This window comes from Rhamphochromis longiceps, linkage group LG14 (assembly GCF_057381845.1).
Source record: "Rhamphochromis longiceps isolate RC_006_pf linkage group LG14, R_longiceps_female_GT1.1, whole genome shotgun sequence".
NCBI lineage: Eukaryota > Metazoa > Chordata > Actinopteri > Cichliformes > Cichlidae > Rhamphochromis > Rhamphochromis longiceps.
This window is the reverse complement of record NC_140570.1, coordinates 41,981,330-42,052,346: the sequence shown is the minus strand read 5'-3', so window position 1 is coordinate 42,052,346 and position 71,017 is coordinate 41,981,330. Positions and strand designations below refer to the sequence as shown.

At 39.9% G+C, this 71,017-nt stretch overlaps 5 protein-coding genes and 1 long non-coding RNA gene across 8 annotated transcripts; 1 reads left to right on the top strand and 5 right to left on the bottom strand.

Moving 5' to 3' along the window:
* Positions 1–4,916: 4,916 nt before the first annotated feature.
* On the top strand, positions 4,917–6,783 carry LOC146654863 (uncharacterized). Its single transcript, XR_014907253.1, has 2 exons — positions 4,917–5,616; positions 5,827–6,783. It is a non-coding gene; the product is annotated as an uncharacterized LOC146654863 (long non-coding RNA).
* Positions 6,784–7,750: 967 nt separating this feature from the next.
* LOC146654862 (protein broad-minded-like) lies at positions 7,751–20,303 on the bottom strand. Of its 3 annotated transcripts, XM_085380391.1 has the most exons (5): positions 19,650–20,303; positions 18,648–18,766; positions 17,257–17,376; positions 16,911–16,999; positions 10,597–10,732 (listed from the first exon to the last, which is right to left on the bottom strand). In XM_085380391.1, the coding sequence occupies exons 1-5, from the start codon at positions 19,711–19,713 to the stop codon at positions 10,717–10,719; spliced, it is 408 nt and encodes a 135-aa protein (XP_085236517.1). In that variant the 5' UTR covers positions 19,714–20,303; the 3' UTR covers positions 10,597–10,716. The 3 variants fall into 3 exon arrangements, with proteins under 3 accessions (XP_085236516.1, XP_085236514.1, XP_085236517.1); XM_085380390.1 differs by lacking the exons at positions 16,911–16,999; positions 17,257–17,376; positions 18,648–18,766; positions 19,650–20,303 and adding exons at positions 7,751–10,449; positions 14,140–15,432 and having other exon boundaries at positions 10,592–10,732; XM_085380388.1 differs by lacking the exons at positions 16,911–16,999; positions 17,257–17,376; positions 18,648–18,766; positions 19,650–20,303 and adding an exon at positions 7,751–10,449 and having other exon boundaries at positions 10,592–11,122.
* Positions 20,304–21,407: 1,104 nt separating this feature from the next.
* Positions 21,408–28,528, bottom strand: LOC146654861 (protein broad-minded-like). The gene is made up of 5 exons (XM_085429344.1): positions 28,477–28,528; positions 27,434–27,552; positions 26,043–26,162; positions 25,697–25,785; positions 21,408–21,551 (listed from the first exon to the last, which is right to left on the bottom strand). Exons 1-5 carry the CDS (start codon positions 28,526–28,528, stop codon positions 21,548–21,550), a joined length of 384 nt encoding a protein of 127 aa, XP_085285470.1. The 3' UTR covers positions 21,408–21,547.
* Positions 28,529–28,905: 377 nt separating this feature from the next.
* LOC146654860 (protein broad-minded-like) lies at positions 28,906–36,032 on the bottom strand. Its single transcript, XM_085380058.1, has 5 exons — positions 35,933–36,032; positions 34,930–35,048; positions 33,539–33,658; positions 33,193–33,281; positions 28,906–29,049 (listed from the first exon to the last, which is right to left on the bottom strand). The coding sequence occupies exons 1-5, from the start codon at positions 35,994–35,996 to the stop codon at positions 29,046–29,048; spliced, it is 396 nt and encodes a 131-aa protein (XP_085236184.1). The 5' UTR covers positions 35,997–36,032; the 3' UTR covers positions 28,906–29,045.
* Positions 36,033–37,690: 1,658 nt separating this feature from the next.
* Positions 37,691–48,009, bottom strand: LOC146654859 (protein broad-minded-like). The gene is made up of 5 exons (XM_085429343.1): positions 47,997–48,009; positions 43,719–43,837; positions 42,326–42,445; positions 41,980–42,068; positions 37,691–37,834 (listed from the first exon to the last, which is right to left on the bottom strand). Exons 1-5 carry the CDS (start codon positions 48,007–48,009, stop codon positions 37,831–37,833), a joined length of 345 nt encoding a protein of 114 aa, XP_085285469.1. The 3' UTR covers positions 37,691–37,830.
* Positions 48,010–50,002: 1,993 nt separating this feature from the next.
* Positions 50,003–63,302, bottom strand: LOC146654858 (polypeptide N-acetylgalactosaminyltransferase 17-like). The gene is made up of 7 exons (XM_085379878.1): positions 61,360–63,302; positions 60,743–60,860; positions 56,813–56,998; positions 56,506–56,643; positions 56,066–56,161; positions 52,409–52,570; positions 50,003–51,404 (listed from the first exon to the last, which is right to left on the bottom strand). The coding sequence occupies exons 1-7, from the start codon at positions 61,590–61,592 to the stop codon at positions 51,270–51,272; spliced, it is 1,068 nt and encodes a 355-aa protein (XP_085236004.1). The 5' UTR covers positions 61,593–63,302; the 3' UTR covers positions 50,003–51,269.
* Positions 63,303–71,017: the final 7,715 nt, after the last annotated feature.

Here is a 71,017-nt window from a genome sequence, read left to right as displayed (position 1 = left end):
AGCGTTTTCACACTTCAAGTTGTCTGAGTTCAACAACATCTCATTAATGACCTCTGAGTGTTTTTTCGCCATTTCATTGATCCTACGCTGCATCTTTGAACATCGTTTTTCCAATACTTCTCCTTCCAGTTCAGGTGTTCTGTCCTTCATTGTATTAATTTGTTCAGTTGTAGATTTCTTCTCTCCAAGTCCTGGAGAATACGTTTTTTTTCTTTTTCCTGTTGCTCTTTCTCTTGAAGAAGCTCTTTATTTTTGCACTCTGTTTCATCCAGCCTGACTGGATTTGGATTTATTGAAGAAGGACCACCAAAATCTTTGTTCTATTTGGTGTACATGTTAAGAGTTGCTGGACTAACAGTTGGTTTGATTTGCTTCAGAGAATCCTCAAAGTCTTTCATCTTAATGTTGCGCACCTCAGCAGCAGCTATAACACGGACTTGTTCTGGTGCCAACTCTCTTATTGGGCCAAGTGCAGCATCTTTGGCTAATGCTGTCAAATCGCTCCCTGAATATCCTTCAGTCACTTTTGCAAGACAGGACAGTTCGTCTTGGCTCAGTGGACTCCCGTGCGTTCCCAAAAGATTTTTCAGCAGCGTAAATCTTGTCTTCTCATCGGGTAAGGTCACATATACTCTTTTTGCAAAGCGCCTTAATATTGCTTCATCGAGCTCCTGGGGCCTGTTCGTTGCTCCCATTACAAGTACTCTGTCATCCTTTCCTGACTGCAACCCGTCAAACTCAATGAGGAACTCAGTTTTTAAACGGCGAGAGGCGTCGTGCTCCCCCTCCCTCCTTTGACAGAGCAAGCCGTCCACTTCATCGATGAAGATTACTGAGGGCTGTCTCTCTCTTGCAACTGCAAAGAGTGCTCGTACGAGCTTCTCGCCTTCTCCCACATATTTGGAGGTCAAACTAGCAGCACTGATGTTGAAGAATGTTGCATTAGACTCTGCAGCAACTGCTTTGGCGAGCATGGTCTTCCCATTTCCTGGTGGGCCAAATAAAAGCAAGCCACGTGCAGGAGCTCTCAGACCAGTAAAGAGATCAGGTCTTAAGGCAGGAAGGATGACAATTTCTTGAAGTGCTTGCTTTGCCAGATCCTGCCCTGCGATGTCATCAAATGACACAGTCGCTCCACTGTATACAATTTCATTTGTAATTAAGCTGACCAGTTTACTGTCCACATTCTTTTTCATATCCCTCTTCGGGGGCTGTTTCACAGCTGCCGGTCTTCCATTCTGAGTTTTTCCCACCCGAGCGGTTTTCTTTGCATCAGTTATTCTTAATGGAGGTCTTACAGAAGTGGAGGGTCTGATGGTGGTGGAAACACCTGCGGGTTGACTTTTAGGAACTGACTTTGGCTTACTTGCAATTGTTTTGGTCGACATTTCTCTTGCGCGACTTCCCCCCTGTTCACAGTCATAACACGGTAAACTAGTCATAAACGAAAACGTTTAGGCTATTTATCGCATTTAAAGGTCTTTCTTTGGGACAACGTCACAGAACACAGAAACGTCACAGGGCTTTGGAGCGTGATGTTACAGAGGTTTACAAATACTTTCAAATATAGCTCTGGTCGAACGTTTGAAGGCTGCGAACAAACTGACTAAAACTTGCTGCTCCTGACCCCTATTTATAGAAAAACTTCAAAGGCTCAAAGGCATGTGCTTGTGACATCATCACATGTCCTTGTGACATCATCACTCTTCATGAATCAGATTGTCACATGACATTTTAGAATGGGGATGTTTTTTTTTAAACCGTTTTCAAATTTAACCCTCTGTGGTCCAGGGTATAATTGGCCGTTCTTGACTATTTTTGATTTTACCTCTATATTTCACCTTTAAAATATGTTTTTCTTGCCTTATTTGGCACCATTATTTTCAGCACAACCTCAAATATCTGAAATTTGAGTTATTGTTTTCATTTTGGTATACTATATTAGCACAGTTGATCTAAATTAATAACACAATAAATTGTGTGTGCATCTCCTGTTTTGTCATGGTTGTATGTCCCGGTTCGTGACAGGCTGCATGAGCTCATCTGGTGGGAGTGTAGTACTGTAGTATTTCAGGCATAAAAACGTGGTTTTCACAGACCTTGTCACAGGGTCTGAGTCTAAGATTTTTTTTTCACATTCTGTCTCTCACAGTTGAAGTGTACCTCTGGTGCAAATTACTGACCTCTGTCATCATTTTAGGTGGGGGAACTTGCACAATCGGTGGTTGACTAAATACTTTTTTGCCCCACTGTACCTATGAAAATATACTCACTGTATATATATATAATCAAAGCATTTCTTTAGCAAAGTGCACATACTAGCCCTTTTTAAGTTCATTGACATATGTGCACTCAAACAGGCCCAATGAGATTGAGGGTTATACCCCAATTATTTGTGTTAGGTTTGTAAGCTTTTCCAAATGAATACAGAAAATCAGCAAAACCACCATAAAGAAAGCTTATTTAAATAAAGCTGATATTGGGAGAACAAAGCCCAAGGGGTGGAAAATGAGTAAAAAACCTGTGAAGCAGAGAATAACATGAGGGACTGTTGCAGAGCGCATGAGTGAAACAAGCTCACAGATGAGCTGACAAAGATTGGCAGAAATCACTTTAGAGCAGCCGGGTAATAAGGAACAGGTGAACATAGAGTGGAGCAGATAATTACGAGCAAAAACCCAAACAAATACTTTCAGACAATCCTAAAGCTCTTATTTAGTTGCATAGAGCCATGTGTGAACATTTTGTCTTTACATTTTGCTTCCAAGGAACCGAACTGTCTTTTAATTCTGTAATTTATTTCACGTTCTTCAGGCTTTCTGAAGCTCCTTCAAATTTTTCTTTGGACATCATTTTATTATAATTTTCAGTGCAGTCCTTTATTTGTTTGTTCCTATGAATCATTCACACATAATAAAGGCACCTAACTCAAGGGACAAATTCGTTACTGGCACATTACCAGCAGCTTGTCACAAATACACAATTTGTTTCCTGCACAAAAAATGACAACGATAACACACCAGCAAGGTGATTACCAAAGAGCTATTAGCCAAAAACTTGACATATGTCAAGAAACTAAACAAGTAGAGGACAAAAGAACTGGCAGCTTAAATAAAAACATCTACAGCAGACGAACAGAATTTGAAAGTTGTGTCCTTAAGAAATAACACAAAACTGACACACAACCTGAGAGATGCATCTGGCATCTTATGTTTGCAAGTTTCAGTAAACTGCTGCATCTATTTCCCATTTTCCTAGCAAAATACAAAGACATGATGGCTTATTAGCTCATCCTATCCTAAATAACCACTAATGTATGCCAACTATTGTCACTGCTACACTATCAAAAGCTGAAAACAAACATAAAAAACATACAAATTCATCACCACAACAACACAGTTGATAAATAAAGAAATACAGAAGCACACATGCAAATAGAGAGATGACATAAAAGTTCTCACTCAGCTCCCTGCGGTGCTGTTTTAAGCTCCAACTCACTCTAAACAACACCAACGGGGGTCTACTGCTTCCTGAGCATCAACGACCGCGCCACCTTTTTAAGATAAGATAAGATAAGATAAGATAAGATAAGATAAGATAAGATAAGATAAGATAAGATAAGATAAGATAAGATAAGATAACCTTTATTAGTCCCACACGTGGGAAATTTGTTTTGTCACAGCAGGAAGAGGACAGTGCAAAGGTTATTCACTAGTTTCAGTTTTATAATAATATAAAACTTAATTATATAATTATATTCAGGTTACATGACACTTATTGTATAAGATAATTATTTCTGGGATGCTGAATGACAATTTGATGTGTATTTTGTTGCTTTCAGTAGAAATCCTGCTGATGACTCAGTGGATTTTAGATGGAAATTCTGTGTTTCACTCACTATAAACCATCTTCTAATCAGAGGGCGAAAAAGCCACTCTTCTTATTTGGTATTAGCTGAAGAAAATATTTAATCTATACTGACCGTCATCGCTGTTGTCGTCCACCAGGATGACCTCCTTGAGCAAGTGTGTGATTGACAGCTGAGTGGACTGAGCGCAGGATCACCGACAGAGCCTCGTTGACGAAGATGAAGATGAGGGAGATTTGGGGAAGGTCTCTTGAGTAGCTGACCTTTCTACATCTGTAGAAAGACACGACACAACACCTGTAAACTACTTGCATTAAGTAATACGAGGTGCCAGTGGAGCACTAGAGTGATGGTTTGGGAAAAGTAGTCTACAAAGTTATACAATTAAAAAGACAATCATGATTTTGTATTGATGAGCCCATTTACCATGATTTCTAACATTTCTGATCAATTGAATGTTGTATTAAATAACAAGGAATATGCCTTTCTTTTTAAAAAATGAGGACATTTCTCAGTGAACCTTAATTTTTGAGTGCTCGCATATTTAATTTTGAATTTGTAAAAAAGACTAAACTACCTCCATAGAGCTGCTGACGTCTTGTTCAATGGGGCTGAAAGGCAGAGCAAGTGCTGCTTCCTGTTCAACTATAATCACAAGGATTTATTTTCCACATTGGCCTTTTAACTGCATGTGCTGTTTCAGATAGAAACCCTATTTTAAACTTGTTTTGTTTAAACAGCTCTAATGAAGCGGAAAGCGGCAGGGTGAGGCTTTGGCTCTAAGTTTAGCACATGTGGGAAAGGAAGGGGCTTCTTTTATTGTCTCCTTTTCACGTCTTTTTTTCTTTTATCGATTATCTTATTTCCTCTGTGAAATAATAGCTAATTAGAAGTTATTCTATAACAAATCCAGTGTTTTCAATTCACGAGGTTGGAGAACACTTTTTTAGGGTTTTTGGCAGGAAACCATTAGAAAACAGAAGGCAACATTAACAAGATTAACCACGAAGAACTGGGACATTTGTCACCTTTTTTCTCCTTCTGATACAATATTGCAAAAGTCTTGAGGCATCCTCATTTCGTTATATTCTGCTGGGAAAATGGGAAATAGGCAGAGCAATTCACTGAAACGTGCAAACATAAATGGAAATACAGTACATAAGGCAAAAATGTACTTGAAAGTCAATATTTGGTATGGCCACCTTTACTATCGAACATAGCCTGGACTCTCTCTTTCCGGAACACACTGCTTTAATAAATGTTGAGGTCTGGGCTCTGGGGAGGCCAATCCATGACTGATCTAGGTATACGTTTATTGTATTCACCGTGTGTTTGGGATCATTGTCGTAATGAATAAAAATATGCCTTTTCCAACTAGATGCTTTTCAGCTGGGACTGCATGATTAATGAAAATCTTAATATCTGGTTCATATTTCCATCAGCTTTCTCAAGATTCCCAACACCACTGGCAGAGCCTTCATCGTGTTTTACAGATGGATGTAAACACCCTCTGTTGGAGTCATATCAACAATTATTTGAACCAAAAATGTCAAATATGAATTCATAATGCTGTAAGACCTGTTGCCACTGATATAGTCCAGTTCTCGTGTAATTTACCATACCTCAGCCTTTTCTCCCTGTTTCTCTTCACTAAAAATGGCTTCCTGACAGCCTTCCACTGAGACCGTTTCTGATGAGGCTTCAGCAAACAGCAGATGGATCCATTAAAGGGCCAGTGCATCTCTCAGGTACTTCAAGTCTTTGCTTTTCTTTATATTTTTCTACATCTTAAGGACATGATTTCCAGATACAGTTCATCTGCTGTACAGAGTTATTTAGTCCTGCTACTTTTCCGGTTTCCTCAATTTTTTTAAGGACTCACAGCACGCCAGATTTTTGGGAACCACCTAGTTGGTTCAAAATGTTATTTTTACCTATCAGATTTTGTTATCTTTTAGATTCTTAAAGTGCTATGCTGTGGTGTGCTGGGGGAGCAGCACAGCAAAGAAGGACTCATCCAGGCTGGAAAAACTGATCAGGAAGGCTAGCTCTGTGGTCGGCATGAAGCTGGACACCCTGGTGACAGTGGCAGAGAAAAGGACACTAAAGAAACTGATGGACATTATGGACAATGCCAGGCATCCTCTGCACACGGCCATTAACAACCAGAAGAGTCTGTTCAGTGACAGGTTGCTTCTCCCCAAGACAAGAACTAACAGACTTAAAAACTCCTTTGTCCCACACGCCATCAGACTGTTTAACTCCTCTCTGGAGGGGAGAGGGAGGGGAAACAGGAGGACAAAGGAGGGGGGAACAACTAAGCTGTAGTGCCTCTTCACCTCACTGTGCAATACCTTTTGTGCAATACTTTTGTAAATAGTCAACAGTGCAATAGACCTCAATACTCGATACTTTGGGAGCCATAAACATCATTAGACCAGTGCACATATTGGTAAATGGACTGGTTCTTATATAGCGCTTTTCTACTCTTCTGAGCACTCAAAGCGCTTTACACAACTTGTGCATTCACCCATTCACACCCATTCGCACAAGCACATTGTTCTAGGTGCTTTCTAAGTAACATTCACACACATTCATACTCCGATGGATGCATCGGAGAGCAATTTGGGGTTAATATCTTGCCCAAGGATATTTGGCATGCAGACTGGGGGAAGCCAGGAATCGAACCACCAATCTTCCGATCAGCAGATGACCTGCTCTACCGCCTGAGCTACAGCCACCCCCTTATTGTCTCTATTGTGCTCTGTCTTGGTTGTTGAGTTGACTAATGTGGAAATAAAATTTATCCAGCAGTAAACCTGAGTTTGCGGTGAGGGAAGCATCTTGTACAGTACAGCACTTTCCAGCAGGAACTTCGATAGAATGTAAAATAAAACATTTTGTGTATTTTAAAATGACATTCAGTGTGTTTTTGTTGTTGCTGCACTAATCAACCACTTACTACTAACTGCAATGGTAGTTTATTGGATTGGAAAGTGTGGCGATGCTCGCCACCTGGTCTCCCTTCTTGCTTGTTGGTGTGGGCAGGTCTCATTTGTAGGTGCTGAAGAGCTGCTGTGGCTCATTTCCATCAGTGGCACTGGCAATACCTGGGCTCATTCTGTCAGTGAGGTAGTTGAAAAACCCCAGTTGGGTAAAGCGTTTGGGGGTTTTTGTTAACAGACATGCTTATCTATTTAGTTGGTGTTATTTTTTTCAGCTAAATTTTTTAGTGCAATTAGCACTTTCAGCATCAATCCATAGCAATGTGTTGTATTTTTCACATTGTCTGTGTGTAAAATACATATGTAAGCATAGATTACACAAAGGATCCTGCACGCCAAGCTGGATACAAATAGAAATCCCTGGAAACAATTCTTTCTGCGCTTAAGAGCAGCTTCCTATTGCAACGCTGGAGGATTTGTCACCATTACTGGATACGCTGCAGAAGCACAGCAAAGCAGTGACTGTGTGGAGTCGAAAACTATTACACCAACTACACTACACAGTCACCCACATTACCCCAATCACTGGCGTGTTTACACAACAGAGACGCTGAGTCTTTGTTACGGGCGCCAGCCACTGTGGCCTCGTTGTGTGGACACAGAGAGACCTTGCTGTGACTCGCGTCTTCCCTGCTGTGGATTTCTGGAAACCGCGCTTAAAGAAAGCACAAGACTTCTTTCGTAAAATGTGCCTTCCTGAACTTGTTGGGAAATACTTCTCGAAACAACGTGCTGCTCTAAATAGCCTGTAATGTTTCATGTTGTGGTTAAAGATTGATGACAGCTGTGTGGTGCGATGTAAATAGTTTGCATTTCATTTTTATGTGATTGCTGTGTACATGTGAATAGATCTATAATAAAGAAAAACAAACAAATATACTATTCTTTTTTGTTTTATTAAAACAACTTCACACAAAGTACAACTATTTACAATGTACAGTACATCCAAAAGAACAGCTTTAAGAATACTCAACAGGAGCAAGTGTCATTTGGCCCTGGTTTGACAACAACACTGGGGCACATATTAACAAAAACACAGCAAACCTTAACGATCTTATCAAGAAGTGTTGTGTCTTCAGCCTCACATGATAAGAGTAATCAGACTGTGTGTAACATTTTGAACTTGTTGCGCAAACTACCTATTACTCGCTCAACATGAATTCTCAGGTGGGCAATTGCTCTCGTTTGTTCAACGTCCCTTGCATCAAGTTGACAGTAGCCTTTTGTGAAAGCTGGAATCTTGACCTCCGCACACATCATTCCTACAGCATCTCTGATGTCAAAGCCTCTGTCAGCCAATACTACGTCCCCTGGTAACAGCTTTTGAAGAATGCCACATCTCTCTATGATGTGTTTATCTGATGCACGACTAGGGCTGGGCCATATTATACCATTCACGGTAATACCGGTATAATGTTAGGCAACGATAGGAAAATGAAATATCGCGATAGAATGGGAGTAAAACGCGCATGCGCAGTGCCTTTGTTTTCATACGCACATGGCCGATTGTTGAGTGAAACAGATGAACCAGAATTGGTTTGTAAAAATGGTGCAACTTCCGTGATGTGGAACTGGTTTGGTGTTTGTCTGTCAGATACACGACAAAGCACATTTTTTTGCAGAACATGCAAGCGGTCGTCGTTATTGTCGTATTTGTCGGACTAAGATGCTCTTAAATCTGGGAGTAATCTGGGTCCTAAACTCCGTATGCTTCAGGTCAAACAACACTGCAGCATCACTGAGAGTTAAAAACTGTCTAAATTCTTTCATCTTTAGTAAAACGATCAGCATTGCTGCTTTACCAGGTGTAACTATAAAGTTTAACTTCCATGAAAACAAAAAGTTATTACATTTAATGGAGTTAGAAGTTAGCAGGAAGCTAGCGGAAGTTAGCTCGCTAGTTTCGCTAGTTACCTAAGCATGATATAGCATGTTCTGACTGAGAGATTTCTGAAAAAAATCAAACGTACAGCTCTGCTATCACTTCCAACATAAATGAAGACAGGAAACTAAACAGCAGTGACGTTTGTAGGGTTACTGAAGTTGGGCTAGCTGGTATATAATGATGTGCTACGTGATCGCTAGCGACACAGCTATGTTAGCATAACATAAACAGTGAAGCTGGAGGACGAACACTAACACTTTTCCACTTATAAAAGTTAACGTGAAGGTTCTTCATGGTTAGAGACAAATGCAATCGCATGGCAGGATGCTGTAAACGGACCAAACTTCAGTCAGGAGAACAACTGAGATAATCTATCCACAATACCAGGTTAGTCATTAATATACTGCAACAACATGGGAATAGAGCAGCTGCCAGAGAATTCAACATTAATGAATCAATGGTACAGAAGTGGAGGAAGCAAGAAGAATGAGTTTAATAAAGTTTGATTTATCTGACTGCTTTGTTTCGCTTAATGTGCCTTATAATCCCGTGCACCTTATGGTCCGAAAAATGCGTACTGCACACTGCAGTTTAATGTTGCAAAGCACCTCTTTTTAACTTCAGTGGATATTATACATGGTTATGCTCAGGATATGTCAGCCCATTTCTACTGGAAATGCCTTTTGGTTAAACTTTCAGCAAGGAATTTGCATTTGCACTGTTACATTTTTATAAAGCTTTAATGTACATAAAAACCAGCTTCTTGTTTAAGTGAAAATAAATGGAAGGTTGTCTTTTTGCGCTAGTAATGTTGTGGAGTTGTATTTTGTCTCGCATCAATTATATCGTCGGTTATATCGTTATCGCAAATTTTCAAATATATATCGTGATAAATATTTTTGGCCATATCGCCCTGCTCTATGCACGACCCCCCATCCCCTGGAAATGAAAGAAATAGCTCCATGGGGTGTAATCCCGATGAGGTATTTTATGGTCTGTGTACCCTTGTAATGAGAGTATGTTTGTGCGCGTGCCTTTAAATTAGATGGTCTTTCTGTTCGAATCTCAAAACAGTCAACAATGATTGCTACTCGTTTTCCAAAAGTTTCAGTAAACTGTGGAGGCATTGTCGCCTGCAGACAGTGCCTCTCAGGCCAGTGCACCAGTGCTCCTAAGTGGGCATACAAAACATCAATGGTATCGGTGAAGACAGAAGACAGTGTTTTGTGCGACACATGGAATAGATGACAAAGATGCTGGACTGGAAGATCAAGTCTCAGACGCATTAGTGTGAGTAAGAGCATTTGGAAACCTGTCAGTTTCTTCGGTATTGGCAGGAAATCTTTGACAGTGTTGAAGAGGGACATTAAGACAGCATAACAATATAGTCCAGTGTAATATCTTACTTTTTCGGTATCGTCCTTTAAGAAAGTTTCATTCAGCTCTGTCTTTTGCAACTGTGCTCGAAGCAGTCTGTTCTCCTCCAACAGCCGGTTTATTTCTGCTCTGCCCTGTTGACTGCACACACAGTCCTTCGTCTGCCCTTCAGCTTCCGTGACGCTGTCACTCCCATCACCACTGTCCACATTTGCAGCTGGTACGTCAACCTCCACTTGTCCAACACAACTGCTGTCCACTGCCTCCATGACATGGTTGTTGTTCTTCTGTCAGACCTTCATCGATCATCAAGCCTGTAAGATAAAAAATAGTGCATAGACTTAAGGTTAATGTACACCAATATTCCAATGACAGGTGTGTGATTCATCTTTAAGTTATGTGCGGATTAGTGTACCATAAGAGCAATTTAGTATGTTTTCAGAGGGGGGTGTTTACCTGCAATGGGTGCTCTTTTTCGCTTCCGTTGCATACGCCTTGCGTGCCGGTCCGAGTCTGACACAGGTTTGTCGTCGTGCCCCATGTGCAGTGTTGGTGCCCAGTCTGGATTTGTTACATCCATTTCATATGCTGGTTTGCCTGCAATAATGCCAAATCAAAAGCTACTCAGTCGACATGACGTGGTTCTGCAGCATCACACATTAGCATGTTTTATCTCATTATCTATGACCGCAGCGCATTGAAAAAAAAACCCACTAAAAGCCTTTTGGTTTGGTCCTTTTACAGCATCCTGCCATGCGATTACATTTGTTCCTGACCACCGAGAACACTCACGTTAACTTTTATCGAGTGGAAAAAAAGTTAGCGTGTTTATATTGTGCTAACATAGCTGTGTTACTAGCGGTCACGTAGCACATCATTATATACCAGCTAGCCCAACTTCAGTAACCCTACAAATCAATCAATCAAGCTTTATTTATAAAGCACTTTTCATACAGAAAAAATGTAGCACAAAGTGCTTTACATAGTTAAAAGCAGCCCACCCCACCCTCCAACTCACTCCCCACACTCTCAATACACATATATCCCCCCACCCCCACCCACACACACACATACACACACGCGCACACTTAAAGAGTAAAAATTGGGCTGGGCTCGCATGAGCCAAGTGAGGAAACATTATAACAGAGAGCCGTCTGCACCGGGAGCCGGTCACAGACCGCAGCCTCCGGGCTGGGCACACAGCCGGAGGGAGGCCAAGGAGCCCCCCAACCAGGCTGAGAGGACCCCAGAGACCAGCAGCCACGGTCAATAACAGCCCCGGTGCAGAGAGCGCCCTCCGAGGAAACACTGGAGATATGACGCAATACGATATATACAGGGTAAAATGATAAAATAAATAAGAACAGGATACAATATAAATATAAATATAAATAGAGTAAGAAGATTAAAAAATGAATAAGAATAAAATCAAAAAATATTAGGTAAATCCTAAATTAATAATAGAATAACAGGATAGAATAAATAAGCATAAAAAATAAATAAACGCTAAGTAAAAGCTAAATTAAAAAGGTGGGTCTTGAGCCTGTTCTTAAAAACATGTACGTTCTCTGCGGCCCTGAGCTCCTCCGGCAGGCTGTTCCACAGACGAGGACCATACCACTGAAAAGCTGCCTCTCCGTGAGTATGTGTCCTGACTTTAGGGACAATCAAAAGGCCAGTACCAGAGGACCTCAGGGTCCGCGAGGGTTCGTATGGTAAAAGCAGATCTGAGAGATAAGAAGGCCCAAGACCATTAAGACATTTAAAAACCAATAAAAGAACTTTAAAATCGATCCTGAAACACACGGGGAGCCAATGCAGCGATTCTAAAACCGGTGTAATGTGGGCCCGCCCTCTGGTCTTCGTCAGCACACGAGCTGCCGAGTTTTGCAAGAGTTGTAAAGTTGAAATATTCTTCTTAGGAAGACCAGAGAGCAGGGCATTACAGTAATCAATGCGACTGGCAATAAAAGCATGCATCAGCATCTCCGTGTTGGCCCGAGAGAGAATAGGGCGGACTCTGGCTATATTTTTTAGATGATAAAATCCAATTTTGGTTACATGTTTAACATGTGGGATAAAACCAAGCTCAGAGTCAAAAATAACACCCAGGTTTTTCACTTGTAGCGAAGGACATAGTGAAAATGCCTCTAATTTAGACAAGAGTTTCTCTCTCTGAGCTTCAGGACCGACAATTAAAACTTCAGTTTTGTCCTGGTTAAGCTGTAAAAAGTTTTCTGCCATCCAAGATCTTATATCCAAGATACAGTTAAAAAGGGCATCCATTGGTCTGGTGTCATCAGGAGACACGGAGATGTACAGCTGCGTGTCATCAGCGTAACTGTGGAAGTTCACTCCATGCCTCCTGATGACACTGCCGAGAGGCAACATATACAAATTAAAAAGTACAGGGCCTAGAACCGACCCTTGAGGCACACCACATGTCATTTTATGGATCTTAGAGGAGCATGTATCCATACTCACCATAAAAGATCTGTCAGAGAGATAGGAAGTGAACCAGTTGTGTACAGCACCAGAGAGGCCCACCATGTGTTTTAGTCTGTTTAAAAGAATAGCGTGGTCTACTGTATCAAAGGCTGCGCTTAGATCCAGCAGCACCAGGACTGAGAGCTTTTGGGCGTCCCAGTTACATCTAAGATCATTTAAAACCTTTAGGAGAGCCGTCTCTGTGCTGTGGTTCACCCTAAATCCAGACTGGAATATCTCCAGGATCTGTCTATCATTGAGAAAATCAGTAATCTGAGTAAAAACAAGTTTTTCTAAGACTTTACTTAAAAATGGTAAGTTGGATACAGGTCTGTAGTTATTAAAATCATTACAATCCAAATTGCTCTTCTTCAGAAGGGGCCTCACCACCGCCGTTTTAAAGGCAGCAGGGAAGACACCCAACTGAAGAGAGCAATTCATCATGTATAAAAGCTCAGCCTCAAAAAATCCATAAAGTGTTTTAAAGAGTGAAGAGGGGATTGGATCTAAAAGACATGTGGTGGGTCTCACTGTGGAGAAAACCTTCTGAAAGTTCTCAGCATTAACCAGGACAAAGCTGTCCAGTGTCTCCTCAGGTACAATCGAGCCCTCAGATGTGTTTACAATCATATCGCGATTAGATAAAATATCAGATCTGATGGCGCTGATCTTTCCCCTGAAGTGGTCTGCAAACTGCTCACAGAGCGAGTCTGTGGGGGTTCTTTGGGAGCTGTTAAAATCAGGGTTAAATAAATGATCTATGGTGGAAAAGAGGACCTTGGGATTATTTTTGTTAATACTGATTATTTTGGCGAAGTATGAATTTCTTGACTTCCTTAATGTATTATTGTACATTTTAAATTGCTCGGAAAATATTTGATGGTTGATATTATTTTTATTTTTCCTCCATCTCCTTTCTGCTGCCCTGCAATTTCTTTTGAGTTTTTTGACTTCTTCGTTTCTCCAGGGTGATGCATGTTTTACGTTAATCTTTTTGGTGGTGAGTGGAGCAACGGAGTCAAGGCTTTTCTTCAGTTTGCTGTTAAAATAACTAAAAATCAAATCGCAGGGTGCAGGTAAAATCACAGGGGGGCATTTGACTAAAACCCTGGTAAAATTTGCAGCCACTGTCACTGCTGTTTAGTTTTCTGTCTTCATTTATGTTGGAAGTGATAAGAAAGCTGTACGTTTTAATTTGTTTCCAAAACCCCGCAGTCAGGACATGCTATATTGTATTTAGATAGAAGCTAGCGAGCTAACTTGCTGCTAACTTCTAACTCATATGTCATAAATTCCATTGTCATGGATGCCTGGATGTTTAACTCAGTTGTTACACCTGGTAGAGCAGAACGCTGATAATTTTATTAAAGATGAAAGACTTAAGACAGTGTTTTAACTCTCAGTAATGCCACAGTGATCATTTGATATATGGACCTGCAGCAGAGTTTAGGCCCAGACACGGCTAGTGACGTCAGACTCAACAATCGGATAGTGATATGAATTACTTTAGAACTCACCGGAGAGAAAATGCCGCGAGCAAACCAACAAAAAGCTGGGGATTGCACGGAACTCGATATCCGCTCGTCTCACCGCTGCAATCCATGCCTGGCGTCTTTGTTTGGTGATATCGGATACATGGGATCCCTCACGTTGCCGCCAGGATGGAAAACGATTAAAAGATTAATCCAGTTTCTTGCCTTCACGATCGTGAGATCTAACATTGCAACCGACTACACACGTACCACCATAGCTGAAGCTGTATCCTTTGTCTGGCCTACTGTGATGGCGGCAGGGGGCGCATTCTAAAATGTCATGTGACAATCTGATTCATGAAGAGTGATGATGTCACAAGGACATGTGATGATGTCACAAGGACATGTGATGATGTCACAAGCACATGCCTTTGAGCCTTTTCTATAAATAGGGGTCAGGAGCAGCAAGTTTTAGTCAGTTTGTTCGCAGCCTTCAAACGTTCGACCAGAGCTATATTTGAAAGTATTTGTAAACCTCTTCAGAGTCACTGTGCACAGGATTAAAAATGTATCCACGAAAATGCCAACAAAGAATAAACAATCTTGCTGCCTCTCCTTCGAGGTCTGGCCGGCCACTCACTTCAAGAGGGAAGCCTGATATGACACGATCCATTGGTGCCTCATCAGTCCAAAGGACATTACAGGAAAACTCCGACCTACATGCAAAAATTAAACAAATTGAAGAAGAGAAGCTTCAACTGGAGGAGAAGTGCAGACAATTGGAAGCACGAAATCAAGAGCTGGAAAAACAACAGCAACGCCAGCCTTACACAAAAATTATTAGTGAGGCCTGGGAAGGAAAGTTTGGTGAAGCACGACAGAAGATTTTGTTCCTGATGAAGGAAAACAAGACAAAGAGTGCTGAATTAAAAGAAACGTCTGCCCAGCTTCAACGCGCGAATGCTACTATTGGGGAGATGCAAAGGGATCTCCAAAACATGGAGCAAAAGAATCAGGCGCTCCAAGGAACGCTTGATGAAGCTATGGAACAAACTGCACAAATCCTCGGACAGAAAAAGGAAGGGGTCACACAAATGCAGGACCAACTCAAAGGCATAAAGAAAAAATACGAAGTGCTGAAAGTCAGGCTGGATGAAACAGAGTGCAAAAAAAAAGAGCTTCTTCAAGAGAAAGAGCAACAGGAAGAAGAAAAAAAACGTATTCTCCAGGACTCAGACAACTTGAAGTGTGAAAACGCTGAAATGCTTGCACAAAAGCAGCAACAAGAGAAAATAAATGAAGACCTGCAGCGTAAGCTTCAAGAAATCACAAGAAGAAATGAGCAGTTAGAAAAGATGCACAAGGAAAAACAACAGCAAAATACAGACAAGTGCAATCTATTAAAAGAAATGGAGCAAAGATGCCAGAAACTTGAGAAGGAAGTTGAAGAAACAACCGATCAGTTGAGAACCCTCATCCTAGAGAAAAAAGTGGTCGTGGAAAAGCTCATGGAAAAGAAGAAAAAACGTTTCCGCTTCTTCTGGAGGAGGGACACTCCTGCTTTTTCTACTTTTTCTATTTTTTCTACTGCTGACGTCACCTCGTCTCCCTCCACCTCTGTTCCATCTTAATTTTCACCTCTCCTCTCCCCTTCTCTCCTAACACTTCTTCCCTCTCTCCTTCATCTTTTTTCACCCCAACCAGTCCCGGCAGTTGACTGCCCCTCGTGAGCCTGGTTCTGCCGGAAGTTTCTGCCCGTTTAAAGGCAGTTTTTCTTCCCCACTGTCGCCTAGTGCTTGCTCAGAGGGGATTGTTGGGGTTTTCTCTTTTCTTTTTTTTTCCCTTCTTATTACCATTTTCCTTTATTTACCGATTTGTTTTGTTTACTTTTCTTTTATGTTGTTTCTTTATTTACTTGTTTAACTTTTTTTCAACTTATGTAATAAACTAATAAACCAATTGAATTTATCCTCTGCGTATTTTACATCTAATCTTTAAAGAATATTTCCAAAACATTTTCAAACATCACGATCTGTCTTTTGTTTGCTTGTTAAAACCCCGTAAATGGTGGAGTAAAAACCCTGTGATATGGTTTAAAACATCAAAATAGACTAAACAACTAGTCTAAAACTAAGAGACACAGGATAAAGTTGGTGTGAAGGTTTCAGTCTGTGAATGAATCTAAGCACCATCACCTTAACTTTAAATTCATCTCTGTTACCCTCTTTGTGACTGAACTCTGACCGTGAGCACCACAGCCACTGCGCACCAGTCACACACACTTTAAATCCATCACAGTAAACCAGTTAGTTTACCTCAGTTTGTTTTGCAGCACATTTCACAACATGCAAAAGCATAATGTGCCATGTACAGACTCAAAATCTGATTTAAAAACATGAGGACTGACCTGTAAGCTTTACATTTACAGTTTATCACATACCACTGAGGTTCTTACCTGTAATTCTAAGCCCTCTTCTTCCTTTTCTGGTTTAAAACATCAAATTAGACTAAACAACTAGTCTAAAACCAAGAGACACTTAAATATTAAGTTAAACCTCTGGGGTTGCCGGACGCGCCGGCGCGTCAAAATCACATGACCAATTTAAGACGACACAGCTACAAGATGCAGCGATTCAGAGGCTGTATCCCAATTCAGGGTCTGCAGCCTTAAAGGCCGCATTTTAAGGCCGATTACGTCACCATGCCAGTCTCCTATTGCCAGAGGCTGAAGTGTGTGTGCAGTCACCAGGTGATAATCTGATATCGTCTACTTCCCCACTGATGTTAAGTAATATGAAAAAAAAAATGAATCCCACCTTAGGCCGAATGTGTGACTCTCTTCGTAGTGGAAGAGAGAATGAATCTTCCCATCCGAATTCACGGCAATCAGTCTGTCAATCAAATCCTGTGGAGTAAAATGAGAGGCTTTGAACAAGAATGCACCGGATAGGGTGCAAAACGAAAACTGTGTGGAAATTTACAATGGGTAAGGTGGAGAACGTATATCAGTCTCAGTGTGAGAGGGTTTATTTGAATGCGTTTGAAGTAAAACAAATGGGTGGGTGGTGTTTGGAGGCCAAATAAAAAGTGCAAACATGCCCTCAGATGGATGACAAAAAAAACCTGCAGTGTGTGGAAAAGAAGAAGAAGAAAAACACTTACAGGTATGGAGGTTGGCATCTCCCTCAGGGTGTATTCGCTTTTGTTGGCCAAAGACTGTCGGCCCAGCAGTTGCCACACCGACTGGGAAGAGGAGAGGAGGTTGACCAAGTACAGGAAGGACTGAAGAGGAAAGTAAATACAGCAGCTGTTAGAGAGAAAAAATGTATTTGCTTTTAAAGACCATTGTGAATGCATTTGTGCACGTCATGGATTGATCAAATCCTAACACATAATAATAATATAACACTATTCAACTACAAACACTACCGATAATATGACAAATAATATCTGTAGTATTCAAAGCAAAACAAAATGTAAAAAGAATTTATGATTGCAAAGGTAAAACATGGTTTACCACACTCTCAAAACTGAATAAGACATATATTCTGAGCAGAGTGGTTGAGCAGAAACCTATTGCAGCCTGAAGAATATTAAACTACAGGAAAGCTCCCTGCATTTTTCACTGGGTCTGGTAGAACAGGGAAAACATATCATCAAAAGCATCAAAGGAAAAAAAGAGAGACACTTGCACAAACGAGCTACAACTTAGATTATATTAAACAGCTTCAAAGAAACGTAAAGAAAAAAACAAGATACGATGGATTTTTTTTTCTAAAATAGAAATATCTATACTTTCATGTGTCTTCTGATGTTTCTGTGCATGTGTGAACTTATCTTCATATGTACTACCAAACCTCCTACTGTACTTAGCACAGATTAAAGCAAAGACTCGAGTTAATTCACCAAAGTGCTGGTGTGTGTATATTTAGTTTTCCTTTGACCTCAGCATATATGTATAACCCACTGATAAGGCAGACTTTAAAGTCGCCTGTGGCAGGACACAGTTTACACATCACTGGCTGTCCGTATTCACTTGGCTAGTCTCTCTGAGAGAGATGACTTGGCTGCTGTCAGAGGCCAAGCATCAGACACACACAGACAGGCTCACGCTGGAGCTTGTTGAAGCTTTCCTGAGAGAAATTCTGCCAAAAACATAACTAAAAATGCAGTCTTATGAAAGTAAGGCTTATTTGCCCAGACACCCATAAACCAATCAGCAAAAAGCCTTTCTTGTTAACAAAATCACTATTGCCAGTTTCTTAAATATGAATATTCACAAGTGAATTTTCTACATGGCTGCTGGTATCACAGCAACACATGGACCACTATTCTGAGTCCTGGGTTAATAATAATTGGAATCAATTTAATTTTAATCAATTTAAACACCTTTGTAACCAGTGAGCTAAAAACATGATGGAAAAGCAAAACTTCTAAGAGATCTGTGTCTGTACTATTATGTAGATATCTAAAAATTGGGGCATTGTGGGCTCCAGGAAGTTTCTCCTTCTCCCTCTCTCTCACACACACACGCACGCACATACATACAATACCTTAATGCAACTCCTATCTGTGGGGTCAATGGGAGTTGGTTTGGGACGGACCACTCTGATGTCGTCACTGCTGCACTCAAGAACAGACCATAGCTCTAGTACCAGGGCCCGAATAAAGCCTGAGACAGAACACGGAGAAATTTGTTGTACCAAACATTTATTTGAAATAGCAGCAACTAAAATTATTAACAGTGCTTTAATAAATAAACGACTGACTTTGTTATTGTGTCCAATCTTTTAAAGAAATCTGTCTTTGCATTGCTGGCACCGTTTTGATTGGAGGATTTGAATCTCAGGAAGGAAGGAATTTATAATGCCACTCCCTTTGATCCCATTTAATCTCTTCCCTGTTGCACTTTGGCCTGTCAGTAACTACATTTGAATTTTGCAGCTCAAGCTTGCACATAAAGGCTGGATAAAAACGTTAATGCAATCAAAATGTACGCAGCCCTCGCTGGAAAACTGGGGATACAGTACAGTACATAAATGATGAAGCAAAGACAAAACATTAGTGTCATGGAAGAAGAAATAGTCAGTGCATCACGGGAAGCTCCCAGCAATAAAACCTGCATTTGTATTGACACATAAACCTTAATTTGTGAGCAATTTTCAGTGTATTTCAGTTAAATTAATGAGACAAATATAACAAAAGGGATTTTATACTTAGAAGAAGAATATGAAATTGAAATATTAAACTAAGAAAACTATAAATACTGCAGTTCTAGAGTTACAGATATACAATTAAGCTTTGCATATCAGTGCTGTATAACCCAGGGAATGTACTTTTTTTTTTTTATAATTGAATAGTAATGGAAATCATGAACTGTTTTTCAGAGGTCATAGATCAAATGAGCAGTAGAGTTTTTCTCACAGAATGGTTCTTTCACATAGAAAGCAGTGTGTGCTGCAGGTTTAGCAAATGGCCCATCATTTGTATCTCCAGTGTCTGTTGAAGTGTACAGTATCTGTGTGTGTGCATGACCGTCGGTGCTCTCTGCTCACTCGGGTTCAGAGGTACAGGGAGGAGGCTCAGCAGGAGTAGAGGCAGCTGCTTCATCACAAACATGCCAGGTGCAGGCGGTAAAGGCCCTTTCTGTTTCCTCTCAACCCTCCTGCCAAAGCCATAGAACTCTGCCGAGGTGAACCAGACAACACAATATAGACATTTTTCCCTGTTCCTACATGGAAACACAAGATCAAACGGGCATTTTTTTTTGGCATAAATATGTATATCATATCGGACTCAGTTTGTTCCTGTTATTGTTTTTGCACTGTACTTGTCATCCATTCCAGTGAAACGATGCAGAAGGTTGTAGGTTGTGCAATAGTGCCATCTAGAGGTGAAGTAACATCACACTGCCCGTGCTCTTGTCTCGTCACGGTGTTTGCGTGTTTCTCCCTCTCTGCACACTCATGGGAATGTGCTGTCAGGCAGGACTCAGCGTTATATTCACAATATGTGGAAAATATATTGATATTGAATGTTCAAATATGAGGATATGTATAATGTATAGGTTGACTTTGCTCTACCTACACTTCTGGCAGAGCAGCAGTTGCAATGCGAACACATAATTAAACGGTGTATTTATAGGAACAGATTTCTTGCCTATGGCAGACAAAGTGATTTTAAACGTGTAAAAGGTTTCATTCACAGATGATTTATTACTATCACACCCTGGAGACTTTATAAAGAGCACTGCTGCAAAAGCAGCCTAAACAAACTTGTACAGTAGGTCACGCTGGTTTAGTTTTTCATCAAAATGCTTTTTTTCTTTTACTATTATTTTTGAAAACGTTACAGCACTGGTGGACATTTCCTACCAAATAAGAACTAGACACTACTGTTATGTAGTGGTTAATTGGAAAACTGTTTTATCACGAATTTCTTATTTAGAAATAATTAAAATTTTATTTGATGTTTTTTTTTTTTTTGGATGGATACTGTTATTGCAGTGATGCTGTAATTAAACTGTCTTCACCCCAGTAGAATAATTGCATGACTCCATCACTGAAGTGGAGGGTTTGCTTTGGAGGGGAAACGCACAGTGTCTCTTTAGTAGCATGGTGGTTGGATCCCACATTTGTTTCTTATGTAACATTGTAAATAGCTGCTAAGACAGCATATCTATTGGACAAGCACATATTATACATACTTTGCACGTGCAGTATTTAATAGAAAGCAGTGTGTGCTGCAGGTTTAGCAAATGGCCCATCATTTGTAAGCTCTGTCTGGACTATATCACTTTTTGAGGTCATCCTTCTTTCTGTCAGACTGCCTTTTTATCGATGGCACAAACATATGTCACATCATGGAACACATGAGTGCTCCACAGCCAGCGCTGCTCAACACAGCAGGGAACTGTTCTTGCGTGGGTAAAGTCATAGGAGAGAATAGGTTTCAGAACGCAGCGGTGCTGTTATAAGCGAAGGGCTGATAAGTAATCAGACTTCTTTTCCCATAACCAGTTGAGTCGCCCCTTCTAGCCAATAGAAAGAATGCAGGATTAAAATATTTGTTCACTAGCTTCATTTTTTGACCTCTTTTGACAAGAGTACGGTATTTCCTGGAGCCTTTTGCATATGGATAAACCTAGTATCAGTATACAACTGATATGTGAATCCATTTATCAAAAAAGAACGCCTCTTCTTACTCTTTCTTACCCAAACAAAAACGGTTTGACAAATACATTTCTCCCTAAGCTGCCTTAAGTCTCCTTTATACCGACAACACAAAAACAACAACAACAACTTATAATATAAGCCTTAAGCATCACAGCTGACAAGTGTTTGTTGTGTCCAAATAACTGCAATAGTACCTGAACTGTGCAGAGCCACAACTCCCGGAGCAGTTGCTGCCACCTGTGTCACCATCACCCCGTAGCCAAACTTCTCGCAGCTGCTCACCTACAGAAAACACACAGAAATCTCATACCCCTAGAAATATTTCAGCCTTTCACTATCACAGTTTTTGGTTATCAGGTAAAAAATGAATGAGAGTTTGGAAAAAGGATGGAAAAGGTTTAGGTCAAATGTAGTACTAATGTATCATAAAGGGAGATGTGTAAGTAAATCTGGGATTCTGGAAAGGCACAACATAATGTAGTTAAACATGCTGTGGAGAATTTAAATTGTAAATTGATATTGGAGTGTGCAGGCCCTTCATTAATTACAACACAATGCCACAACTAAAAATAGACAAAATATAATTACATTCCATAATTAAAGTGTAATGCCAAACTAGAGAAGCAATTACAATGGTGCGTAAACAATGGCAGTAAATTAAGCCCACGGGGGATCAGCTAAGGTTTGCAGCAAGCCTGAGTGTTTGTGTGTTTACAATTTGAATCTTAGACTCAGACCCTGTGACAAGGTCTGTGAAAACCACGTTTTTATGCCTGAAATACTACAGTACTACACTCCCACCAGATGAGCTCATGCAGCCTGTCACGAACCGGGACATACAACCATGACAAAACAGGAGATGCACACACAATTTATTGTGTTATTAATTTAGATCAACTGTGCTAATATAGTATACCAAAATGAAAACAATAACTCAAATTTCAGATATTTGAGGTTGTGCTGAAAATAATGGTGCCAAATAAGGCAAGAAAAACATATTTTAAAGGTGAAATATAGAGGTAAAATCAAAAATAGTCAAGAACGGCCAATTATACCCTGGACCACAGAGGGTTAAATTTGAAAACGGTTTAAAAAAAAACATCCCCATTCTAAAATGTCATGTGACAATCTGATTCATGAAGAGTGATGATGTCACAAGGACATGTGATGATGTCACAAGGACATGTGATGATGTCACAAGCACATGCCTTTGAGCCTTTGAAGTTTTTCTATAAATAGGGGTCAGGAGCAGCAAGTTTTAGTCAGTTTGTTCGCAGCCTTCAAACGTTCGACCAGAGCTATATTTGAAAGTATTTGTAAACCTCTGTAACATCACGCTCCAAAGCCCTGTGACGTTTCTGTGTTCTGTGACGTTGTCCCAAAGAAAGACCTTTAAATGCGATAAATAGCCTAAACGTTTTCGTTTATGACTAGTTTACCGTGTTATGACTGTGAACAGGGGGGAAGTCGCGCAAGAGAAATGTCGACCAAAACAATTGCAAGTAAGCCAAAGTCAGTTCCTAAAAGTCAACCCGCAGGTGTTTCCACCACCATCAGACCCTCCACTTCTGTAAGACCTCCATTAAGAATAACTGATGCAAAGAAAACCGCTCGGGTGGGAAAAACTCAGAATGGAAGACCGGCAGCTGTGAAACAGCCCCCGAAGAGGGATATGAAAAAGAATGTGGACAGTAAACTGGTCAGCTTAATTACAAATGAAATTGTATACAGTGGAGCGACTGTGTCATTTGATGACATCGCAGGGCAGGATCTGGCAAAGCAAGCACTTCAAGAAATTGTCATCCTTCCTGCCTTAAGACCTGATCTCTTTACTGGTCTGAGAGCTCCTGCACGTGGCTTGCTTTTATTTGGCCCACCAGGAAATGGGAAGACCATGCTCGCCAAAGCAGTTGCTGCAGAGTCTAATGCAACATTCTTCAACATCAGTGCTGCTAGTTTGACCTCCAAATATGTGGGAGAAGGCGAGAAGCTCGTACGAGCACTCTTTGCAGTTGCAAGAGAGAGACAGCCCTCAGTAATCTTCATCGATGAAGTGGACGGCTTGCTCTGTCAAAGGAGGGAGGGGGAGCACGACGCCTCTCGCCGTTTAAAAACTGAGTTCCTCATTGAGTTTGACGGGTTGCAGTCAGGAAAGGATGACAGAGTACTTGTAATGGGAGCAACGAACAGGCCCCAGGAGCTCGATGAAGCAATATTAAGGCGCTTTGCAAAAAGAGTATATGTGACCTTACCCGATGAGAAGACAAGATTTACGCTGCTGAAAAATCTTTTGGGAACGCACGGGAGTCCACTGAGCCAAGACGAACTGTCCTGTCTTGCAAAAGTGACTGAAGGATATTCAGGGAGCGATTTGACAGCATTAGCCAAAGATGCTGCACTTGGCCCAATAAGAGAGTTGGCACCAGAACAAGTCCGTGTTATAGCTGCTGCTGAGGTGCGCAACATTAAGATAAAAGACTTTGAGGATTCTCTGAAGCAAATCAAACCAACTGTTAGTCCAGCAACTCTTAACATGTACACCAAATAGAACAAAGATTTTGGTGGTCCTTCTTCAATAAATCCAAATCCAGTCAGGCTGGATGAAACAGAGTGCAAAAATAAAGAGCTTCTTCAAGAGAAAGAGCAACAGGAAAAAGAAAAAAAAAGTATTCTCCAGGACTTGGAGAGAAGAAATCTACAACTGAACAAATTAATACAATGAAGGACAGAACACCTGAACTGGAAGGAGAAGTATTGGAAAAACGACGTTCAAAGATGCAGCGTAGGATCAATGAAATGGCGAAAAAACACTCAGAGGTCATTAATGAGATGTTGTTGAACTCAGACAACTTGAAGTGTGAAAACGCTGAAATGCTTGCACAAAAGCAGCAACAAGAGAAAATAAATGAAGACCTGCAGCGTAAGCTTCAAGAAATCACAAGAAGAAATGAGCAGTTAGAAAAGATGCACAAGGAAAAACAACAGCAAAATACAGACAAGTGCAATCTATTAAAAGAAATGGAGCAAAGATGCCAGAAACTTGAGAAGGAAGTTGAAGAAACAACCGATCAGTTGAGAACCCTCATCCTAGAGAAAAAAGTGGTCGTGGAAAAGCTCATGGAAAAGAAGAAAAAACGTTTCCGCTTCTTCTGGAGGAGGGACACTCCTGCTTTTTCTACTCTTTCTATTTTTTCTACTGCTGACGTCACCTCGTCTCCCTCCACCTCTGTTCCATCTTAATTTTCACCTCTCCTCTCCCCTTCTCTCCTAACACTTCTTCCCTCTCTCCTTCATCTTTTTTCACCCCAACCAGTCCCGGCAGTTGACTGCCCCTCGTGAGCCTGGTTCTGCCGGAAGTTTCTGCCCGTTTAAAGGCAGTTTTTCTTCCCCACTGTCGCCTAGTGCTTGCTCAGAGGGGATTGTTGGGGTTTTCTCTTTTCTTTTTTTTCCCCTTCTTATTACCATTTTCCTTTATTTACCGATTTGTTTTGTTTACTTTTCTTTTACGTTGTTTCTTTATTTACTTGTTTAACTTTTTTTCAACTTATGTAATAAACTAATAAACCAATTGAATTTATCCTCTGCGTATTTTACATCTAATCTTTAAAGAATATTTCCAAAACATTTTCAAACATCACGATCTGTCTTTTGTTTGCTTGTTAAAACCCCGTAAATGGTGAAGTAAAAACCCTGTGATATGGTTTAAAACATCAAAATAGACTAAACAACTAGTCTAAAACTAAGAGACACAGGATAAAGTTGGTGTGAAGGTTTCAGTCTGTGAATGAATCTAAGCACCATCACCTTAACTTTAAATTCATCTCTGTTACCCTCTTTGTGACTGAACTCTGACCGTGAGCACCACAGCCACTGCGCACCAGTCACACACACTTTAAATCCATCACAGTAAACCAGTTAGTTTACCTCAGTTTGTTTTGCAGCACATTTCACAACATGCAAAAGCATAATGTGCCATGTACAGACTCAAAATCTGATTTAAAAACATGAGGACTGACCTGTAAGCTTTACATTTACAGTTTATCACATACCACTGAGCAGTTCTTACCTGTAATTCTAAGCCCTCTTCTTCCTTTTCTGGTTTAAAACATCAAATTAGACTAAACAACTAGTCTAAAACCAAGAGACACTTAAATATTAAGTTAAACCTCTGGGGTTGCCGGACGCGCCGGCGCGTCAAAATCACATGACCAATTTAAGACGACACAGCTACAAGATGCAGCGATTCAGAGGCTGTATCCCAATTCAGGGTCTGCAGCCTTAAAGGCCGCATTTTAAGGCCGATTACGTCACCATGCCAGTCTCCTATTGCCAGAGGCTGAAGTGTGTGTGCAGTCACCAGGTGATAATCTGATATCGTCTACTTCCCCACTGATGTTAAGTAATATGAAAAAAATAATGAATCCCACCTTAGGCCGAATGTGTGACTCTCTTCGTAGTGGAAGAGAGAATGAATCTTCCCATCCGAATTCACGGCAATCAGTCTGTCAATCAAATCCTGTGGAGTAAAATGAGAGGCTTTGAACAAGAATGCACCGGATAGGGTGCAAAACGAAAACTGTGTGGAAATTTACAATGGGTAAGGTGGAGAACGTATATCAGTCTCAGTGTGAGAGGGTTTATTTGAATGCGTTTGAAGTAAAACAAATGGGTGGGTGGTGTTTGGAGGCCAAATAAAAAGTGCAAACATGCCCTCAGATGGATGACAAAAAAAAACTGCAGTGTGTGGAAAAGAAGAAGAAGAAAAACACTTACAGGTATGGAGGTTGGCATCTCCCTCAGGGTGTATTCGCTTTTGTTGGCCAAAGACTGTCGGCCCAGCAGTTGCCACACCGACTGGGAAGAGGAGAGGAGGTTGACCAAGTACAGGAAGGACTGAAGAGGAAAGTAAATACAGCAGCTGTTAGAGAGAAAAAATGTATTTGCTTTTAAAGACCATTGTGAATGCATTTGTGCACGTCATGGATTGATCAAATCCTAACACATAATAATAATATAACACTATTCAACTACAAACACTACCGATAATATGACAAATAATATCTGTAGTATTCAAAGCAAAACAAAATGTAAAAAGAATTTATGATTGCAAAGATAAAACATGGTTTACCACACTCTCAAAACTGAATAAGACATATATTCTGAGCAGAGTGGTTGAGCAGAAACCTATTGCAGCCTGAAGAATATTAAACTACAGGAAAGCTCCCTGCATTTTTCACTGGGTCTGGTAGAACAGGGAAAACATATCATCAAAAGCATCAAAGGAAAAAAAGAGAGACACTTGCACAAACGAGCTACAACTTAGATTATATTAAACAGCTTCAAAGAAACGTAAAGAAAAAAACAAGATACGATGGATTTTTTTTTCTAAAATAGAAATATCTATACTTTCATGTGTCTTCTGATGTTTCTGTGCATGTGTGAACTTATCTTCATATGTACTACCAAACCTCCTACTGTACTTAGCACAGATTAAAGCAAAGACTCGAGTTAATTCACCAAAGTGCTGGTGTGTGTATATTTAGTTTTCCTTTGACCTCAGCATATATGTATAACCCACTGATAAGGCAGACTTTAAAGTCGCCTGTGGCAGGACACAGTTTACACATCACTGGCTGTCCGTATTCACTTGGCTAGTCTCTCTGAGAGAGATGACTTGGCTGCTGTCAGAGGCCAAGCATCAGACACACACAGACAGGCTCACGCTGGAGCTTGTTGAAGCTTTCCTGAGAGAAATTCTGCCAAAAACATAACTAAAAATGCAGTCTTATGAAAGTAAGGCTTATTTGCCCAGACACCCATAAACCAATCAGCAAAAAGCCTTTCTTGTTAACAAAATCACTATTGCCAGTTTCTTAAATATGAATATTCACAAGTGAATTTTCTACATGGCTGCTGGTATCACAGCAACACATGGACCACTATTCTGAGTCCTGGGTTAATAATAATTGGAATCAATTTAATTTTAATCAATTTAAACACCTTTGTAACCAGTGAGCTAAAAACATGATGGAAAAGCAAAACTTCTAAGAGATCTGTGTCTGTACTATTATGTAGATATCTAAAAATTGGGGCATTGTGGGCTCCAGGAAGTTTCTCCTTCTCCCTCTCTCTCACACACACACGCACGCACATACATACAATACCTTAATGCAACTCCTATCTGTGGGGTCAATGGGAGTTGGTTTGGGACGGACCACTCTGATGTCGTCACTGCTGCACTCAAGAACAGACCATAGCTCTAGTACCAGGGCCCGAATAAAGCCTGAGACAGAACACGGAGAAATTTGTTGTACCAAACATTTATTTGAAATAGCAGCAACTAAAATTATTAACAGTGCTTTAATAAATAAACGACTGACTTTGTTATTGTGTGCAATCTTTTAAAGAAATCTGTCTTTGCATTGCTGGCACCGTTTTGATTGGAGGATTTGAATCTCAGGAAGGAAGGAATTTATAATGCCACTCCCTTTGATCCCATTTAATCTCTTCCCTGTTGCACTTTGGCCTGTCAGTAACTACATTTGAATTTTGCAGCTCAAGCTTGCACATAAAGGCTGGATAAAAACGTTAATGCAATCAAAATGTACGCAGCCCTCGCTGGAAAACTGGGGATACAGTACAGTACATAAATGATGAAGCAAAGACAAAACATTAGTGTCATGGAAGAAGAAATAGTCAGTGCATCACGGGAAGCTCCCAGCAATAAAACCTGCATTTGTATTGACACATAAACCTTAATTTGTGAGCAATTTTCAGTGTATTTCAGTTAAATTAACGAGACAAATATAACAAAAGGGATTTTATACTTAGAAGAAGAATATGAAATTGAAATATTAAACTAAGAAAACTATAAATACTGCAGTTCTAGAGTTACAGATATACAATTAAGCTTTGCATATCAGTGCTGTATAACCCAGGGAATGTACTTTTTTTATATAATTGAATAGTAATGGAAATCATGAACTGTTTTTCAGAGGTCATAGATCAAATGAGCAGTAGAGTTTTTCTCACAGAATGGTTCTTTCACATAGAAAGCAGTGTGTGCTGCAGGTTTAGCAAATGGCCCATCATTTGTAAGCTCTGTCTGGACTATATCACTTTTTGAGGTCATCCTTCTTTCTGTCAGTCTGCCTTTTTATCGATGGCACAAACATATGTCACATCATGGAACACATGAGTGCTCCACAGCCAGCGCTGCTCAACACAGCAGGGAACTGTTCTTGCGTGGGTAAAGTCATAGGAGAGAATAGGTTTCAGAACGCAGCGGTGCTGTTATAAGCGAAGGGCTGATAAGTAATCAGACTTCTTTTCCCATAACCAGTTGAGTCGCCCCTTCTAGCCAATAGAAAGAATGCAGGATTAAAATATTTGTTCACTAGCTTCATTTTTTGACCTCTTTTGACAAGAGTACGGTATTTCCTGGAGCCTTTTGCATATGGATAAACCTAGTATCAGTATACAACTGATATGTGAATCCATTTATCAAAAAAGAACGCCTCTTCTTACTCTTTCTTACCCAAACAAAAACGGTTTGACAAATACATTTCTCCCTAAGCTGCCTTAAGTCTCCTTTATACCGACAACACAAAAACAACAACAACAACTTATAATATAAGCCTTAAGCATCACAGCTGACAAGTGTTTGTTGTGTCCAAATAACTGCAATAGTACCTGAACTGTGCAGAGCCACAACTCCCGGAGCAGTTGCTGCCACCTGTGTCACCATCACCCCGTAGCCAAACTTCTCGCAGCTGCTCACCTACAGAAAACACACAGAAATCTCATACCCCTAGAAATATTTCAGCCTTTCACTATCACAGTTTTTGGTTATCAGGTAAAAAATGAATGAGAGTTTGGAAAAAGGATGGAAAAGGTTTAGGTCAAATGTAGTACTAATGTATCATAAAGGGAGATGTGTAAGTAAATCTGGGATTCTGGAAAGGCACAACATAATGTAGTTAAACATGCTGTGGAGAATTTAAATTGTAAATTGATATTGGAGTGTGCAGGCCCTTCATTAATTACAACACAATGCCACAACTAAAAATAGACAAAATATAATTACATTCCATAATTAAAGTGTAATGCCAAACTAGAGAAGCAATTACAATGGTGCGTAAACAATGGCAGTAAATTAAGCCCACGGGGGATCAGCTAAGGTTTGCAGCAAGCCTGAGTGTTTGTGTGTTTACAATTTGAATCTTAGACTCAGACCCTGTGACAAGGTCTGTGAAAACCACGTTTTTATGCCTGAAATACTACAGTACTACACTCCCACCAGATGAGCTCATGCAGCCTGTCACGAACCGGGACATACAACCATGACAAAACAGGAGATGCACACACAATTTATTGTGTTATTAATTTAGATCAACTGTGCTAATATAGTATACCAAAATGAAAACAATAACTCAAATTTCAGATATTTGAGGTTGTGCTGAAAATAATGGTGCCAAATAAGGCAAGAAAAACATATTTTAAAGGTGAAATATAGAGGTAAAATCAAAAATAGTCAAGAACGGCCAATTATACCCTGGACCACAGAGGGTTAAATTTGAAAACGGTTTAAAAAAAAACATCCCCATTCTAAAATGTCATGTGACAATCTGATTCATGAAGAGTGATGATGTCACAAGGACATGTGATGATGTCACAAGGACATGTGATGATGTCACAAGCACATGCCTTTGAGCCTTTGAAGTTTTTCTATAAATAGGGGTCAGGAGCAGCAAGTTTTAGTCAGTTTGTTCGCAGCCTTCAAACGTTCGACCAGAGCTATATTTGAAAGTATTTGTAAACCTCTGTAACATCACGCTCCAAAGCCCTGTGACGTTTCTGTGTTCTGTGACGTTGTCCCAAAGAAAGACCTTTAAATGCGATAAATAGCCTAAACGTTTTCGTTTATGACTAGTTTACCGTGTTATGACTGTGAACAGGGGGGAAGTCGCGCAAGAGAAATGTCGACCAAAACAATTGCAAGTAAGCCAAAGTCAGTTCCTAAAAGTCAACCCGCAGGTGTTTCCACCACCATCAGACCCTCCACTTCTGTAAGACCTCCATTAAGAATAACTGATGCAAAGAAAACCGCTCGGGTGGGAAAAACTCAGAATGGAAGACCGGCAGCTGTGAAACAGCCCCCGAAGAGGGATATGAAAAAGAATGTGGACAGTAAACTGGTCAGCTTAATTACAAATGAAATTGTATACAGTGGAGCGACTGTGTCATTTGATGACATCGCAGGGCAGGATCTGGCAAAGCAAGCACTTCAAGAAATTGTCATCCTTCCTGCCTTAAGACCTGATCTCTTTACTGGTCTGAGAGCTCCTGCACGTGGCTTGCTTTTATTTGGCCCACCAGGAAATGGGAAGACCATGCTCGCCAAAGCAGTTGCTGCAGAGTCTAATGCAACATTCTTCAACATCAGTGCTGCTAGTTTGACCTCCAAATATGTGGGAGAAGGCGAGAAGCTCGTACGAGCACTCTTTGCAGTTGCAAGAGAGAGACAGCCCTCAGTAATCTTCATCGATGAAGTGGACGGCTTGCTCTGTCAAAGGAGGGAGGGGGAGCACGACGCCTCTCGCCGTTTAAAAACTGAGTTCCTCATTGAGTTTGACGGGTTGCAGTCAGGAAAGGATGACAGAGTACTTGTAATGGGAGCAACGAACAGGCCCCAGGAGCTCGATGAAGCAATATTAAGGCGCTTTGCAAAAAGAGTATATGTGACCTTACCCGATGAGAAGACAAGATTTACGCTGCTGAAAAATCTTTTGGGAACGCACGGGAGTCCACTGAGCCAAGACGAACTGTCCTGTCTTGCAAAAGTGACTGAAGGATATTCAGGGAGCGATTTGACAGCATTAGCCAAAGATGCTGCACTTGGCCCAATAAGAGAGTTGGCACCAGAACAAGTCCGTGTTATAGCTGCTGCTGAGGTGCGCAACATTAAGATGAAAGACTTTGAGGATTCTCTGAAGCAAATCAAACCAACTGTTAGTCCAGCAACTCTTAACATGTACACCAAATAGAACAAAGATTTTGGTGGTCCTTCTTCAATAAATCCAAATCCAGTCAGGCTGGATGAAACAGAGTGCAAAAATAAAGAGCTTCTTCAAGAGAAAGAGCAACAGGAAAAAGAAAAAAAACGTATTCTCCAGGACTTGGAGAGAAGAAATCTACAACTGAACAAATTAATACAATGAAGGACAGAACACCTGAACTGGAAGGAGAAGTATTGGAAAAACGACGTTCAAAGATGCAGCGTAGGATCAATGAAATGGCGAAAAAACACTCAGAGGTCATTAATGAGATGTTGTTGAACTCAGACAACTTGAAGTGTGAAAACGCTGAAATGCTTGCACAAAAGCAGCAACAAGAGAAAATAAATGAAGACCTGCAGCGTAAGCTTCAAGAAATCACAAGAAGAAATGAGCAGTTAGAAAAGATGCACAAGGAAAAACAACAGCAAAATACAGACAAGTGCAATCTATTAAAAGAAATGGAGCAAAGATGCCAGAAACTTGAGAAGGAAGTTGAAGAAACAACCGATCAGTTGAGAACCCTCATCCTAGAGAAAAAAGTGGTCGTGGAAAAGCTCATGGAAAAGAAGAAAAAACGTTTCCGCTTCTTCTGGAGGAGGGACACTCCTGCTTTTTCTACTTTTTCTATTTTTTCTACTGCTGACGTCACCTCGTCTCCCTCCACCTCTGTTCCATCTTAATTTTCACCTCTCCTCTCCCCTTCTCTCCTAACACTTCTTCCCTCTCTCCTTCATCTTTTTTCACCCCAACCAGTCCCGGCAGTTGACTGCCCCTCGTGAGCCTGGTTCTGCCGGAAGTTTCTGCCCGTTTAAAGGCAGTTTTTCTTCCCCACTGTCGCCTAGTGCTTGCTCAGAGGGGATTGTTGGGGTTTTCTCTTTTCTTTTTTTTTCCCTTCTTATTACCATTTTCCTTTATTTACCGATTTGTTTTGTTTACTTTTCTTTTATGTTGTTTCTTTATTTACTTGTTTAACTTTTTTTCAACTTATGTAATAAACTAATAAACCAATTGAATTTATCCTCTGCGTATTTTACATCTAATCTTTAAAGAATATTTCCAAAACATTTTCAAACATCACGATCTGTCTTTTGTTTGCTTGTTAAAACCCCGTAAATGGTGGAGTAAAAACCCTGTGATATGGTTTAAAACATCAAAATAGACTAAACAACTAGTCTAAAACTAAGAGACACAGGATAAAGTTGGTGTGAAGGTTTCAGTCTGTGAATGAATCTAAGCACCATCACCTTAACTTTAAATTCATCTCTGTTACCCTCTTTGTGACTGAACTCTGACCGTGAGCACCACAGCCACTGCGCACCAGTCACACACACTTTAAATCCATCACAGTAAACCAGTTAGTTTACCTCAGTTTGTTTTGCAGCACATTTCACAACATGCAAAAGCATAATGTGCCATGTACAGACTCAAAATCTGATTTAAAAACATGAGGACTGACCTGTAAGCTTTACATTTACAGTTTATCACATACCACTGAGGTTCTTACCTGTAATTCTAAGCCCTCTTCTTCCTTTTCTGGTTTAAAACATCAAATTAGACTAAACAACTAGTCTAAAACCAAGAGACACTTAAATATTAAGTTAAACCTCTGGGGTTGCCGGACGCGCCGGCGCGTCAAAATCACATGACCAATTTAAGACGACACAGCTACAAGATGCAGCGATTCAGAGGCTGTATCCCAATTCAGGGTCTGCAGCCTTAAAGGCCGCATTTTAAGGCCGATTACGTCACCATGCCAGTCTCCTATTGCCAGAGGCTGAAGTGTGTGTGCAGTCACCAGGTGATAATCTGATATCGTCTACTTCCCCACTGATGTTAAGTAATATGAAAAAAATAATGAATCCCACCTTAGGCCGAATGTGTGACTCTCTTCGTAGTGGAAGAGAGAATGAATCTTCCCATCCGAATTCACGGCAATCAGTCTGTCAATCAAATCCTGTGGAGTAAAATGAGAGGCTTTGAACAAGAATGCACCGGATAGGGTGCAAAACGAAAACTGTGTGGAAATTTACAATGGGTAAGGTGGAGAACGTATATCAGTCTCAGTGTGAGAGGGTTTATTTGAATGCGTTTGAAGTAAAACAAATGGGTGGGTGGTGTTTGGAGGCCAAATAAAAAGTGCAAACATGCCCTCAGATGGATGACAAAAAAAAACTGCAGTGTGTGGAAAAGAAGAAGAAGAAAAACACTTACAGGTATGGAGGTTGGCATCTCCCTCAGGGTGTATTCGCTTTTGTTGGCCAAAGACTGTCGGCCCAGCAGTTGCCACACCGACTGGGAAGAGGAGAGGAGGTTGACCAAGTACAGGAAGGACTGAAGAGGAAAGTAAATACAGCAGCTGTTAGAGAGAAAAAATGTATTTGCTTTTAAAGACCATTGTGAATGCATTTGTGCACGTCATGGATTGATCAAATCCTAACACATAATAATAATATAACACTATTCAACTACAAACACTACCGATAATATGACAAATAATATCTGTAGTATTCAAAGCAAAACAAAATGTAAAAAGAATTTATGATTGCAAAGGTAAAACATGGTTTACCACACTCTCAAAACTGAATAAGACATATATTCTGAGCAGAGTGGTTGAGCAGAAACCTATTGCAGCCTGAAGAATATTAAACTACAGGAAAGCTCCCTGCATTTTTCACTGGGTCTGGTAGAACAGGGAAAACATATCATCAAAAGCATCAAAGGAAAAAAAGAGAGACACTTGCACAAACGAGCTACAACTTAGATTATATTAAACAGCTTCAAAGAAACGTAAAGAAAAAAACAAGATACGATGGATTTTTTTTTCTAAAATAGAAATATCTATACTTTCATGTGTCTTCTGATGTTTCTGTGCATGTGTGAACTTATCTTCATATGTACTACCAAACCTCCTACTGTACTTAGCACAGATTAAAGCAAAGACTCGAGTTAATTCACCAAAGTGCTGGTGTGTGTATATTTAGTTTTCCTTTGACCTCAGCATATATGTATAACCCACTGATAAGGCAGACTTTAAAGTCGCCTGTGGCAGGACACAGTTTACACATCACTGGCTGTCCGTATTCACTTGGCTAGTCTCTCTGAGAGAGATGACTTGGCTGCTGTCAGAGGCCAAGCATCAGACACACACAGACAGGCTCACGCTGGAGCTTGTTGAAGCTTTCCTGAGAGAAATTCTGCCAAAAACATAACTAAAAATGCAGTCTTATGAAAGTAAGGCTTATTTGCCCAGACACCCATAAACCAATCAGCAAAAAGCCTTTCTTGTTAACAAAATCACTATTGCCAGTTTCTTAAATATGAATATTCACAAGTGAATTTTCTACATGGCTGCTGGTATCACAGCAACACATGGACCACTATTCTGAGTCCTGGGTTAATAATAATTGGAATCAATTTAATTTTAATCAATTTAAACACCTTTGTAACCAGTGAGCTAAAAACATGATGGAAAAGCAAAACTTCTAAGAGATCTGTGTCTGTACTATTATGTAGATATCTAAAAATTGGGGCACTGTGGGCTCCAGGAAGTTTCTCCTTCTCCCTCTCTCACACACACACACGCACGCACATACATACAATACCTTAATGCAACTCCTATCTGTGGGGTCAATGGGAGTTGGTTTGGGACGGACCACTCTGATGTCGTCACTGCTGCACTCAAGAACAGACCATAGCTCTAGTACCAGGGCCCGAATAAAGCCTGAGACAGAACACGGAGAAATTTGTTGTACCAAACATTTATTTGAAATAGCAGCAACTAAAATTATTAACAGTGCTTTAATAAATAAACGACTGACTTTGTTATTGTGTCCAATCTTTTAAAGAAATCTGTCTTTGCATTGCTGGCACCGTTTTGATTGGAGGATTTGAATCTCAGGAAGGAAGGAATTTATAATGCCACTCCCTTTGATCCCATTTAATCTCTTCCCTGTTGCACTTTGGCCTGTCAGTAACTACATTTGAATTTTGCAGCTCAAGCTTGCACATAAAGGCTGGATAAAAACGTTAATGCAATCAAAATGTACGCAGCCCTCGCTGGAAAACTGGGGATACAGTACAGTACATAAATGATGAAGCAAAGACAAAACATTAGTGTCATGGAAGAAGAAATAGTCAGTGCATCACGGGAAGCTCCCAGCAATAAAACCTGCATTTGTATTGACACATAAACCTTAATTTGTGAGCAATTTTCAGTGTATTTCAGTTAAATTAACGAGACAAATATAACAAAAGGGATTTTATACTTAGAAGAAGAATATGAAATTGAAATATTAAACTAAGAAAACTATAAATACTGCAGTTCTAGAGTTACAGATATACAATTAAGCTTTGCATATCAGTGCTGTATAACCCAGGGAATGTACTTTTTTTTTTTTTATAATTGAATAGTAATGGAAATCATGAACTGTTTTTCAGAGGTCATAGATCAAATGAGCAGTAGAGTTTTTCTCACAGAATGGTTCTTTCACATAGAAAGCAGTGTGTGCTGCAGGTTTAGCAAATGGCCCATCATTTGTATCTCCAGTGTCTGTTGAAGTGTACAGTATCTGTGTGTGTGCATGACCGTCGGTGCTCTCTGCTCACTCGGGTTCAGAGGTACAGGGAGGAGGCTCAGCAGGAGTAGAGGCAGCTGCTTCATCACAAACATGCCAGGTGCAGGCGGTAAAGGCCCTTTCTGTTTCCTCTCAACCCTCCTGCCAAAGCCATAGAACTCTGCCGAGGTGAACCAGACAACACAATATAGACATTTTTCCCTGTTCCTACATGGAAACACAAGATCAAACGGGCATTTTTTTTTGGCATAAATATGTATATCATATCGGACTCAGTTTGTTACTGTTATTGTTTTTGCACTGTACTTGTCATCCATTCCAGTGAAACGATGCAGAAGGTTGTAGGTTGTGCAATAGTGCCATCTAGAGGTGAAGTAACATCACACTGCCCGTGCTCTTGTCTCGTCACGGTGTTTGCGTGTTTCTCCCTCTCTGCACACTCATGGGAATGTGCTGTCAGGCAGGACTCAGCGTTATATTCACAATATGTGGAAAATATATTGATATTGAATGTTCAAATATGAGGATATGTATAATGTATAGGTTGACTTTGCTCTACCTACACTTCTGGCAGAGCAGCAGTTGCAATGCGAACACATAATTAAACGGTGTATTTATAGGAACAGATTTCTTGCCTATGGCAGACAAAGTGATTTTAAACGTGTAAAAGGTTTCATTCACAGATGATTTATTACTATCACACCCTGGAGACTTTATAAAGAGCACTGCTGCAAAAGCAGCCTAAACAAACTTGTACAGTAGGTCACGCTGGTTTAGTTTTTCATCAAAATGCTTTTTTTCTTTTACTATTATTTTTGAAAACGTTACAGCACTGGTGGACATTTCCTACCAAATAAGAACTAGACACTACTGTTATGTAGTGGTTAATTGGAAAACTGTTTTATCACGAATTTCTTATTTAGAAATAATTAAAATTTTATTTGATGTTTTTTTTTTTTTTGGATGGATACTGTTATTGCAGTGATGCTGTAATTAAACTGTCTTCACCCCAGTAGAATAATTGCATGACTCCATCACTGAAGTGGAGGGTTTGCTTTGGAGGGGAAACGCACAGTGTCTCTTTAGTAGCATGGTGGTTGGATCCCACATTTGTTTCTTATGTAACATTGTAAATAGCTGCTAAGACAGCATATCTATTGGACAAGCACATATTATACATACTTTGCACGTGCAGTATTTAATAGAAAGCAGTGTGTGCTGCAGGTTTAGCAAATGGCCCATCATTTGTAAGCTCTGTCTGGACTATATCACTTTTTGAGGTCATCCTTCTTTCTGTCAGACTGCCTTTTTATCGATGGCACAAACATATGTCACATCATGGAACACATGAGTGCTCCACAGCCAGCGCTGCTCAACACAGCAGGGAACTGTTCTTGCGTGGGTAAAGTCATAGGAGAGAATAGGTTTCAGAACGCAGCGGTGCTGTTATAAGCGAAGGGCTGATAAGTAATCAGACTTCTTTTCCCATAACCAGTTGAGTCGCCCCTTCTAGCCAATAGAAAGAATGCAGGATTAAAATATTTGTTCACTAGCTTCATTTTTTGACCTCTTTTGACAAGAGTACGGTATTTCCTGGAGCCTTTTGCATATGGATAAACCTAGTATCAGTATACAACTGATATGTGAATCCATTTATCAAAAAAGAACGCCTCTTCTTACTCTTTCTTACCCAAACAAAAACGGTTTGACAAATACATTTCTCCCTAAGCTGCCTTAAGTCTCCTTTATACCGACAACACAAAAACAACAACAACAACTTATAATATAAGCCTTAAGCATCACAGCTGACAAGTGTTTGTTGTGTCCAAATAACTGCAATAGTACCTGAACTGTGCAGAGCCACAACTCCCGGAGCAGTTGCTGCCACCTGTGTCACCATCACCCCGTAGCCAAACTTCTCGCAGCTGCTCACCTACAGAAAACACACAGAAATCTCATACCCCTAGAAATATTTCAGCCTTTCACTATCACAGTTTTTGGTTATCAGGTAAAAAATGAATGAGAGTTTGGAAAAAGGATGGAAAAGGTTTAGGTCAAATGTAGTACTAATGTATCATAAAGGGAGATGTGTAAGTAAATCTGGGATTCTGGAAAGGCACAACATAATGTAGTTAAACATGCTGTGGAGAATTTAAATTGTAAATTGATATTGGAGTGTGCAGGCCCTTCATTAATTACAACACAATGCCACAACTAAAAATAGACAAAATATAATTACATTCCATAATTAAAGTGTAATGCCAAACTAGAGAAGCAATTACAATGGTGCGTAAACAATGGCAGTAAATTAAGCCCACGGGGGATCAGCTAAGGTTTGCAGCAAGCCTGAGTGTTTGTGTGTTTACAATTTGAATCTTAGACTCAGACCCTGTGACAAGGTCTGTGAAAACCACGTTTTTATGCCTGAAATACTACAGTACTACACTCCCACCAGATGAGCTCATGCAGCCTGTCACGAACCGGGACATACAACCATGACAAAACAGGAGATGCACACACAATTTATTGTGTTATTAATTTAGATCAACTGTGCTAATATAGTATACCAAAATGAAAACAATAACTCAAATTTCAGATATTTGAGGTTGTGCTGAAAATAATGGTGCCAAATAAGGCAAGAAAAACATATTTTAAAGGTGAAATATAGAGGTAAAATCAAAAATAGTCAAGAACGGCCAATTATACCCTGGACCACAGAGGGTTAAATTTGAAAACGGTTTAAAAAAAAACATCCCCATTCTAAAATGTCATGTGACAATCTGATTCATGAAGAGTGATGATGTCACAAGGACATGTGATGATGTCACAAGGACATGTGATGATGTCACAAGCACATGCCTTTGAGCCTTTGAAGTTTTTCTATAAATAGGGGTCAGGAGCAGCAAGTTTTAGTCAGTTTGTTCGCAGCCTTCAAACGTTCGACCAGAGCTATATTTGAAAGTATTTGTAAACCTCTGTAACATCACGCTCCAAAGCCCTGTGACGTTTCTGTGTTCTGTGACGTTGTCCCAAAGAAAGACCTTTAAATGCGATAAATAGCCTAAACGTTTTCGTTTATGACTAGTTTACCGTGTTATGACTGTGAACAGGGGGGAAGTCGCGCAAGAGAAATGTCGACCAAAACAATTGCAAGTAAGCCAAAGTCAGTTCCTAAAAGTCAACCCGCAGGTGTTTCCACCACCATCAGACCCTCCACTTCTGTAAGACCTCCATTAAGAATAACTGATGCAAAGAAAACCGCTCGGGTGGGAAAAACTCAGAATGGAAGACCGGCAGCTGTGAAACAGCCCCCGAAGAGGGATATGAAAAAGAATGTGGACAGTAAACTGGTCAGCTTAATTACAAATGAAATTGTATACAGTGGAGCGACTGTGTCATTTGATGACATCGCAGGGCAGGATCTGGCAAAGCAAGCACTTCAAGAAATTGTCATCCTTCCTGCCTTAAGACCTGATCTCTTTACTGGTCTGAGAGCTCCTGCACGTGGCTTGCTTTTATTTGGCCCACCAGGAAATGGGAAGACCATGCTCGCCAAAGCAGTTGCTGCAGAGTCTAATGCAACATTCTTCAACATCAGTGCTGCTAGTTTGACCTCCAAATATGTGGGAGAAGGCGAGAAGCTCGTACGAGCACTCTTTGCAGTTGCAAGAGAGAGACAGCCCTCAGTAATCTTCATCGATGAAGTGGACGGCTTGCTCTGTCAAAGGAGGGAGGGGGAGCACGACGCCTCTCGCCGTTTAAAAACTGAGTTCCTCATTGAGTTTGACGGGTTGCAGTCAGGAAAGGATGACAGAGTACTTGTAATGGGAGCAACGAACAGGCCCCAGGAGCTCGATGAAGCAATATTAAGGCGCTTTGCAAAAAGAGTATATGTGACCTTACCCGATGAGAAGACAAGATTTACGCTGCTGAAAAATCTTTTGGGAACGCACGGGAGTCCACTGAGCCAAGACGAACTGTCCTGTCTTGCAAAAGTGACTGAAGGATATTCAGGGAGCGATTTGACAGCATTAGCCAAAGATGCTGCACTTGGCCCAATAAGAGAGTTGGCACCAGAACAAGTCCGTGTTATAGCTGCTGCTGAGGTGCGCAACATTAAGATGAAAGACTTTGAGGATTCTCTGAAGCAAATCAAACCAACTGTTAGTCCAGCAACTCTTAACATGTACACCAAATAGAACAAAGATTTTGGTGGTCCTTCTTCAATAAATCCAAATCCAGTCAGGCTGGATGAAACAGAGTGCAAAAATAAAGAGCTTCTTCAAGAGAAAGAGCAACAGGAAAAAGAAAAAAAACGTATTCTCCAGGACTTGGAGAGAAGAAATCTACAACTGAACAAATTAATACAATGAAGGACAGAACACCTGAACTGGAAGGAGAAGTATTGGAAAAACGACGTTCAAAGATGCAGCGTAGGATCAATGAAATGGCGAAAAAACACTCAGAGGTCATTAATGAGATGTTGTTGAACTCAGACAACTTGAAGTGTGAAAACGCTGAAATGCTTGCACAAAAGCAGCAACAAGAGAAAATAAATGAAGACCTGCAGCGTAAGCTTCAAGAAATCACAAGAAGAAATGAGCAGTTAGAAAAGATGCACAAGGAAAAACAACAGCAAAATACAGACAAGTGCAATCTATTAAAAGAAATGGAGCAAAGATGCCAGAAACTTGAGAAGGAAGTTGAAGAAACAACCGATCAGTTGAGAACCCTCATCCTAGAGAAAAAAGTGGTCGTGGAAAAGCTCATGGAAAAGAAGAAAAAACGTTTCCGCTTCTTCTGGAGGAGGGACACTCCTGCTTTTTCTACTCTTTCTATTTTTTCTACTGCTGACGTCACCTCGTCTCCCTCCACCTCTGTTCCATCTTAATTTTCACCTCTCCTCTCCCCTTCTCTCCTAACACTTCTTCCCTCTCTCCTTCATCTTTTTTCACCCCAACCAGTCCCGGCAGTTGACTGCCCCTCGTGAGCCTGGTTCTGCCGGAAGTTTCTGCCCGTTTAAAGGCAGTTTTTCTTCCCCACTGTCGCCTAGTGCTTGCTCAGAGGGGATTGTTGGGGTTTTCTCTTTTCTTTTTTTTCCCCTTCTTATTACCATTTTCCTTTATTTACCGATTTGTTTTGTTTACTTTTCTTTTACGTTGTTTCTTTATTTACTTGTTTAACTTTTTTTCAACTTATGTAATAAACTAATAAACCAATTGAATTTGTCCTCTGCGTATTTTACATCTAATCTTTAAAGAATATTTCCAAAACATTTTCAAACATCACGATCTGTCTTTTGTTTGCTTGTTAAAACCCCGTAAATGGTGAAGTAAAAACCCTGTGATATGGTTTAAAACATCAAAATAGACTAAACAACTAGTCTAAAACTAAGAGACACAGGATAAAGTTGGTGTGAAGGTTTCAGTCTGTGAATGAATCTAAGCACCATCACCTTAACTTTAAATTCATCTCTGTTACCCTCTTTGTGACTGAACTCTGACCGTGAGCACCACAGCCACTGCGCACCAGTCACACACACTTTAAATCCATCACAGTAAACCAGTTAGTTTACCTCAGTTTGTTTTGCAGCACATTTCACAACATGCAAAAGCATAATGTGCCATGTACAGACTCAAAATCTGATTTAAAAACATGAGGACTGACCTGTAAGCTTTACATTTACAGTTTATCACATACCACTGAGCAGTTCTTACCTGTAATTCTAAGCCCTCTTCTTCCTTTTCTGGTTTAAAACATCAAATTAGACTAAACAACTAGTCTAAAACCAAGAGACACTTAAATATTAAGTTAAACCTCTGGGGTTGCCGGACGCGCCGGCGCGTCAAAATCACATGACCAATTTAAGACGACACAGCTACAAGATGCAGCGATTCAGAGGCTGTATCCCAATTCAGGGTCTGCAGCCTTAAAGGCCGCATTTTAAGGCCGATTACGTCACCATGCCAGTCTCCTATTGCCAGAGGCTGAAGTGTGTGTGCAGTCACCAGGTGATAATCTGATATCGTCTACTTCCCCACTGATGTTAAGTAATATGAAAAAAATAATGAATCCCACCTTAGGCCGAATGTGTGACTCTCTTCGTAGTGGAAGAGAGAATGAATCTTCCCATCCGAATTCACGGCAATCAGTCTGTCAATCAAATCCTGTGGAGTAAAATGAGAGGCTTTGAACAAGAATGCACCGGATAGGGTGCAAAACGAAAACTGTGTGGAAATTTACAATGGGTAAGGTGGAGAACGTATATCAGTCTCAGTGTGAGAGGGTTTATTTGAATGCGTTTGAAGTAAAACAAATGGGTGGGTGGTGTTTGGAGGCCAAATAAAAAGTGCAAACATGCCCTCAGATGGATGACAAAAAAAAACTGCAGTGTGTGGAAAAGAAGAAGAAGAAAAACACTTACAGGTATGGAGGTTGGCATCTCCCTCAGGGTGTATTCGCTTTTGTTGGCCAAAGACTGTCGGCCCAGCAGTTGCCACACCGACTGGGAAGAGGAGAGGAGGTTGACCAAGTACAGGAAGGACTGAAGAGGAAAGTAAATACAGCAGCTGTTAGAGAGAAAAAATGTATTTGCTTTTAAAGACCATTGTGAATGCATTTGTGCACGTCATGGATTGATCAAATCCTAACACATAATAATAATATAACACTATTCAACTACAAACACTACCGATAATATGACAAATAATATCTGTAGTATTCAAAGCAAAACAAAATGTAAAAAGAATTTATGATTGCAAAGATAAAACATGGTTTACCACACTCTCAAAACTGAATAAGACATATATTCTGAGCAGAGTGGTTGAGCAGAAACCTATTGCAGCCTGAAGAATATTAAACTACAGGAAAGCTCCCTGCATTTTTCACTGGGTCTGGTAGAACAGGGAAAATATATCATCAAAAGCATCAAAGGAAAAAAAGAGAGACACTTGCACAAACGAGCTACAACTTAGATTATATTAAACAGCTTCAAAGAAACGTAAAGAAAAAAACAAGATACGATGGATTTTTTTTTCTAAAATAGAAATATCTATACTTTCATGTGTCTTCTGATGTTTCTGTGCATGTGTGAACTTATCTTCATATGTACTACCAAACCTCCTACTGTACTTAGCACAGATTAAAGCAAAGACTCGAGTTAATTCACCAAAGTGCTGGTGTGTGTATATTTAGTTTTCCTTTGACCTCAGCATATATGTATAACCCACTGATAAGGCAGACTTTAAAGTCGCCTGTGGCAGGACACAGTTTACACATCACTGGCTGTCCGTATTCACTTGGCTAGTCTCTCTGAGAGAGATGACTTGGCTGCTGTCAGAGGCCAAGCATCAGACACACACAGACAGGCTCACGCTGGAGCTTGTTGAAGCTTTCCTGAGAGAAATTCTGCCAAAAACATAACTAAAAATGCAGTCTTATGAAAGTAAGGCTTATTTGCCCAGACACCCATAAACCAATCAGCAAAAAGCCTTTCTTGTTAACAAAATCACTATTGCCAGTTTCTTAAATATGAATATTCACAAGTGAATTTTCTACATGGCTGCTGGTATCACAGCAACACATGGACCACTATTCTGAGTCCTGGGTTAATAATAATTGGAATCAATTTAATTTTAATCAATTTAAACACCTTTGTAACCAGTGAGCTAAAAACATGATGGAAAAGCAAAACTTCTAAGAGATCTGTGTCTGTACTATTATGTAGATATCTAAAAATTGGGGCATTGTGGGCTCCAGGAAGTTTCTCCTTCTCCCTCTCTCTCTCACACACACACGCACGCACATACATACAATACCTTAATGCAACTCCTATCTGTGGGGTCAATGGGAGTTGGTTTGGGACGGACCACTCTGATGTCGTCACTGCTGCACTCAAGAACAGACCATAGCTCTAGTACCAGGGCCCGAATAAAGCCTGAGACAGAACACGGAGAAATTTGTTGTACCAAACATTTATTTGAAATAGCAGCAACTAAAATTATTAACAGTGCTTTAATAAATAAACGACTGACTTTGTTATTGTGTGCAATCCTTTAAAGAAATCTGTCTTTGCATTGCTGGCACCGTTTTGATTGGAGGATTTGAATCTCAGGAAGGAAGGAATTTATAATGCCACTCCCTTTGATCCCATTTAATCTCTTCCCTGTTGCACTTTGGCCTGTCAGTAACTACATTTGAATTTTGCAGCTCAAGCTTGCACATAAAGGCTGGATAAAAACGTTAATGCAATCAAAATGTACGCAGCCCTCGCTGGAAAACTGGGGATACAGTACAGTACATAAATGATGAAGCAAAGACAAAACATTAGTGTCATGGAAGAAGAAATAGTCAGTGCATCACGGGAAGCTCCCAGCAATAAAACCTGCATTTGTATTGACACATAAACCTTAATTTGTGAGCAATTTTCAGTGTATTTCAGTTAAATTAACGAGACAAATATAACAAAAGGGATTTTATACTTAGAAGAAGAATATGAAATTGAAATATTAAACTAAGAAAACTATAAATACTGCAGTTCTAGAGTTACAGATATACAATTAAGCTTTGCATATCAGTGCTGTATAACCCAGGGAATGTACTTTTTTTTTTTTTATAATTGAATAGTAATGGAAATCATGAACTGTTTTTCAGAGGTCATAGATCAAATGAGCAGTAGAGTTTTTCTCACAGAATGGTTCTTTCACATAGAAAGCAGTGTGTGCTGCAGGTTTAGCAAATGGCCCATCATTTGTATCTCCAGTGTCTGTTGAAGTGTACAGTATCTGTGTGTGTGCATGACCGTCGGTGCTCTCTGCTCACTCGGGTTCAGAGGTACAGGGAGGAGGCTCAGCAGGAGTAGAGGCAGCTGCTTCATCACAAACATGCCAGGTGCAGGCGGTAAAGGCCCTTTCTGTTTCCTCTCAACCCTCCTGCCAAAGCCATAGAACTCTGCCGAGGTGAACCAGACAACACAATATAGACATTTTTCCCTGTTCCTACATGGAAACACAAGATCAAACGGGCATTTTTTTTTGGCATAAATATGTATATCATATCGGACTCAGTTTGTTCCTGTTATTGTTTTTGCACTGTACTTGTCATCCATTCCAGTGAAACGATGCAGAAGGTTGTAGGTTGTGCAATAGTGCCATCTAGAGGTGAAGTAACATCACACTGCCCGTGCTCTTGTCTCGTCACGGTGTTTGCGTGTTTCTCCCTCTCTGCACACTCAGCGTTATATTCACAATATGTGGAAAATATATTGATATTGAATGTTCAAATATGAGGATATGTATAATGTATAGGTTGACTTTGCTCTACCTACACTTCTGGCAGAGCAGCAGTTGCAATGCGAACACATAATTAAACGGTGTATTTATAGGAACAGATTTCTTGCCTATGGCAGACAAAGTGATTTTAAACGTGTAAAAGGTTTCATTCACAGATGATTTATTACTATCACACCCTGGAGACTTTATAAAGAGCACTGCTGCAAAAGCAGCCTAAACAAACTTGTACAGTAGGTCACGCTGGTTTAGTTTTTCATCAAAATGCTTTTTTTCTTTTACTATTATTTTTGAAAACGTTACAGCACTGGTGGACATTTCCTACCAAATAAGAACTAGACACTACTGTTATGTAGTGGTTAATTGGAAAACTGTTTTATCACGAATTTCTTATTTAGAAATAATTAAAATTTTATTTGATGTTTTTTTTTTTTTTTGGATGGATACTGTTATTGCAGTGATGCTGTAATTAAACTGTCTTCACCCCAGTAGAATAATTGCATGACTCCATCACTGAAGTGGAGGGTTTGTTTTGGAGGGGAAACGCACAGTGTCTCTTTAGTAGCATGGTGGTTGGATCCCACATTTGTTTCTTATGTAACATTGTAAATAGCTGCTAAGACAGCATATCTATTGGACAAGCACATATTATACATACTTTGCACGTGCAATATTTAAACATGTAGGCTAGAGAATGACTTTCAGTTGTATTATTTATTAGACGAATACTAATTATCACTGTAAATATGAAAATCTGTACAAAACATCAAAGCATTAAGAATACTTGCAATAAAAAGAAATTTTCTAAATGGTGCTGTTTGTCTTATTATGCAGTAGACTTGAGATCTCAGTAGTTATTAGTTCAAGATCAGGACACAGTGTTTAAGGGATTGTACATTTCAAAATATAATTTACTTTGAAGCGATCTGATCCTATGCCATGACATTTAAAACATTAACATAATGCTCACTTAAATTGAAAAAAAATCTCTCACTTTGTGATTTTTAAAAAAGCAAATAGAATGCATTTATCAAACACTTTTAGTTGATGTTTGTTATGGAGTAGTGGCAGAAATCTTTAGCCATTCCTCGTTGCCTCAGGAGCAATGATTTTATTGAACATGTGCAAACATAAATGGAAATATACGTAAAATAGAGTTTATAACAATATAACAAGCTTGAAAGTCAATATTTGGCATTGTAACTGTTATTCTTCAGTTCTAGTTTTCTTGTCATTTCCACAGGAACAGTTTTCCAGGCTTCTTGAAGGATATTCAGAGCACGTCTTTGGGTGTTGTCCGCCTTTTGTTCCGTTCTCGTGTCACAATGATCCCACACTGCTTCAGTAATATTGAGGTCTGGGCTCTGGGGAGGCCAAGCCATGACTGATGCTGTTCTATTGTATGTTTTTCTATCCAGGTATGCTTTTACTGTACTGACAGTATTTTGGGGATCATTGCTATCCTGAAAAATGATGCATTTGCCAATCACATGCTTTCCCAATGGCATTACATTGTGGATTAAAATCCATTGTTACTTTTCTATATTCAAGATTCCATCAATCAAGAGTTTCCCATCCTTAAGAATAGCTTCTTCTTCTTCTAACAATTTCTGACAAGGGTTCAGCAAACGGTAGATGAATCAGCTGAAGGGCTAGATGCACCTTTCAGGTCCTGTGTTGGGTCTTAACTCGATTTTCCCCTCTTATTTCTTAAGGACATGACTTTCAGATATTGTTAATTTGCTGTAGAGGGTGTGTGTGGTTGAAAGGCAAGGCCTGAAGAGGAAATGAGGGTTAGGTGAGAGGAATGGTGGAAACATTGGGGTAAAACTTGGATTCACTTATTATTAATTATTAAACACTTATTATTAATGGAGCAGTAAAACTGAGAAAAAAATCATCAAACTTTTACTCCTACTGACAAAATTAATCAAAAGCATTTTTAATTATGAACATTAAAAGTACTATTGAATGGGAAAAATCACATCTATCTGGATTTCTTTGCTTGTTGATTTCCAAACTAATATAAGTATTTTTCTGTACCTTTGCACTGATTTAACTGCTTTAACTGAATTTATCCTGCCAATGCTTTTTTGCATGTGCCCTTTGCTGCTAGAAATCAGATCATCTTTTTCATATAAATCTATGTACAAAAAAATACATAGATAGCTTTTAAAGCTGGAATCGGTCTTTGACTTTGCCTTTATTCTTCATTGCTGTATTACCTTTCCTCCTTCTGACCTTACTCTTTATGGCCACTTTTAGCATAAATATAGCATCTGGTTTAGCAAACCTTATAAAGGGAAAATCGATCTGAGGAATGGGAACAAAGCAAAAGTCATCATGAACGTGTCAGTTGAGGCTGTTAATCAGTGGGATACTGCAGGTCACCCTGCTTAAAAGCTGTCCCAATCCCTCTTTACGTGAAGCCTTTGCTTTTATTATATACTTCATATAACATATCATATTTATTTCTAACCACCATGACACCACAAGAGGGAAGCATTAGGCACTGAGATGGTGAAACTGCAACTGATAAAAATGCAGTTCATACATATAATGCAGCAAGCTAATCGATCTGTTGAAATTCACAAACACTTCTGCAGAGTAGATACATTCATTTCATTTTGTAGAATAAAAATATAATTTCCTGCCTTGTTTAGTATCACTATAATAGAAGGACACCGGCGCTAACAGTAAAAGTAAAAGTAAAAGCTATTGATACCAATTATTTTTATACTATATCCTCACTTCACAGTGAGAACCAAAATCTGTTTCTTCTTTCTTTTGTACTAAACATGTTCTCACACTCTGGAGCCATTTTGGTGCAAAGTCAGCAAATTTTATAATTTATAAATTTTTCAATTTTATATTTTATATTCCCCTTGCCATAAGAGCTGGGTAACACCCAAATTTCTCATCTGTGCAGTATTAAAGGTTTATCCTATTCTATTCTAAAACTTTAAAACTGTTTTTATTCTAGTATATAACTTTTATGATCACTGAAATTAAAGTTAATATAGATATAGCTTAAAAATAATTGGACAAATAAGTGCCTGGAGATGTTACCAAAATGGCTCCAGAGTGTGAGAACATGTTTAGTACAAAAGAAAGAAGAAACAGATTTTGATTCTCACTGTGAAGTGAGGATATAGTATAAAAATAATTGGTATCAATAGCTTTTACTCAACAATGAACACATAAGGTGAAGTAAACGTAAATCACAGTCTGATAAAAACCCTTTAATAAAGCACATTCAGTACATGTTCTGAAGCTATTACTCTGGCTCTGTTTGGGGTCATTGTCACGCTACAGAATGAACTTAAGCGATCTGATTATTTTGCATGATAAAAGATCTAATTGTAGTTCTAGTCTCTAGTTTTGACATGCTCTCTGCAAAAAAACCCCCAAAACAACAAAAACTAAAACAGCGGGATGCTTCACCATGCTTCGCTGCCAACATCTGTGCCTAAAGAGTTGTGCACAGTATTGTGTGTTGTATCATCTGTTACCCTTGCTGCAGTGGGTTTTATGAAATTGTCACATTTTCATACAGTGTTGCTGTTCTGTCAAGTAATTACATCTGTATCTCTGCTGCTTTTTTCCCGAGGCAGAGCAGAGAGCAGGCTGGGGTGACAGCTGCAGTGACACTACCCTCCAATCACAGAAAACATACAGCGCCACATGGTGCATATTAGAGCAAAATCATATTTGACAACTGTGAGTTCTCTGCTCTGACATTAAACCATAACCTCTTTCATTAAGTGCTCACAGGGAGCTGCAGGACACTGCTGGTCAGAACAATGCAAACTATGATACAATAATGTCAATGAATTACATTCATTTTCTAGATTTTTTGTCATCCTTTAAAAATAGCTCCATTTTTTTACATGCTAAAATCTACAAATTATACAAATTTCCATCCCCATAAATACAACCTTATCTAAGTAACGCAGTGAGTTTATTTGATCAGTTTGTCCTTGTTAGCATTTACTGCTGGCTTACATTTAGCAGGACTTTAACCAACATATGGTAATCCTATTTCACGCCAGAGAACGATGAGCAGTCTCTTCGTTAAGAGTCTGATCAGCATTCAGTGTTATGTTAGCATGCAGGCTCTGTCCCTCAGAGCCGCCTCACTCCTCTCTCCCCCTCTCTGCTAGAAACAGGCCCTTGTGCTCCCAGCAGTCTCCTCCTGTTTTATTTACATCTTAAGCATTTAAGCTGATGCTTCATCCAGAGCAGTTTAGCGAGAGTAAGCAGTAGGAGGTCAGTGTCTGATTCAAGGACACTATTTACAGGACATATGGTTGCTTCAGGATTGAACCCATAACTTGTCATTTATAGAACAGTCCCTTTAATGTTCGGCCACCTGGCTGCTTTATTTGTGGCTGGGTAATATTGTGTAGAAGCGCTTTTATAAAAAATGTGATGAAAGTACTCTTAAGTCGAGTTGGTGTAAGTTACAGCAGATGCCATGCAGCTGGAAGCTGAGGGTGAAATCTCTTTTGAAGTAGTCTATTTTGGGGGATGATTTTGAGGACTAATCTCACAGCATGCCGAAAATATTTTGACCACAACCATGAAAATGGATGGAGCAGTTAAAAGGAGAGCAGGCCAGCATGGTAGCTCATCTTTGCTGTCTCTACCTTATTTATAGTCCAGAAAAGCAAAATAAAGCATGAGTTTAGCAGCAAAAAATTACAAACAAGCTTGAAAATAAAATTAAACTGAAAAAAATAAGCATACTAATTAAAGTATGACAAATTTAAAGACTGCAGATGTATCCTAAAACACAGTAACAAAGCACAACCCAGGAAACCAGTTGTTTATTGGAAGACAATCTTGGGAGCAAAAATCCAGCTGATCACACTTATGCAATTTAATATATGACATCATATACATCTCAGTACGTTAATAATTTCAGCCTTTAAGGCCTCCTGCATTTCCACTATTGGTACTTTTGTGCATTCCTGATTCAATCCTCCTCTCTCGTTCATGTTCCAACCCTTTGTCCAAAAAAGTGCTTCCTATGTTTGACTAGGTTTTCAGTAGTTATGGCACACAGCAGTTAACCAAATAAATTAACTTAGCGCAAAGAAACTTTGTACCCAACTGCTTACAGTACTTCATGCTACGAGATATATTGCATCTGATGCTACAGAATGCTTGGTGGAAAAATAGCAATAAAAGTCAGAATCCATAAAACATAGAAGTGAGATTTAGCCCAGAGTCCTTGTTGGGGTGATTTGAAAAAAAAAGTACACCAAGTAATATTTTTAGCATATTTTTCTTCAAATTATAAATATTTACAAGGATTTGAATTTTCTGAAAAACATAAGAATCACTTTTCAGGCATTTTTGCTAAACTGTGTAAAATTTTCTCCTGTCACGAGTAGCCATTCCTTAATTTCTAAGTACCATAGACCAGCGGTCCCCAACCCCCGAGCCATGCACTGGTACCGGTCCGTGAGTCGTTTGGTACCGGGCCACGAGTGTTGAGGTTCAGGTGTGCAATTTATGGTTTACCGGGGGTTTTTTTCTTCGTTTTATCGTTCATATTTATTGTTTTTATCGTTACCTCAGTTCCCCTGTGTCTTTTCCCGTGTGTTATGAACACATTTTAGTTATTTAGGGCCGGTCCGTGGCACAAAATGAATGAAATATTGCAGAAAGACTGATGGAAGATGGAAACTTTTTTTCCCCTTCACATAAGAAAGAACACGCTTTTGGTCGATTAAATGTCTACTAAAACTTAAACACTGTAAAGAAGTGGCACACAGGAATTATGGCAACATCACATTGAAAGTTTGTAAAATTCATATAGAGAAATGGTCCTCATGCTAAACTTTCACCACGTTGAATGTCCATGTTTTTAAAAAAAAACTAACAAAAACAAAAAAACATCAATTGTTTCCAAACCACCTCATCACTCGTCTCCTTAAAGCCATCTATTTTTGAGTCTTATTTCAAAAGCTAAGGAGCCCCCGCATCATTGATTGTCCACTGGCCAAGGTAACGTCAGGTGACAGCTCTTGGAAATAGCCTTTGTAATTGGTCCCAATGAAACTGGCCAGGCGATCACTGCTTCATAGTGTTCTTGATGGTCCACCTCTGCCCCGAGCAGGGCTGCAGGACCAGCAGGTGGCCGGAGTAAACATTAGCCGGCACCACCTCCAGACAGCGTCCAGTAGCCCGATTTATGATCGATTCGTTCTGCAAGGCAGAAGGAGATACAATACTTTGGTTTTAACAGATTTCACAGATGGTCTGTGAACAATGCGTGATGGTGACAGAACAGTATGTAACCAGACCGGGCCTTATGTGAACTGTTGCAACCTCTTTCTTAAACAAATGGCACTAACTTTTTACCTTACATCTATATAAAATAAGTAAGGTCTCCCTATTTCCCTAAGACTTCTACGTCTGCAGGACTCTTCACTGCTTGTCCTGCTGTGTGACAAAGAATCGATGTGGCAGAAGGTCTGCAGCATCACTGTTCAAGCTCTCCTCTTCCCGTGCTACAGGCTGTAACTCTTTAGTTTTTAAAGGTTACCCAAACAGAACTAAAAGACCAACAGAAAATTGACTTACAAAAGGTTTTTCACATTAAAAGAAAAAGAGAATCAATGCCAAAGTAAAAGGTATATTGAGTCGCTTGTTACCCTTTAAGCAGTCTGGGTTTAGTTGTCTTAAGAGGACCCCTTATTTTCTAGCATAAATATAATTTTACAACAGTTATTGTTCATATTAATCATAGCCAAAGTCTCAATTTATGTGCAAATAATCCCCGTTAACCAGACTGCTTTGATTTCAGTAATAGCAGAGATGATATCCTAATATAGTCATCACAAACAGACAGATCTATCTGTGAAGTCCTACTGGCCCCGGTGTTAAAACCTTCTGTTTGTGAGGGTTTTAACACAAAGAAAGGTGGCTTCAACGGAGGTATTCGGAATATAAAGGCGGTTCTGTCAGATAAAGCATGAACTACGGGGCTGCAGCAATGCTGAGTATGAGAGAAATGAAGATTCATGCAAAGCTACTCTCATATTAGAGTCCAAGAGAAAAAAGAATGGACCCAGACATGAGCTCAATAGGTCCCTTTTAAAATCTGACATATAGATACTTTTCCTCTCAACTCTATGCCAGTAAATTTTAGTTTCTCTTATAAACACTCAGTTATATCATTGAAAAAGAGATTTCTTTACACTTCTGACCTGAGAGAAATGCCATGTCTTCTGTTTCACGTTGGTCACCTTTTCACAATTGAGGAGCTGAGGAAAGTTGCTCATCTGATCGTACACCACACAACGAGTGTCCTCACCAGTGCTGCCTAGGGGTCCCAGAAACAGCTGACCTTCTTTAGTGTAGCGTCCTAACTAAGAGGAAAACAGATACGTCACACATACAGTAAACGGAAAGTTACTGAACTGGCTGAGTGAATACTCTTCTCTTTATTAGCTAACGATGAAATAAGTATGTGATGATGTACAAGTTGAAGGTAACCTGGCAGGAATTTTCCTTGATTATGCAAGCTGTTGGGTTTTTTTTTTGCTGCTTTGAACAAGAGGATGGTGTTGTTCCCAATACTGCTGAGAGGCAAAACATGTCTTTGTTCTTCACTGAGTGCTAAACACAAAGATTTTCCTGTACATCACTGCTAATCACAGTGTTGTTTCAGCAGAGTTCTAACCCACATATAGCCCTAACATTTTATATACACCAAATTCTGCAGTTTTCTCAACTTGACAGAAAGAAAAAGCAGAAGTGAGTCAGATTCTTCCCGCTCTGTTTTCTAACCTTTGTGTCTTTCACTTCAGCTTTTTCGTTCAGATTAATAGTAATTTCCACTTTAGCAGTGCAGATAAAACAGTTCCTTTGGTTGCATCTAGCTCTGAGGCTTTGAGTGTGCTGACGATAAAGACTGATTGGGAAATTGTTTATATCGCATTCTGTTCCTAACAAAGCATGAATAGTGGTTGCAATGCCTTGCAAAAGATATAAAGATAAAGCTTTCCATCAACCACCCAGTCAGCCCAGTTTGGGTCTTTTTGCAGAGTAACTGCATCCTGTTTGCAGTACATCATACAAAAGTTAGGTGATTTAACAGCGTTTGGACTCAAAATCTTAAAAAATCCCACTTGTGGTCCCTAGATGTCACTGCTTCTTCTTAAGAACAGAGTATTTATTAAAATGTTTTTCTAGTATCTTTGACCACTACAAGTTACATTCATCTTTTCACAGATATTCATATCGCACTTTATTTTATGCACTTATGTGCTTTATCTGTTTTGCATACACACCTACAGCCAGTCACCATTTAACCTAACGTGCATGTCATCGGACTGTGGGAGGAAGCCGGACTACCTGGAGAGAACCCACGCTAAGACACCATGGGGTCGCTTTTATCTCCGTGGAAGTGCAAGTGTGAAAAACTGGTGGTCTAATAAAAACTGAAGACTTTTTGTTCCATCAAAAGGATAACTTTAAAAAATGCAACTGAAGCATGTCTTGTGAAGAAAGTGTGATGCGGCTGTTCGATTTGTATTGTTGATTGTCATTTATGCTTAGAAATATTTACTTATATATGCTTAGAGTTTTGTAATTAATTGTAGATTGGTAGAGGTTTTGATCCTTGATAGTCTGCAAACTGTGTGTGTATTAGACAGCACTTTGGGAGCATGAGAGGTCATACCGTGTTTTATTGTTTTATGGTAGGATTAACGTAGTTGCGTCTGTTCTAGTCTAGTCTTTGTTTAGATGAACTGCAGGACTTCCTCACCGTGTTATCTAGGATGAACCATCTAGGGTGAGGGGGAGGCTACCCTCTTCCTGACCAAGGATGTTTGACCCTTTGATCAGCAGTCACACACACACACACACACACACACACACACACACACACACACACACACACACACACACACACACACACACACGCACGCAGTAAGGATGGGCGGACATGTCTCAGCCTCCACCACTCTCAGCACTGGAGCCCCCCAGGGGTGTGTTCTGAGCCCCCTGCTGTACTCTTTGTACACATATGACTGTGTGGCCACTACCAGCTCCACCACCATCATCAAGTTTGCTGACGACACCGTCGTGGTGGGCCTGATCTCTGATAACAACGAGACGGCCTACCTGAAGGAGATTAGGAATCTGGAGAACTGGTGCCAGAGGAACAACCTCCTTCTAAACGTCAGTAAGACAAAGGAGCTGATAGTGGACTTCAGCACTAAGCAGGAGAGGAACTACCAGACCCCCGTCATCAACGAGTGCCCAGTGGAGAGAGTGGACAGCTTCAAATACCTCGGAGTTCACATCACGCAGGAACTGTCATGGTCCTGTCACATCAACACCGTGGTGAAAAAGGCCCGTCAGCGTCTCTACCACCTCAGACGCTTGAGAGACTTCCAACTGCCCTCCAAAGTGCTCAGGAACTTTTACTCGTGCACCATAGAGAGCATCCTGGCGGGAAACATCTTAACCTGGTTCGGGAACAGCACCATGCAGGACAGACGAGCTCTACAGAGGGTTGTGCGGTCAGCTGAGCGCACCATCCGCTCCGAGCTCCCTGACCTGCACTCAATCTACAGCAGGCGGTGCTGGACCAAGGCCAGGAAGATCGTGAAGGACCTCAGCCATCCCAACAACAGACTGTTCTCTCTGTTGAGGTCAGGAAAGCGATTCCGCTCCCTGAAGACCAACACAGAGAGACTGAGGAGGAGCTTCTTCCCGCAGGCGATACGGTCTCTCAATCACACCACCACACAGTACTGACCCACACATACAGTTCTTACACACACACTGGACTTTCTGGACTTTGTTTTTGCACAACACTGGTCACTATATTCTTCATTTCCGGTTAATACTTGTACAGCTGCTGTTATTGTGTATATATTTATTTATATTTAGATTTCTTCATACATTCTTATATAGTTCTATACTGTGTATTGGTGTATTTTGTTGTACAGTTATTTTATTTTCAACTTTAATTTATATATTTTATCTTATTCTTCCCAGTTAAATTTACCCTTCATTCTAATTTGTGTTGTACAGTTATTTCATTTTTAACCTTAATTTATATTTTATTCCTTCCTAGTTAAATTTACCCCTTTTTAATTTTTCATATTTATTTCCTACCTTATTCATAGCCTTTCCTTTTTTGTTTTCTTTAGGTCACGAGCAGTTGTCCAAGCATTTCACTACATATCGTACTGTGTATGACTGTGTATGTGACAAATAAAATTTGAATTTGAATTTATTACTCTTTGTGTGTATGTAGACGTCATATGTTAACGAACTTATGCATATTCATGTAACCTCAATAAAAGGACAGTGGTACGGGAGGACGGACGAGAGCAACTGGGGCCAAGCGAAGGAACGGCGATTGTCCGGTTCTCTCCCGTGCACGAGTAACATGAAGCTTGCCTACTTCGTGTCTTGCTTTGCAGTGTAATTATATTGCCTTTAACGTTCCAGCGGATGGGTTCAAGCTACAAACCTATCAGCGGCACTCATTTTTCCAGAATTGAATTGAAATTTTAGCTCCTTTAGCATTTTACCACTGAAGCCTTGACTTTCTGCCTAAAGCACCTGTTTACCACTGTGAGCTAAAAAGAGAGGCCCTTAGGGCTGAAGGGATGAAGAGCTGACACTGGCTGACTCAGGGCTTCAACACAAAAAGTGCAAGACACAATTTTATTCTGACAGCAGAACTCGCTCCTTGGAGGATTTCAGCTGAGCCTGTGATTGAGACACAGCTGCAAATCACATCACCGGAGAAGCTCACTGTATGTTTTCATGAGAAAGCAAAGCAACTGGAAAAAGATGGAGTATACTCTTTAGTATGGTGGTGAGGAAGAGTGTTGTACCTGAGGACCCCACCCATGGCATGGGTGCAGGGTGGCTGTGTGGTTCTCCTTCACACCCTGATCCATACACAGGTGGCTTGCTTTAGAATTGCGGACCTTAAATACACAAAAAAAAAGAGTCAGACTTAATTCATAAAATATGAATATTCCCCAAAATAATTACCGATTAAAAATGTATAAAGGCTAAAAACAAGGATGTGTCAGTGTGGATCAGACAAAGTTCTAAATCTCATTTATTTTCTATTAACAGCTGAGAAGATGTGGATGTACATGCTGTCTGAGTCCCTGCTTTCTTGTTATATTTTGGTCTGTGGAGGAGATACAAGTTTCTTAGGACTTTGTGTAAGTATCATTTATTTAATTTCAGTGGTTTAATTTGTACATCAGATCTTACATCTACAAACTTACTTTTTCCTGTGTCTTTGTCCTTCATGGCTCACCTCACCGTAGAACAGCGTATCGTTGTACCTCCTCATCTCTGGGTAAACGTTGTCTAGGTACCAGTGAAAGCTCTTACATTGCAGACTCTTCCTCAGTGCAACCCTCTGTGATATGTCTCCGTAATCAATACCGTGGTTCTGCAAGAGCAAAGGAAGTTATTATGCCTAAAGTCTCTACATAAATTGTGGAACCAAAAGAAAAACTGTTTGGCTCTGAACATGGACATCTGATAGTCACAAACAGACAAGCATGACTGACAGCATCCTCTCTAAGAGAGGTCTTGGTGCAGAAAAATGCCGTTCTCACCTCCATGGGGATGTTCCAGGCCAGGTAGACATTGGACTTGTACTCATCCATCCAGACCTCTGCCACACGCAGGGCATTAAGGCGTGTGTGGAAAGCTATGTTACTGTGGTAAGGTTTCTTCATTCGTGCAATATGAGCCACTCTGGAGCAAGGCAGCACCTCCATACTGCCTCCACACAGCCACACCTGTGGGTAGTAGGAGTATGAATTAAAGCTCACAATAATATACTGCTGGCTGCTGGGCAGCAGGAAATATAAATAGGCAGATGCACAGTCGCCGCGATGTCCTGATTTATAAAGTCAATTACAGCTAACAGCTGGAGCATAGAGCACCTGGAAGGACGTGTTTTCTTTGTGCTGGAACTAATGAAAGCTAAATCTGTACATTTAGAAGTCCTTCTCGGTTTTTCTTCTTGTTTTCTGTTATATAAAAAATATCTAATTGTTGCTTTTATTCATTTTTTTCTAGCCAACCTTAAGGGGCATCAAGAGGAGCTGAGGTTTTCGGCACTTCAGCACTGGGTTAACTTTTAAGCTCCAACTGTGAGTATACATACATAAATGCATGTTTTTTTACTTATATTGTTTGCTGTGACAACGTATCATCCAGAGCACTCTCCCAGTCAGCGAATACACCATGATGATTCCAGGCATGTCATTAAAGATCAACAAGAAGAGACGGTCAGAAGCACAAGTCATGCTTGAAGATGTGGCCAAAACATCTTCTACAGTTCACCATGCTATTTCCCAGCTTTGATGTAGGACAGCGGGCCAGAACAATAAGACATGAATGCTAGCATAGCCCCAAGAGCTACACAACAACAGAATAAAAAAAGAAGCATAAAAGCAAGCAGTTTACACAATCATAAAAGCATAAGACAACAAGTGAGTTTTGAGTTGGGACTTAAAGAGAGAGATGGAAGAGATATTTCTTAAATCAGGAGGTAGGGAATTCCAGAGTCGTGGAGCAGAGCAGCTGAAAGCCCTGCTCCCCATGGTGGCAAGACGGGGGGAAGGGACGGAGAGAGAAAGGGAAGAAGAAGATCTAAGACATCGAGATGGGGCAGTGATCTGAACCAGATCAGAGAGATATGGAGGAGAGAGATGATGAATAGCCTTAAATGTGTACAAGAGTATTTCTTCTTCCTGACCAAGATTCGTTCCTTTTGTTGCTTCTCATTAACAGAGGTCAAAGAAAGTATAATGATAAAGTGGAGAACTACTGGACATCATTCATTTTTGGTGCTAAAGGTTTAAGAATTAACTGCAGCAGAAGAGCTTCACCTGCTTGTGAAGTGGTTTAGAAAAGAAACCTCAGAGCATGAAGGTTGAATCAATTATCTCCTCATACAAACCACCCAGCAGCTGAGCTGAAAATGATATCAGAATGGCTAGAACAATGTTATGGTGCATCTAGAGCTACTGAAACAGCTCTTAATGCAAAACTTTAAAAAAGAGCTTTTTGACCTAGCAGACTTGCTATTGAAGAAATAGGAAGCTGAACAAGATAACTTCCTCCCAGGATCCTCTCTGGAAACAGCCAGTGGTACTCATCCCTTTTTCCAAAAGCTTCTACACAACCTCAGGAAAAATGGACATGCCCAAATAAGGGCATCATGTAGCTACAATCTCTAAGTTGATCAGTGGTGGAATCCAATGACCTAGCTGTAATCCTTACTTCATTCACAATGATAGCCATCAAAATCAGCAGGTCAAGACTGAGGTATCCTCTGCAGGTTTGGAGAACAAATGTGCAAAGCCAGCAACTGACCAATTAGGAACTATCCCAGCCACAGAAAAACACAGCCCTTAAACAAACACAGAGGCTTCAGAGGAAAACCCCTTGAAGAACAGATGAGAACAGGACATGGTGCTGTGAATTCATTCATGCAGGACTGTGAGTGAGATCAAACCACTGGACCCTGAATTGACCTCTCACTGTTAGGTAGAATTGTTGTGCACATCCACAAGCTTCAAAAGGAGATTAACTGCTCTCATAATGAATAATTTACCCAGAAAGTGGATCTCGGCAGGGTACTCACAGAAGAACTGAGCATCAAAATGGAAAAGAAAGAAGATTTAAGACACGTTAGGCATGGTTGTTGTTGACAGAAGGACTGGTCTGAGTATTTTGGAAACTCCTGATCTACTAGGATATTTCTGTATTACCATCTCTAGGGTTATCCCAAGGGATGGTCCAAAAAAGAGGAAATATCCAATGAGAGACAGTTCTCTGGGTGAAAATATCTTGTTGATACCAGACCCGACCAGAGACTGCTTTGAGCTGACAAGAAGGCAACAGTAAAACAGATAACTTCTTCTTAAAAACCACTTTTGCATTACTTTGAACCGTGAACCTTGAAGAATTTGGGCTAGAGCAGCAGAGGACCATATCAGGTGCTACTCTTGTGAGCTAACAGGAAAGTCTCCACAGTCAGGGGATCTCAATCAGATAGATCACGAGATTCCCATCGTGAATGCACAGCTGACAAATCTGCATCAACTGCATGAGGCCATCATGCCACGATCAATCTTTGAGGAATGTTTCCAGTACTTTGTTGAATCTATGCCATGAAGAATTAAAACAGCTCTGAAGGCAAAAGAGTGTCCAACCTAATACTGACAAGGTGTATCTAATAAAGTATCTGCTGAGTGTGTCCAACCCACGAGCCTTCTGCTGTGAACATAATGAAGACATGGATATCCAAGCTATCTGAACCCACGTCAAAGTGATGTGAGCGTAACAGAAACTTCAAACTGACAGGTCGCCAAACAATTGCACAGATGCAACCTATTTCACTCCTGACAAACATTCCTACTGGATAAAAAGTAGGTCCGTCAGTCTTTCTTCACACTGGGAACAATATGAAACATGTTCCATCCACAGATAAGGAGCACTACAAACAGAAAATGGGCACATAGGTTTTAAAGATAACCTATGTGTTTCTGTTACCCAAGGACACGGGTGCTAACCAACAGAGGGTATGCCAAAAAAAAACATTTTACTGCTCTCTGCCACACTCTAAGATAAATAAGCAGTACTATGATTTCATGTAAAAGATGTTGGACAACAACCATGCAAAATTGCCCCATAGAGGTGCTGATATCTACCGCTTAACATTCATTATCCCAAGAATCCTGTTAAAACCCAAACAGTCATTGATTCAAGTGCTTGTTATGAAAGAGTTTCTCTGAATGAGGGCCTTCTCCCTGGACACATCCAAACAATCCTCTTGTAAGGGTTGTAGTGAAATGTAGAAATGTTGTTGTCGCAGGGCAACTCTGGATATGTGTCCCACTGCTTTGTAGTAAAAGAGGAACAGAAAGAAATGTGGTTCTTGAGATGTGACATTGTGGGCTAGATTCATGTCTTTGCTAATACTTCATCTCCAGCAGTTGTAATATATTTATAGGTGCGTTGAAGCTGAATTTTAGCTGTTTTATTGCATCTGTACACGTTTACTTATCTAGACTTAATTTTGGGGGGAATCTTGATATTTTTGATGACAAGATATAAGAACTTTCCATTTCAGATTCAAGTTATGACCAAGTCAACTCAAAGACAAGGCAACCGTTTTTGTCTTTCTAAAAATATTTGATTGTTTAGCTTGCTGGATAAAAGCCAACACACTCGGGTTGTGAAAATGTTTGACGTTATTTTTTCAGGAAAAATCTAATAACCTTGCAGAAAAACAAAAGACTCTCCAATCTCTCAAAATGTACAGAAACAAACTCCAACCTTCCTGCTCTGCTCTACGTGACCTATTTATCTCCATTGCCCTGCTGTGAGCTGCTCACACAGGACTGGTCCTCCAGGACTCTTAATGGGGCCTCATCAGTGGTGCCACGCTACGGTGGCCACTGCTCCACTTAAAACCTACAGGGGTAAAGAGGGAGCAGGAACAAGAGGAAACTGGGTGACACACAAACCCTGATGCCTAGTTCGATGTTCTCCCCTCCGTAGACGTCCATGCCTGAGTCGAGTAGACCGAGTTCTCCAAAGTAGTCCCGATTGGCCACAAAGGAGCATCCAATCATGGCAGGCGTCCTGCAGCCAGGAAAACACACTATCATGTGACACTGAGCGTTTGCAAACACCAGAATGTGTTTTTTTGTGGCTTTATCTGATGTTTATTTTGGAGTACTTTTCTACAACCCAAATCTCCACTATGCAAAGTTTCACACTTTATATTTCAGCCTATTATGTGGAGGGTAAATCTAAACATTTTTGTGCATACTCATGCAATTTATTCTTATTTTTAATTAAAGAATGGAAGGAAATCCAATTTAACACAAATATATGGGTGATAATCAGATAATTAAAATCCTATTTTCACCACTCTCTAATTTAGGCTGTAATTTTTTTATTGCTTTAATGAAGTCTGGTTTCCCATCAGGAGCTTTTTTTCTTGTTTTCCCCTAATCTTCCCCAAAACTAAAAAAAGAACTTGGTGGCAGTTTTATTGAAAATCTTAAAGAAGTGGAAAAAAATACATCTCAGAAGTGTGAGATCTGTGTTCACGTTTAAATGGGAGAAGCTGGCATACCTTATTGGTGCAGACATGTCTCCCTCCTCCCACCACTCTTTGGGTGGATTAATGTACATGCACCACAGTTCCCAGTTGTAGCCATGGCCAGAGTTCTCATAGCGCTCCACCTCAAAGGTATCGTGCTTGATGTTGTCGATTGACGGCAAGATAATCCTCTTGTGGTTTTCTTTTATTCTAGCTAGAACTGGTTCTGACCTGAAAAAAGTGCAAACACACACACACTCACACATTTAGTTGACTTTACTTTGTGCAGAAACAAAGTTTATAACATCTTTTAAGAGCACCACTTTTTTCATCCACTTCAGTCAAATAGAAAGTTCCTTGTGTCGTCCCAGTTTTATCACTAATTCTGTTTGATTCAGCCGAGTTGAGCTCTGCAGGGGGCAGTGAGAGAACTGCACGGTATACCTTAAGTTATGCACTGAGCTCGAAAATGAGATCCACAAAAAGACATCAACAGGATGTGGCAGTTGTCTTAGCGGGGTTAATAAGGTCCCTCATTGCATGCTAATTTCTTGACAGTATTTAGCCTTTGATTCAGTTCACCACCAAGCGCTCAGCTTTTTTGAATTAGTACAAAACCTTCATTTTTTATGGTTACTAAAAATTTACTTTTACGACAAGTTCTCCAAGAGGGGTCCTGTTTTGGTGTGTGTTTTATGTGTGCTTGTGATGTTTTTTTTTAAATAAAATCCGTTCAACCTGATCCCACAGCCTCAAGTGTCTCATTTTAAAACTTCTCAGGCGTGAAATAGCTTGGCTCTTCCTTTTATGCAGCTTCAGCTATCCTTTGTCTTCTCTTTCCATGGTTTCTTTGCACTTTGTAGCACTCTTTTAACACTGATACCCAAAGCTCTATTATTGTCATTGTTGTTATCATGAATAAGTAGAGAGATACTCCCATACGGTTTATGACAAAATTTAATCCGAAGTGATTGATGGCCCTAATCATGACCTTTTGACCTCGCCCCTCCCCCCCGGAAGCGAGTAATGACCGTGACGAATTGCATCCGGAGAAGGGGGGGGCGGGAACCCCCCGACATCCGGAGAAGGGGGGGCGAACCCCGGAAGCGCGCCATCTGTCGCTAAGCGTGTCGAATTGCATCCTGAGAAGGGAGGGGGGGTAAACCTCCGGAAGCGCGCCATCTGTTGTTGGGAAAAAAAAAGAAAAAAGTTTTTAGAGGGAGGAGAATAAAAGCAGAGAGGAGGAGTTCACAATTTCTAAGCCTCAGACACACAAGATGGATTTCATTCTGCAGCCCAGCAGCTCTCCTGTGTCCGATGAGATCTGCTCTCCCAAAGAAGAAGGCTTTGAATATGCCATATTCAAATACAGCATATTTACTAAGGAAGGCCTCGATCCGGACCTTATGACACTTCCGGAAATACTCCGGAATTGTCTAGTCATTTTCAGACCTGATGCGTCATGTTCCATAAACATGAGGGGAGGGGTTTGGTTCCTGAAGCACAGCGGTGATGCAGCAGCTGATTTTGTGCTGTATAGAGAGACAGAGCGGCAGCTAGTTTTCCGCAAACTCATAGTCTGAATTCTGTTTCAATATTATGACGATTTTCTCTGTATTTCTTAATGGGAATAAAGAGTGACTTCCTGTAGAGATTTCAATAGTATTTTATTTTCCTATAATACAGACGCAGTAAAAAAAACCTTTAAGATGATCTGCCTAGCAACAAATTGCATTTTTAGGCTACACCATAGCTTGTGATGAAAAGAAGAACTTTCTATCCGCTTGTAACCTACAGGCTGCCTACCCCGTATGTGTAAAAATGAATAAATATCCCTTAGTGAATACTTTTCTTTGAATACTACTTTTCCTTTTGAGAATCCCTTTTACAAGGGACTGAAAAAACAAACCATAATTGCCGTGACAGGCGATCTTGTTTCACACACACACACACACACACACACACACACACACACACACACACACACACACACACACACACACACACACACACCGCGGGTCAAGGAGGAGTGAGATATCAGATATCAGTTTTTTCTCAATGCTTATAACCTATAACGCGCCCCCCAAAACAATATTATTATTATTAAAACATCTATAAGGTAGGTTTTGCGCAGCCTGCTCCTTGTCAGACCAAAGTTTTTTTCTTCATTACTTTTAGCTACTTTTACACTGGGTTTTCTCAATAGACAGAAAATGAAAATGAGGAGTCAACAGCCGATATTATCATTGCTTGTAACCCGGTAAATAATTTCGTACATCTCCCCATAAAATAAGCCTTAGTGGAAAAAAGCTCATATTCGAATACGTTTATTCCCCTCTGTGGGAAAGAGTTTTTTTCTCAGAGTCAACCATGAGGCGAGTTTTGTCAACAGCAATTGTCCATTTGGTAAAACAAATATCCGCCTCTAAGTCGTATTTTACCGTTGCAGAATGTGGAAAACAGACAGCCCTCACAGGAGGCACCCAGGGGCCCACCTCACACACCATAGTTAAAATATTTAAATTTCAACTAAATTTGTAGTAATGATCGGATTTCCTCACTTATCTACACCACACTCCTTGATTTCTTATCGTTTCTTATCGTTCCTCTGTCCCTTAATAGAAACTATCCTCCCTTTCAGTTGTCTTTTGCACTTCCATATCGCAAAGCAGTTACTGTAGGTTATTTTCTGCTTATGCATTAATGTAATTAATTAACTTATTTATCCTTAAGTACGGTAATGACTTGAGTTCTAATGCTTTTTGTCTCTTGAGTTAGCCGTCAATGTGGGATTTTTTTACCCTTTTGTTCAGTTAAAGCTGCCTTTCATTCTTCAACGCAGCTTAAACTCTAATAGGTAAGCTTTCTTGTAATTTCTTAGTTCTGCAGGCTTCTTGAAAGACATCCGAGACTCTTCTTTGGATGCTGGATGCCTTTTGTTTTGTTTTCTGTCAAGATGATCCCACACTGCTTCGATTATCTTGAGGTTCGAACCCTGGAGAGATCAATCCATGACTGATGCGTTGTTTCATCCAGGCATACTTTGACTACAATGGCAGTATGTTTGCGATCATTGTCGTACTGAAAGTTGCTGCCAATCAGACATTACTTGGTATTACATGGTCGATCAAAATCTGGTGGAACTTTTCTACATTCATAATTTGATTAATTTGGATAAGAGCTCCAACAACACTGGCTGAAATCCAGCCTCAAAGCACGGTAGAGTATCCACGCTGTGTTAAAGACGGCTATAGACATTCACTGTTGTATCTCTCTTCGGACCTCTTCCATGCATATTTCAAATTTGGATTCATTACTCCATAAGACATATTACAGCTGATTTCTTTTTCCAGTCAATTTCTTGTGTAATTTGGCACACCTCAGCCTTATTTTTCTCTGTTCTCCTTCCTTAAGAATGGCTTATTAACAGCCACCCTTCCAACTCAGATAACTTTTGATGAAATGTTTACAGCACTTGAGTTACTCGCCACGGCCATCCTAAATGCTAAGAACACTAAACTTTAATTCTAAATTACGTTAACCAGAAAAAACAAGCCAAAGTCGAGATGTTGCTGAGCTGACCTGTGCTATGCTATGCCTTCTAAAGCACGTATAATGTAAACAGAACTGGTCTTTGCACAGAAGCCTGTGGAGCTTCATAATTAACCTCAGTGTGTGAAGAGCACTCTCCATTTAATAATAGCTGTAATAAAATGTTATGGCCGACGGTGTTAAACGCTGCACTTGGGTCTAGCAGGGAAGATTTCAACTTTTCAATACGAATGAAGGCTGAAAACTGATTAGATTAATGTCTGATGATCTTTTCTGTGCTTCTTCAAGTTTGTAACACCAAACATATTAAAGGATGATGTAAGGCTCACAGGAAGAGTTTAATTAGACACACATTTACTATTTTCTTTATACTCTTTCTTTCTTGACATGTTTAATATGATTACTATCAGAGGAGAAAATGACCCTTGTGTAGTTTAAAAAAGTTTTATTTAATCAAACTGTAATGTTGTTGAACTCTGACGGACGTGTCTTTTAATCTTGTCAACAAATCCTTAATCATCTAAATCTGCCATTTATCATCTAGTAAAATGTTCCCTCTGCTTCTGCTGCACATCTCCCCGGACACTCTCCGCTTCACCTGTCCTGTGCAGGTGGTCCAACCCCTGCCTGCCTCCTTAAACTGGGGTGTTTAAATCTCTTTACCTCTGTTGTGAACTTCACACAAAGTTTGTGGTAACAAAATCAAACTGACGAGGATCTCGTTTGAAAAACACACACTCACGAGACAAAATAAAAACAGACTGCTCAAAGCAAAAGCAGAGCCCTCACAGCTGGTAGTACAAAACACAGCGACAACATGCGTATTAGATACCCTCAGTGCCAGAAGCATAAATATGAAAAAATGTGATCACCAAGAGTATCCTAACAACGGCGTTGAGGTGGGTGTTACAGTAAAAAAAAAAAGTAGCCAAATTTTCATCTGAAAATGTTGAATTTTAGTAAAAACAATGCTCTGTAGTTTGATACTGTCGTTACAGACTAAGCAGATGTTTAAAGCCTTCGGACGCTCATTTGAAACGCACTCATTCTCCTTATCAGCTGGAAACATTAAAGCCGTAAAATGACTTTTTCAAACGGATAAAAACTATTGAACAACAGCAATGTTGAGCCTGTTCCAAAATTTGGATGTACATGTGTTGAAGGTGTGGGTCTTGTTGAATTATTAAACATACATTCTTTAATTTTTCGAGCCACAAAAACAACAACTTTTAATTTTCTTCTGCTTGAGTATCGGCCTCGGGTAGCTCTACTTATCATTGCTCAGTCAGTTGTCTGTTTGTGCTACTTTTTTAAGGAGCAGCGTATTATTGGTAAGGGTGACTTTATGTGTTTAGCTACTTAAGTGGAAGTACTGTGGATAGTTTTACCTTACATACATAGATCTACCAATACAGCTTCTGAGGTAACTGTTTACAAAATGTTATAATCTATTCAAAGGTTCTTTGCAATTTTACATTGATAAACATTATCCTTAACACATTTGGCCCACATAAAGTACTATGGCCATCACACTGTCATTTAGAATTGTTTAAATAACTCCTGTCTTAAGTCCTTCCATCAAAAAAAAAAAAAAAAAAAAAAAAAAACATGGTTCACTTTTACATCACAAAATGTTAGAAATATAAGTCGTTCATAACAAACTGAAAGGTTGGGAGTTTAAAAATCCAAACCGATGGAAGAATCAGAATCAGAATACTTTATTGATCCCTGGGGGAAATTATTTTTTGTTACAGTGCTCCATTATAAACCAACATTAAGACAAGACAGACAATACACTAACTAAGAATAGTACAATATATACATATATATACATACATACATACATACATACATAAGTCACTCATAAATAAATAGCTGGAAAAGAAACATGTGTAGCTGTAGCAGCAAACAGTGTGTTAAGTGGATGCGTTGTACAGGGAGATGGCCACAGGCAGGAAAGATTTCCTGTGTCGTTCAGTGGTGCTTTTCGGTAATCTCAGTCTCTCACTGAACGTGCTCCTGTGACTGACCAGCATGTCATGGAGTGGGTGGGAGGTGTTATCCAACATTGTCTTTATCTTGGACAGCATCCGCCTCTCCGACACCACCTTGAGGGTGTCCAGCTCCATCCCCACAACATTGCTGGCCTTACGGATCAGTTTATCGAGTCTGTTGGCATCTGCGACCCTCAGCCTGCTCCCCCAGCATGCAACAGCATAGAGGATCGCACTGGCCACAACAGACTCATAGAAAACTCATAGAAAATAGGAAGCAGAAGTAGAAGACTATAACGTCTCAGAGCACACGGTGTCTATTATTGTGTAGACATGTATAAATAAGAGCTTAATAAAGATGCTTAATTTCTTAAGAAATAAACAGGTGGAGTGATCTTTATCAAAAGTGGATGTTGCATCTCTGGCTAAACCACTGTACCCAAAAAAACTTTAAAAATCTACTGTGTGTGAGGCTGTGTAAGTAAAGCTTGCCCTTCACACCCGCGTGTAATAAACCATTTGTTGAGGGGTTGTGGATTTGGCACCTCAGCATTGTGAAAGTGGGGAAACATGTTTCTGGCTGTGCATAAGATTTCTGCTTACAACTTAGAATCTCAGTTCTAAATGAAATTCAGATGTTTTTTTTAAGTATGGCTAATGTATTATTTGACTTCTAAGACACACACACACACACACACACACACACACACACACACACACACACACACACACACACACACAAGAACAACACAGAGAAGAAGAAGAGGGGGTCGTTTTACTACGCATCATAAAAACGCAATCATTCATAACATGGACAGTGAGAAGTAAAACTCGTCGTCTTACCACATGTTATATTCTGTAAACTTAAAATAATCCGCAGAAATTAGAGTTTAGTGTTTTAATTCATCTATTAAAAAACACGAGTCAACATTACTGAAGTGACGCTTTAACGATGCGTCTTATCATCGTGTTTATGATGATAAAACATGTTCTCTCGTTAGTAGATGTCTGCGCTGTCACTTGTCACGAAAATGTTCAGAGCCAGGGTTCCTCTTTAATTACCATTGATCGTTAATAGGGTCACAAAAGATTTGTCGCATTATCCCCATAAACAAAATGCTTTTATAGAAATCATTGTGATACAAATATTTAGATTCTTGATTCACAATGTGCACGAACTCAAAATCTTTAGAGGTTCATATTTATAAAGTATCGCAAATAATACATTTATACCATTGTATGAGCTACACTTCTTGTAAAAACTGATTGAAAAAAGCTCCTGTCGTGACCTTCCTTCTGTGAGGACACACACACACACACACACACACACACACACACACACACACACACACACACACACACACACAGAGAGAGAGGGAGAGGGGGGGGGGGGGGGAGATCATTAGGATTGGAGGCGTTTTTTGGATTTTCACTTATTGTCGGCTTTACAGTCACATAAAATTCATTCCAATTTTTTGCCTTTGCTTCAATTAAGGTGTTTCTTTAAATCTACAGCAGCTCCCTTTTCAAAAGGTTTACTGACAACTGACAACGATCAATAGCAGCATACGTGGGGGGAAGAGTATGAGTCTTACGGTGACAGCGGGGCCGTGGGAGCCGGAGGGAGGGGTGAGGGTCCGCGCTAAATTTGCAAAGTTACTGATTTAAAAATTATATTTTTGAATTTTTAATTGCATGACAAACATACGATAGACTCTTGAGCATATTTATATAGCTAAATACACAACGGTATAACCGTGCTAAATAAAAGAGGTCCAAGTACCAAAGCACTCTAATGCAAGCCTCTAAACTGCATGTTGATAAGTACGTGAAGCGTACCTCTACAGCTGAAAACAGATTGTATCCATACTTTGAGGATCTGCTGAATTGTTTTTTTTTTTTGATGAACTGCAGATGATGATGAATTCCTCTTTATTGTAGAAACAGTCCCTAAGCTGTTGTTGCTCATACTTACCGAGTTCCCTAGCTACTTCCTTACTATGTCAGTAAACCTTTTGAAAAGGGAGCTGCTGTAGATTTAAAGAAACACCTTAATTGAAGCAAAGGCAAAAAATTGGAATGAATTTTATGTGACTGTAAAGCCGACAATAAGTGAAAATCCAATCACAGAAGGAAGGTCACGACAGTATCAGTAAATATGAACCTCTAAAGATTTTGAGTTCGTGCACATTGTGAATCAAGAATCTAAATATTTGTATCACAATGATTTCTATAAAAGCATTTTGTTTATGGGGATAATGCGACAAATCTTTTGTGACCCTATTAACGATCAATGGTAATTAAAGAGGAACCCTGGCTCTGAACATTTTCGTGACAAGTGACAGCGCAGACATCTACTAACGAGAGAACATGTTTTATCATCATAAACACGATGATAAGACGCATCGTTAAAGCGTCACTTCAGTAATGTTGACTCGTGTTTTTTAATAGATGAATTAAAACACTAAACTCTAATTTCTGCGGATTATTTTAAGTTTACAGAATATAACATGTGGTAAGACGACGAGTTTTACTTCTCACTGTCCATGTTATGAATGATTGCGTTTTTATGATGCGTAGTAAAACGACCCCCTCTTCTTCTTCTCTGTGTTGTTCTTGTGTGTGTGTGTGTGTGTGTGTGTGTGTGTGTGTGTGTGTGTGTCTTAGAAGTCAAATAATACATTAGCCATACTTAAAAAAAACATCTGAATTTCATTTAGAACTGAGATTCTAAGTTGTAAGAAGAAATCTTATGCACAGCCAGAAACATGTTTCCCCACTTTCACAATGCTGAGGTGCCAAATCCACAACCCCCCAACAAATGGTTTATTACACGCGGGTGTGAAGGGCAAGCTTTACTTACACAGCCTCACACACAGTAGATTTTTAAAGTTTTTTTGGGTACAGTGGTTTAGCCACAGATGCAACATCCACTTTTGATAAAGATCACTCCACCTGTTTATTTCTTAAGAAATTAAGCATCTTTATTAAGCTCTTATTTATACATGTCTACACAATAATAGACACCGTGTGCTCTGAGACGTTATAGTCTTCTACTTCTGCTTCCTATTTTCTATGAGTTTTCTATGAGTCTGTTGTGGCCAGTGCGATCCTCTATGCTGTTGCATGCTGGGGGAGCAGGCTGAGGGTCGCAGATGCCAACAGACTCGATAAACTGATCCGTAAGGCCAGCAATGTTGTGGGGATGGAGCTGGACACCCTCAAGGTGGTGTCGGAGAGGCGGATGCTGTCCAAGATAAAGACAATGTTGGATAACACCTCCCACCCACTCCATGACATGCTGGTCAGTCACAGGAGCACGTTCAGTGAGAGACTGAGATTACCGAAAAGCACCACTGAACGACACAGGAAATCTTTCCTGCCTGTGGCCATCTCCCTGTACAACGCATCCACTTAACACACTGTTTGCTGCTACAGCTACACATGTTTCTTTTCCAGCTATTTATTTATGAGTGACTTATGTATGTATGTATGTATGTATGTATATATATGTATATATTGTACTATTCTTAGTTAGTGTATTGTCTGTCTTGTCTTAATGTTGGTTTATAATGGAGCACTGTAACAAAAAATAATTTCCCCCAGGGATCAATAAAGTATTCTGATTCTGATTCTTCCATCGGTTTGGATTTTTAAACTCCCAACCTTTCAGTTTGTTATGAACGACTTATATTTCTAACATTTTGTGATGTAAAAGTGAACCATGTTTTTTTTTTTTTTTTTTTTTTTTTTTGATGGAAGGACTTAAGACAGGAGTTATTTAAACAATTCTAAATGACAGTGTGATGGCCATAGTACTTTATGTGGGCCAAATGTGTTAAGGATAATGTTTATCAATGTAAAATTGCAAAGAACCTTTGAATAGATTATAACATTTTGTAAACAGTTACCTCAGAAGCTGTATTGGTAGATCTATGTATGTAAGGTAAAACTATCCACAGTACTTCCACTTAAGTAGCTAAACACATAAAGTCACCCTTACCAATAATACGCTGCTCCTTAAAAAAGTAGCACAAACAGACAACTGACTGAGCAATGATAAGTAGAGCTACCCGAGGCCGATACTCAAGCAGAAGAAAATTAAAAGTTGTTGTTTTTGTGGCTCGAAAAATTAAAGAATGTAT

Coding starts and splice junctions, on each gene's coding strand:
- LOC146654860 (XM_085380058.1), bottom strand. CDS start 35,996: ATGTTTGTGATGAAGCAGCTGCCTCTACTCCTGCTGAGCCTCCTCCCT. Junction 35,049..35,932: donor CCCTGTACCTCTGAACCCGA/GTGAGCAGAGAG, acceptor GTTCTGTCTCAG/GCTTTATTCGGGCCCTGGTA. Junction 33,659..34,929: donor CAGATAGGAGTTGCATTAAG/GTATTGTATGTA, acceptor TTTCCTCTTCAG/TCCTTCCTGTACTTGGTCAA.
- LOC146654858 (XM_085379878.1), bottom strand. CDS start 61,592: ATGTGTGAGTGTGTGTGTGTTTGCACTTTTTTCAGGTCAGAACCAGTT. Junction 52,571..56,065: donor GCCATGGGTGGGGTCCTCAG/GTACAACACTCT, acceptor TTTTCCTCTTAG/TTAGGACGCTACACTAAAGA. Junction 51,405..52,408: donor AGACATGGCATTTCTCTCAG/GTCAGAAGTGTA, acceptor TCTGCCTTGCAG/AACGAATCGATCATAAATCG.
- LOC146654861 (XM_085429344.1), bottom strand. CDS start 28,528: ATGACTTTACCCACGCAAGAACAGTTCCCTGCTGTGTTGAGCAGCGCT. Junction 26,163..27,433: donor CAGATAGGAGTTGCATTAAG/GTATTGTATGTA, acceptor TTTCCTCTTCAG/TCCTTCCTGTACTTGGTCAA. Junction 25,786..26,042: donor AGATGCCAACCTCCATACCT/GTAAGTGTTTTT, acceptor TTTACTCCACAG/GATTTGATTGACAGACTGAT.
- LOC146654859 (XM_085429343.1), bottom strand. Junction 42,446..43,718: donor CAGATAGGAGTTGCATTAAG/GTATTGTATGTA, acceptor TTTCCTCTTCAG/TCCTTCCTGTACTTGGTCAA. Junction 42,069..42,325: donor AGATGCCAACCTCCATACCT/GTAAGTGTTTTT, acceptor TTTACTCCACAG/GATTTGATTGACAGACTGAT.
- LOC146654862 (XM_085380390.1), bottom strand. CDS start 10,404: ATGGAGGCAGTGGACAGCAGTTGTGTTGGACAAGTGGAGGTTGACGTA.